Consider the following 72,089-nt stretch of genomic DNA (forward strand, 5'->3'; position numbering starts at 1 on the left):
TATATTAGTTAGAGCCAGTTGGTTATTTTTGATAGGTATACGACTGCCCTGTCAAATTTTGGCGCCGTTGCTGGGGAGGTGGCGCAATTTTGTTGCCTTATTTAAGTTTGTTTCTCGTCTCAAGGAATTTATTCCTTGAGACTGATCTCATTTTTTTGCAAAGTTTTTGATTAGCTTTGCAGGTTAGTTGTTGCTTTGTCAAATCTATTTGCCAGAATGCCCAAGTTAGCCAGCCATTCAGAGCCTACTGGGATTCACTTCAAAAAGGTTTCCTATTACCCATTACTGATCAGGGAAACTTTGGAATCCACCCATCTTATATACAGTTGGTAGAGAGAAATCTCTTTAGGGAGGTACCTGAAGAAGATCCATGCATGCATATAGAGCTTTTTACGGAGTATTGCTCTACCATTCCACTTTCTGCTGGGGTGACACAGGACAAAGTAAAGGGAGCCCTCTTTCCCTTTTCTTTAGCTGATGATGCCCGAGAGTGGTTGAGAGATCTTGATAGGGAGGCAGCCGGTGTAACCGACTGGAATTCCCTTGCCTTGGCCTTTTACAGGTGATATTTAGCGCACCAATACCTTGAGAGCTCAGATTAGTTCTTTTGAGCAGCTGTCTTCTGAATATTTGAATGGGGCCTGGACTAGATTCAAGAAACTTGTCCGCTATGTGCCTCATCACTGGTTCAAGAAATGGTTCCTTTGTACCCAATTCTACAATGGGTTATATCGGAGCGAGAGAGCTATTCTTGACAGCGTAGCTAAAGGGAGATTCACGAAGAATGTTGAAGATGACCAAGGGTGGTGTCTCATTGAGGAGATGGCTATTCATGTCTCTGAATATGGAAATCCCCGAGGTAGTGAGCAGGTTATTGAGTCAGCAGCTGCTGTAGTGGAAGGTCCTAGCAAAAGTCTAGGTAATGTGGAGATTACAGATGTTTCAAAGTAGAGTGCTCGGTTTGTTCGACATCGAGTATGTTGAGCTATGTGGTAGATGTGGTATGGAAGGGCATGACCCTATTGGATGCCTGGCAAGTACAGAGCGCGTCCTTGCTTATCAGAAATACAAGCAAGGAGTTTCTTTTTCTCAACTGTACGAAGAAATAAGGAATGCTCCTATTCTTATTACGCCAGCGCCGTAACCCGTTCCTCCTCCTGCAAATCAAGAAATTGCCGAACTGAAATCCTTTATGTTCAGCATAACACACCAATTTGAGGAGAAGTGCAATAGGAAAGAAAATGTCATAGCGGAGTTGAGAGAACAAGTCGCGCAGTTAACACTCGCGAAAGACCAAGCCAAGCCTCTACCGACATACGATTCATCCAATGCAATGAATCTCCAAGTTGGCCTCCCTCATGAAGGGCCAAAAGTACCAGTAGAGGGGGTTTGATAGCTGAAGATATCCCGGAGGATGATATAGATGAGTTTTTGGACGAAATAGTTGCTGCGTGTGGTCCAAACACTCGATCGAGTGAAACATCTACTCGATCGAGTGATTAAATTCATCCTGTCACTCGATCGAGTGATAATTATGGTCGATCGAGCAGTGCAGAAACCGAGGATGGTCGATCGAGTGATATACTTACTCGATCGAGTAAGTTTGCTGAAGAAATCACTCGATCGAGCGATAAAAATTCTCGATCAAGTAAAGCAGAAAAAGGGAATGGTCGATCAAGTGAGGAAAGAGCTCGATCGAGCATTTCTCAACATGAAATCACTCGATCGAGTGATAAAAGTACTCGATCGAGTACCAAAAGCGGCGGAGATCATATTTCACTATCTAATTCCGCTACCATGTTATCTCCCCCTGCTTTGGAGACGTCATGCGTTGATAAGGTTAAAGAGAAAGTTGCGGGTCCACTCATTGCTACCAGAGTGCCCTTCCCAGGTCGTCTGAAGGATGCGAAGATCGAGCGATAGTACGGTAAGTTTGTGGACGTTGTGAAGAACCTCCAGGTAACTGTCCCTTTTACCGAACTTGTTACTCAGGTACCTACTTACGCTAAGTTTATGAAAGATATTGTGACGCGTAAGAGGGATTTAAGTGAATTTGAGACAGTTTCATTTATGGAAGAGTCTAGTAATTTGCTTTTAAACAAGGTTCCACCCAAAATGAAAGACCCGGGCAGCTTTTCTATTACGTGTATAATATGCAATGTGGTTATTGATAAGGCTCTTTGTGACTTAGGAGTTAGTGTCAGTGTCATGCCCCTATCTGTCTGCAAGAAACTGAACATGAGTCACCTTAAAGTGACCAACATTACCCTACAGATGGCTGATAGATCTGTTAGGAAGCCCTTAGGTGTCTTAGAGGACGTGCCTGTGAAAATAGGAAAGCTCTTTATTCCAGTGGATTTCATTGTTTTAGATATAGCTGAGGACACCCGGACCCCAATTATCTTAGGAAGACCATTCCTTTGTACAGCTGGGGCTGTTATTGATGCCAAACAAGGGCGTTTGACTCTTGCAGTAGGGGATGACGCGATCACTTTCAGTCTGCCTAGTACTTTGGCTCGGCTAATGATAGAGGATACTTGCTATTCGGTTGATATTATTGACGAGTCTATTTATGACTTCTGGTCGGGTTCTTTTATGAAGGACCTACTAGAAGCTCTTATGCTTTTTGATGAGTGTGCAGATAGCCCAGATGACGATGACGCTGTGTTGGATTTGCTTGTTGATGATTTAGATGAGCCTGAACTCACCAAAGCTAAGGGAGAGGAAGTGGAACAGATGATTAGCACTCTTTGCTCCATTGAGGTAAAGGTACCGGAGCATAAGCCTCTTCCTTCTCATCTTAAATATGTTTTCTTAGACGATACAGAGCAATATCCAGTCATTGTTAGTGCTAAGCTTAATGATGATCAGCTGACTTCTTTGTTAGCTGTACTTAAGAAAAACAGGAAAGCACTGGGTTATTCGTTGGACGATATCAAGGGGATTAGTCCCGATATTTGTATGCACAGGATAGAGCTGGAGGAAGATCACAAACCTTGCAGACAGGGTCAGCGCAGACTGGACCAGAAGATGCAAGATGTTGTGATGGCTGAGGTAATGAAGCTGCTTGACGCAGGTATTATTTATTCTGTTGGTCACTCTAAATGGGTGAGTCTATTACAGGTGGTCCCGAAGAAAGGAGGGACAACCGTAGTTAAGAATGATAAGGATGAGTTAATACCTACTCGAGTAGTGACTGGTTGGCGGATGTGTATAGATTACAGACAGCTTAATGCCGCCACCAAGAAAGATCACTTTCCCCTTCCTTTTATTGATCAAATGGTAGAAAGGTTAGCTTCTCATAAATTTTTCTGCTATTTAGACGGGTATTCTGGGTTCTTTCAGATCCCTATTCACCCAGACGATCAAGCTAAGACTACATTTACTTGTCCTCAGGGCGTTTTTGCTTATCGCAGGATGCCTTTTGGTTTGTGTAATGCCCCTGCCACCTTTCAAAGGTGTATGATGAGGATATTTTCAGAGTATATTGAGTCTATTATGGAAGTTTTCATAGACAATTTTAGTGTTTATGGAAGTGATTTTTCTAATTGTCTGTCTAACCTTGAAAAAGTGTTGCAGCGCTGTATTGAGGTTAATCTTGTGCTGAACTGGGAGAAGTGCTACTTTATGGTCAACGAGGGAGTTGTCTTAGGGCACTTAGTTTCTGATAGGGGAATAGAGATTGATAAAGCAAAGGTGGAAGTGATTCAGCAATTACCACCTCCTGTCAATGTTAAGGGGGTGAGGAGCTTCCTTGGTCACGCCGGCTTTTATCACCGGTTTATCAAGGACTTCTCAAAAATTGCTAAACCACTTACACAGTTGCTACTTAAGGATGCCCCTTTTGTGTTTACTGATGAGTGTCTTTCTGCTTTTAACAGGTTAAAGCAGGCTTTAGTCTCTACGCCGATCATACAGCCTCCCGACTAGGACTTGCCGTTTGAGATTATGTGTGATGCCAGTGATTATGCACTAGGAGCAGTGCTAGGCCAAAGGAAAGACAAAGCTTTGAATGCAATCTACTATGCGAGCCGAACTTTGGATGAGGCTCAAGTGAAGTACACTACCACTGAGAAAGAGTTGCTAGCTGTAGTTTATGCCTTAGAGAAGTTTCGTTCTTATTTGGTTGGGTCAGAAGTTACTGTTTTTACTGACCATGCAGCTTTGAGGCACCTCCTTGCTAAGAAAGAGGCTAAACCACGGCTATTGAGATGGATACTCCTTCTTCAGGAGTTTGATTTGCAGATTAAGGATAAGAAAGGAGCTGAGAACGTTGTAGCTGATCACTTGTCGCGACTGATGCGACAAGAAGAGGAAGATTCTCTACCTATTGATGATTCTTTTCCTGACGATACTTTAATTGTTGTTATATCGTCTATTGTTAACCAAGAGCCTTGGTATGCAGATATAGCTAACTTCGTTGTCAGTGGCAAGCTGCCGCCTGACCTTTCTCATCAGCAGAGAAAGCGTTTTCTGTATAACGCTAAGCAGTACTTCTGGGATGATCCTTATTTGTTTAAGGAATGTGCAGACGGTCTCTACAGACGGTGTATTCCGCAGTGGGAGGCCAAAGTAGTCCTGGAAGGCTGTCACTCCTCTTCCTATGGTGGTCACCACGGTCCATCGCGCACCGTGGCTAAGGTACTTCAGTCCTGGTTTTTTGGCCTTCTTTGTTTTGCGATGCTAAGTCTTTTGTTTCACTTGTGATGCTTGCCAACGATCGGGGAACATTTCAAAGAGACATGAGATGCCACAAAACAAAGATCTTAGAAGTTGAGGTCTTCAATGTCCGGGGCATTGATTTCCAAGGACTGTTCCCATCCAAAGAAAGGTAACGGGTATATCTTAGTGGCATTGATTATGTGTCGAAATGGGTTGAGGCAATTGCCTCACCCCATTGTGATGCCAAGACCGTGATAAAAATGTTCAAAAAGATCATATTTCCCCGATTTGGTGTCCCTAGGGTCGTCATTAGTGATGGGGGAATGCACTTTAAAGAAAAGAAACTAACCTCTATTCTGTCTAAAGTTGGTGTCCAACACCGGCGTGGTTTGGAGTATCATCCCCATACTAGTGGTCAGGTTGAGGTCTCTAATCGCGAGTTGAAAGAGATCTTATCTAAGGTAGTTTCTAAATCACTGAAGGACTGGAGTCTTAAATTAGAAGACACATTATGGGCCTACAGAACTGCCTTTAAGACACCAATTGGTGCATCACCTTATAGGTTAGTTTATGGGAAATCGTGTCACTTACCTGTTTAATTGGAATGTAAGGCTTGGTGGGCAATTCGTGAACTTAACTTTGATCCTAAGTTGTGTGGTCAGAATCGTCTTTTGCAGCTAGATGAGCTGGAAGAGTTTAGGCTAAATGCCTATGATAGCTCGTGCATATACAAAAAAAAGACGAAGAGATGGCATGACAAGAGAATTCTACCTCGGGAGTTCCACGTTGGGCAAAAGGTGCTGCTGTTTAATGCCCGATTGAGATTGTTTCCGGCAAGTCAAGTCCGGTGGAGTGGTCCTTATACGGTGACAGCCGTTACCAAATTTGGATCCGTGGAGCTCGAAGATTCCGAAGGTAGTAGGTTCAAGGTGAATGGGCAATATGTGAAGCATTACCACGAGGCGAATGAAGCAGACAATCGTGTTGAAGTCCTGTACTTCGACGAGCTAGACGCGCCAGTTATTTGATGCCAGAAAGGTCGTGCGGGACCTCTTAAACCAGCGCTCTCCGGAGGCAAATGATCTGTTTTTATTGTACTTTTGTTGAACATTTTATTTTTCTTTAGTTTTATATTGAACTTTAGACGTTGTTTTGCGAACTTTTTTATGCTTTCCTTGCTGTTAACGCGGATTTTGCAGGTCAAGTTACTCGATCGAGTAGTTTTTCTACTCGATCGAGCACTTTTTGGGTTTTATTCACTCGATCGAGAGATATTCTTACTCGATCGACCAGAGCAAAAATCACGCTTACTCGATCGAGTGGTTTTCTACTCGATCGAGTCCTTCCATATACCTATTTGCTCGATCGAGCTGTTCCAAGTTGCTCGATCGAGTAGTTACGTCATCCAGCCGCTATTTTCCGTCTATGGAGCTACTGCTTGACTTTCTTTGACCTCCCATGTTCATGGTCGGTTTGGGGAGGTCCCTCTATACGACATTTTGTAAGCTTTCCGACTCCACTTCTCCTTTTCTCTTCAGTTTGCATTTCTTTCCCTAATTTTGGTACAATGAGGGCATTGTACGCTTTGGTTTGGGGAGGTATGCATCCATATCTGTGTCTGCATGTTTTTCTTGCATTTTTGCTTGCACGTTTAATTATTTTCGCATGCATTGTTGTTTTAATTAATTCAAAAAAATCACATAAAAATCATAAAAATTGATAAAAATTCAAATAAATTTCATGTTTAGTTTGAGTCGGAACGTTTGAACTTTGACGCTACATTGAACCCTTACTTAAGCCTTGCATATTCTTGACATTTAGTTGGCATGATTATGTGCATAATCTACGAGTTTTTGTTTCTCACTTATCTGAACGAATAGACTCGATTTATTATATAGGCAAGCTACATTACATTCTGAGGTTAGAGCTTTATAAACTGGTGACATCCATGACCGGTTTCATTTAGGATGTGAGTAGTACTCTCTTTAAGGCATGTAACATCAATTTGCATAAGCATGAGTCTAGTCTTTTTAATACATGTATGCATTTGGTCTGTGGATGGTGAAACGTGTTAGGAGAGGCAGTTCCCTTTATTTCATTCTACCCATGAGCCCCACATAGCCAAATTGCCTTTTTGTCCTATTAGCTACTTTCTATAATACTTCCTACCCTAGCCGAGCTAGTGACGAGTAGTTGTTGGAATATTTTATTGCAATATGGTTATTTTGTCTGATTTCAGAATAAGGTGGAAGAATTGAAGGGAATTAAAGAAAAAAGTGACGGAAAAAGAAAAAAAATGAAATAAAAAAGAAAAAAAAAAGAAACGAAAAGAATAAGAAAAGAAGAAAAAGAAAGAGAAATCATGTGTGGAAAAAAATAAGGATTTGTATAATGATTTTCACTCCCATGTTTTATTTATATCTTATGGGGAGTTGACGAGTTTGTTTTGGTGTTTTGTGAGTAGAGTGCATGGTTTTTGCACCGTTTCATCTTGCTATATTGAGTACGAAGTTGGGATGCAGTTTATATTTGGATCCGTTGTTGTTAGCCTGGCTATTAACTCCACATATCCAAATTCATCTTAACCCCTTCTTACCCATTACCTCACTTACCCAAATGTAAGTCCTCAGCATGTGTCTTGGTCATTAGTATGGTTGGAATGCATATGTACGGTTGTAGAGACTTTATTCATGTTAACTGCATGCATGTTCTTATAGGTCGAGTTAGGTGAGTGTCTTTACTTCTTTCTATGTTTCACAATTATACTCACCTTTTGCCTAATTATGAGTGATGAGCGACCCGTGAGAGTCCGATATCCCTTTGAGTCTTGCAAGGTCGACGGTTCAGTAAGTTTGAAACATTGATTTAACTCGTTTGCACTTCTCTTTTGTTACTCTGTCAGTTGTTGCATTAAACTGGTTCTAGTGGGTGATTTGTAACTGATGCGTTGGTCCCGTTCCATTGTCTATTCTTTAGTTGCATTCATATTTTGCTTGGGGACAAGCAAAGGTTTGGTTTGGGGAGATTTGATGCGTGTATTTTATATAAGGTTTTTACCTCATTTTTACACGCATTTCTGTACTATTTATGTAGCATCTAGCTACAAATACCCCCGAATATTCTACTTTGGTTCGTTTTGTGTAATTTGCAGGAACAAACCAAAGAGGAGCTAAATCGAGCCTAATTTGTCCCAATTGCATGCAATTATGGAGAATAAGGAGCCGGAGCTTGGAATCTAACATTTTGGAGACGCATGAGCTGGTTTCGGAAGGTGTTTTGAGGTCTTACGTGCCAAGATAGCTCGATCGAGTGATTTATTACTCGATTGAATGCTTTATATACTCCAAGTTGCTCGATCGAGCAGTTCAGGGAGCCAATCGAGAAGACTTTGCAAGGATGCTCGATCGAGTGGTTTAATTCCACTCGATCGAATGGTTTGGTGCTAGTTTGCTCGATCGAGTGGTTTATTTCCACTCGATCGAGTGGTTTATCCTTCTATAGATTTTTTTCGCCTAATTTTCGTATGGGCTTTTGTAATTAGTCCATAGGTTAGATTAGGAAGGGATTTTTGTATGAAAAGAGAAGCAGGGGGCTGCGTGATAGAGGATCCTCTCTTCTCCCTCATTCACTTTACTCCATACTTTGCTACTGTTGATTGGATTTTGCTTTCTTTCTACTCTTTTGCTACTCAGATTCGGATTTGTATTGGTACTATCATTCTTCTTTAATCTATTAATCTCGATTATTGCTTTATTTCCTTCTCTCCTTTGTTGTTATCATAATTGCTTTAATTCGATCTTTATTAGTTTTGTTATTATGTTTTGCTTCAATTATCTATTTGTTATTATTGTTAGTTCAATGATGATGCGTAGCTAATTCCCCTCTGCTAAGACTTTAGGGGATCCATAATTATGAAAGGAAAGTAATCGAATCGTAGGGTTAATCTTTGGTATACTCTTTTTGTTGTTAATCGCCGCAATTAATTGTATCTGTTTAATTGAGTCGACGCAATTAGGCATTTATATCTTAGTGACCCTTGACCTGGACCGAAAGGCTGGAATAGGTGAGACTAGTAGCGAAAAATAGGGCATTATAGTTAGGGCGAAAGCTAAGCTATTTGTGCTTTAGGGTGAATTGAGACCGAAAGGAGATATTCACTGCTCCTCAGACCGTATCTGCATTGACCCGAGACCTAGATTACTTGACTAAATGATTATGGTGAACCGTCTGTCTTAGCTGTTTTCTCTACTTGATTTATCTTCATTCTCTTATTTTCTCTTCCCTATCCTTATCATTAGTTTAGAATCAATCAATTAAAACCCCCCAAATCGGTTACCGAGACGAACTTAGACTAAGCCGACATTTTCCCCATCTCCCTGTGGATTCGACCCGACTTCCCTAGCTATATTAGTTAGAGCCAGTTGGTTATTTTTGATAGGTATACGACTGCCCTGTTAAATTGAAAGTCTTAGCAGAGGGGAATTAGCTACGCATCATCATTGAACTAACAATAATAACAAATAGATAATTGAAGCTAAACATAATAACAAAACTAATAAAGATCGAATTAAAGCAATTATGATAACAACAAAGGAGAGAATGAAATAAAGCAATAATCGAGATTAAGAGATTAAAGAAGAATGATAGTACCAATACAAATCCGAATCTGAGTAGCAAAAGAGTATAAAGAAAGCAAAATCCAATCAACAGTAGCAAAGTATGGAGTAAAGTGAATGAGGGAGAAGAGAGGATCCTCTATCACGCAGTCCCCTGCTTCTCTTTTCATACGAAAATCCCTTCCCAAACTAACCTATGGACTAATTACAAAAGCCCATACGAAAATTAGGCGAAAAAAATCTATAGAAGGACAAACCACTCGATCGAGTGGAAATAAACCACTCGATCGAGCAAACTAGCACCAAACCACTCGATCGAGTGGAATTAAACCACTCGATCGAGCATCCTTGCAAAGTCTTCTCGATTGGCTCCCTGAACTGCTCGATCGAGCAACTTGGAGTATATAAAGCATTTTTTTCTACTCGATCGAGTGGTTTAAGCTTTAGTTTACTCGATCGAGTGGTTTTAAATCACTCGATCGAGTGAATTCTCTTATGGGCTTGGTCTTTTTAGTTTTATTCCGTCATTAGGTCAAATAAATCCTATTTTCTTATAAATAGGAAGTTAGGACGTCATGTTTAGGGGGCTTCTCCTCTCTTATTATTCCAATACATGTTTCATTACTTTGTTTCTCTCTTATTCCCGGATTTATTATCGTAACTCTTCTTCTCCCTCTTTCCCTTTTAATTTATTCTTGTTCCTTTATTGCTTTTATTATTTCTCTATTTAGTTATCATGTCTTATGTTATTAGATTAGCCATTGCTAGTGTAGTATCCCAAGCCATGCGTAGCTAATTCCTTTAATATGTTAGGACTAGGGAAACCGTGGTAGCAATATGTTAGGATCGACATGATTAGATTAGTTTTACGACAAGAATTGTATTAAGTAATATAATTGTGATTAGGTTGAATGAATGCATGCAGGAGACCGATTAATTAGTTACCCCCGACCTGGATCGAAAGATTGGAAGGGAAGGCTTGTTTAATTACAATAGGTGATACCTAATTAGGGCGAAAGCTAAGTTAGGGAGACCCTAGGGCGATTAGAGACCGAAAGGGTATAATCGTAGGTTTAAGGACCGAAAGGTGACGACCTCGCTCTTTTTATCAATAATTTAATCGACTCAGTTGACCCGATAGTGTAGCTGCCACGGTAGACCGATTCATAGCATATTTTTATCCTTTATCTGATTTACCCCTGTTTTTCTTCATTATTCCCTCTTGCTTTAATTCTATTAGTTTAGTCAAAACATTTCAAACCCCCCAATTGTGACATTAGACAGATAGAATAGACAAGTAGATAGTAAACCGCCTCCCTGTGGAGATCGACCCTACTTATCGCTAGCTTCTGTTAGTTATATTTAGGTATTTTATTTTTGGTACATAACGACCGTATCAATAGGCTCTGATACCAACTGTGACGCCCTACGATAACGTGGAAAATATAACTAATAAATTAAAGCGGAATTTTGTGATATTTTAAAAACTTTTTGGTTATGTGTTAAAGATTAACACGCGGGTGCCAAAATGAAATGAAACAAATACAATAATAGACAAAATTAGGTTATTACAACCCAAGTCTAGAAGGCGGGGAAAAGATATCCCACGAATAAACATATAAAGGGTTTCTAAACTAGAAACTAAGGTCCAAGGGTTTAGTTCTTGCTAGCCCACACGTCTTCCTCATGTGAGCATCTTCACAACCTGTCATTCATGTAAACATGAACGCCACAGTCAGTGGGGAGTAACTCAAGGTTCTCCCAGCAACAATATGTCAAAACGAACATAACAAAGAACGTAAACAAACAATCATATTAGATAAGACATGAGTGAATCGAATCATAACTAAACATGGGATTATACGTGTTTAAACCAACAAGAGTAAAAGAAATGATGGAATAAATAAGTAAGGCATAAGCAACAATAAATAAATAGAAAAGAAGGACAAGAAAACCGACACGGCCACTTAGCCACGAGCACGTATTTCAAGGAGATATGACCAAAGTAACCATCCAAATAATGCAAGACATTTACTACTCCTAGACTATAATTTCCCCGGGTAGGACTACGATAATGATACGGTCCTATTCTAAATCTGCAGATTCTCGGGTGTACATCCCGATTCGACGTGCGACAGCACAGCACACACCCAAGACTCGACTACTAAGGAGACCGAGTACCCCAATCGCGAAACAAAGACGAAAGTGGCGGAAAGACTAAGATATGACTCACTTGCCAGAACAGCACAAGTGGCCAAAAGCCGTACTTGCCAGAACAGCACAAGTAGGCCAAAACCGTACTTGCCAGAACAGCACAAGTAGTTCGAACCCATGCTTGCCAGAACAGCACATACAGGGCAAAAATGTATGTCAAGCATATACGATGGTAATATGGCATTTCTACAAGAATACGACTCTTACAAGTAATTATTTATAATAACCTTTTCATGCTTGTAACATATAAATAAACAATTCATTTTATAATTATACATGCCGGTTAAATAGAATAAACAAATACAACAAACAAGTACATGGGACGGGATTATTAATGTCACGCTCATACTTATGGCTTGCATCTCACTATAACTACGGATGGGAACATCGGTCCCGACGATCATATCACAACTAGAGGGCCTATGGCTCACCCCTAGTGTCCGATAGGACCACGACTCACACCACCGAACAATACAAGACATTATCAAGGATATGACCCTTCACAAATAATTATTTAACAATAAATATCTCATACTTGTCTTATGCAAATAAATATTTCATTTTATAATTTATCATGCCGGTTAAAAGAAATATAATGAATGTTAATGGATAATTTTACGTTATATGAAATATACGGGATAAAATATGACCAAGTTCAAGTGACCCATTTATGAGCCAAATAAATAAATCATGTGAAATCCAATGAATGGACTAAAATAAGCCCAATTAAATAAATAAGACAAGCCCAATAACTGAATTATAAGGAATCCAACAAAATGAATATGTGAAGGAGCGATATTAATGAATTACGTTATATAAAATATGAGACGGTATTAAATAATTCGAGTAAACCAACTTGGCACTAATAGTATCCATAATACAGATGTGACCCAACTAACCCAAAATATGTGTACAAGCCCAATTAAATCACCATGACAAGCCCTATTAAAAGACCATATCACACCTATATGGCCCAATAACATATAATATAAAACAAGCCCAATATGACTCATTACTAAATAATGTGACGAGTACATGAGCATATTTGAGACGGTAATTTAAATAATTAAATAATGGGATTTTATAAGTATAAACCATAAAAGATAAATGTTTAAATAAACGAATTTAACGAATTGCGTTTTATAAAGACACGAGACGGAAATTCAAAAGTTTCAAATAAATTAACTAGCGCCAACCACTCAACCCACGATTTGAGAACTGGCTGCGCAGCCCATAATCGACCTCGAATCCCGGCTAGACACGGCCTCACGAGACCCCACAGAAGGCCCATAAAACCGCCTGCTCAACCCCATACTGCAGCCCAACCGCCCGTTACCATCCACACACACACACACGGTCCCCAAAACAGAGGACGAAATCAATAAAAGGGACGATAAACAGGGGCGGAAATTCTAGCATATAAGTGATTTCAGACAAACAACCCAAAGACAAATTTGAGACGGAGTGAGTACGACTTAAACAAGGATGACGCCATTAGATTTCTGCCATAAATGAGCCCATAAAACAAGCAAGGAAAGCATACGGTTACTCGAAATGACAACAAGCGATACTCGGGTTTCGGAGGTGACAAAACCGGGACAATTAAGCCATGGGAACGACTAATCACCAATTAAAATGACCACAAGCTTAACACAATTAATTCCATACATGAGAAAACACATAAAGATTAAAACTTTAAGACAAAAGAGTATAAAACCGAGTTGAAGGGGATGGAATATCGACTCATTGTCGAGTAACCTATCACCGTTACCTTAACTCTTCGAATTCCCGAGTAAAAACGTCCATAACACGAGCCCATCTTCAGTCTTCAACTAAAAAGGAGGAAAGACGAGTAACATGGGTCACAAAACCGAGTTTGTAATAAGATGCCCATTTCGAAAATTCAACAAATAGGAGCTTTCTTACCTTAAAAGAACGAAGAAGGAAAGGGGAAGCTAATGGTGCAAGAATTAGAGCATTTGGTTAAGAGATGGAGGAGAAATCTGGGTTGGAAATGGGGGCGAAAATGGCGTGTACGGAGCACTCTGTTTTTGTTGTTGTTGCTGCGTTTCCAAAATGAAGGAGGAAGAAAGAGGGGGGGTGGGGGTCACGGTATTAATAATAAGGGTAATAATAATAATAATATATATAATAGTAGTATTTATAATAATATGTAATAATACATAAAGGGAGAGTGTGGGGTGGATAGGGTGTGTGTGTGTCGATTTTTGGTTGGTCCGAGTTTAGATTAGATTCTCAATAGAAATGTGACGGTCTAAGCTAGACGGAATTTAAGACGGGAATTATTATTATTGTTGTCACTGTTATTATTGTCCAACTAAAAATATGTATACATTTATTCTTATATAAATTATGCCTCAAAAATATAATTTAATAATACGTATTTTTATAAAAATGAGCTTTCATATAATACGTTTATAAAAATCGTGTTTGACATAAAATTAATTAAATTGAATAATTCAAAAATATGAAATAAAGTAATCGAACAGTTTAATAAATTTAAAATGTCAAAATGGAAAATTCGCGGGTGTTACATACAAGACTAGTGACTTACCGACGCAAACGACGCAAGAGAGAAATGAACAAGGACTCATGAACAATCAATGATCTTGAGAGATATTAGAGGTGATTAGAGTACGTAGAAATGTTTTATGTTTTGGTAAAAGTGAAAAGTGAACTTGTTAATCATAATTTATAACTCTAATCATCTTTAATCAAACCGCGGAAATAATTCCCGTCAGACCGGAATCTCGGTCGAGTATTGAGAATACTCGGCCGAGTATCCCTTACTCGGTCGAGTATTACCATACTCGGCCGAGTAAGCTTTATTCGGTCGAGTAACAGAACTTAGAAAAACGTGGTATTACAATAAACCAACTCAAGACTTGTTAGACCATGCATATAATTGAATAGGGAGAGTTAAGTCATTCTAGGTGTTGTAAAGTCTTGACCGACTCGGCTCCGAGACCCAAAACTTCCTAGGATTTGTAAGATATAAACTAACTCGATTCCACTACAACAATAAAATTCTTGCATCTATGAAACTTGTTTATGTGATCTCATCATGACTCCCCTATGAACCCATGACACCCTAGTACTTTAATCAATTATTTACAAACCCCATTTTCTTACTTTGCTTTACTTTCATTTATTTACTTTGCATTTGTTAAGTAGTTTAGGTTGCAAATCTCAACCTCAACCCAAATTGTGACACTAAAGACAAAGCTTTCTACAACCGATAAGTCAATACAATACCCGTCCCTTGGGATCCAACCTTTACTTACCGCTCTACTAAGAGTAGTTTGTTGAGAATATAAATAGTGTTTGATTAGGGAGAATAGACGACATTGCAAGCCCCACCTCACATGTTTTCATGACCGATCAATTTGACCACTACACAATCATTGAATCAATTAAAATCAATCTTATTAAAATCCTTATTAACTAAGGCCATTTTAACCATACATCGAGTCGAATTACCGTTAAAAGATGATTTAGTTAAATCTCGCTTCGCTAACATATAAGTCTGAGGGTGTAAATCTCATCCTTTAATTTTGTTTTTATTGTCTTTGTAAATTTTGTATGAGTTTATATCATAAAGATGCAAATTAGTCGCAATTACTTCATCTTAAAAACAAGCTTTAAGACCTTTTCTCGCGAAACCGTAACAGAAAGCCGTCGAGAAGCAACACATCAGCTGATACACCTTTTGGAATAGTCGCAGCATCTACTCCGCCTATATTATTTTTCGTGTTCTTCTTCTTCCTCGAGTAGCTCTTTGCTTCATCTTTCGTGTTCTTCTCTTTTATTTCGTTCTTTCTTCTTTATTTCTCAATCCCTTTTGAGTTTATGATTATTACTTTTTTCATCAAATCCTTTTCGACCTAAATCCCTAATAACTCATATTTGCGGGTTTTCGTCATTAATTCAAATCCGAGTTTAAGAGCTTCGATTCTCCTATATCGAGTCGCTTGATTTCAACTTTTGTATATGGTTTTGTTTTCTGACTTAAATTCTTTTATTTTCATTCATTATAATCAATCTATTTCCATTTAATTTGTAATTCGACATGTTTCTAACTTATTATCGATTCCAACTTGGACTTTTCTCATGAATTCACTGTATAACCTATATTAAATTCAACTTCGACTATTTATGACGATCCTAGTACACTAAAACATGTCTAAATCACTTCCTTCAAGTGAAATAAGTAAAACAATTGACTAAAATCACCAATTTACACTAACGGCTGCGAGTCTGACTTTCAAAGTCAGAATCCACCTCTAGAACAGACGCAAAGCTTGTTGCACCCCTTCCAGAGGGCGCATCATCTGCTGCGCCTATTCAGAGTTGGCTTCTGCCCCTAAACTCAGCTCGTCTCGACATAATTCGTTTGTTTTCTTTATTAATCGACTAATGTGCATATTTATCGCCTAATTCTAATATTCTTCGACCCTTTTTTATTCCGTTTACTTTATTTTTCTTCTTTTAAAACTTCTCTTGAAGCATCTTTATGAAGTAAATTCCTTATTTCGCCTTGTAAGTTATATTTTGTTTTTGTATTCTTATTTGTTTGGCTTTCCTCACATGTAAAGAATGTAAATTCCTAATTCGACCATTAATTATAATTTTTTTGTTCATCGACTTAGTTTAATTTCACATGTTAGAATTAAAATAATGGATGTTGCATTACATGCATATAATCAACAAGAAATCGAGTATAAACAATTGCCCTAATCATTAGTAGAGATCGCTATCGAGGCGGGCGGGATTAGGTGTACGATTAAAGAGCTTTCTAATACGTACCCTCACCCCTTACTCAAGATCTCTATGGACATCTTTGTTCGTTGGTATCGCAAGAGACATTCTAAACATAGAATGCTAAGGGTAACGAATGTCTTTAGTGTCTATGTCACACTTCATGTTGCCATAACATGAATTATTTTAATAGTTTCCAATTTTTCCACAAAATTGGTGGCGACTCTTTAGATGCAGCTTGTTTAACCTTTCACTGGTTTCTAAGTCTTTCAAATCGGTAATGGCCCATTACATGCTTTGTTTACAAAGTTCCATGGGAGAAGTGTTGTCGCCTTAACTATCAATGCGCGGATTCGCGCGGCGCGGGTGGCGGTAGTCCACAATATAAGCCAAAGACCTTGTGATTAGTTAAAGTTTCAACCAAAACAAGATAACCGATATATACAATAATTCATGCTCAAATCGTATAGTCTAACAACTGTATTGAACAAAAACGAGCTAATTGACCTGACATTATTGGAGCACTTTATTACTTTACTCCGTATAAAAAGAGAGAAATTATTTCGTCCTCCCTACAAACAAAAGAGGAGCACCAAAATGAGAATTAAATATTATAAACGGATAATTCACGTGGTACCCCTAAACTTTGTCATTTTGCATGTGGTACCCAACTTTTTAAGTTTGTGCAGGTGATGCCCTTGAAGTTTGATTTTCAAGCACGATGTGTTTTTTTTTAACGTTCTTAAAATCTTCAATTGAGCATAAATCATAGACCGAAAATCAGAATTGGCCAATTTTTTTTCACATTTATTAACTTTTCCGGATCTCTAATTTGGTAACAAAAAAAGGGTCATTCGGAAATCTAAGATCGAAATTATGGCTGATTTGAGATTTTCGTAAATAAAAAACTCCTAAAAAACGTCGGTCGGTAATTTTTATTTTTCTCAAATTGCAGATTGTGACTAGGGAATCATTTTAGAACAAAACTTGGCCGATTCCGAATTCCGGTCTAGTAGTTATGCTCAATTCAAATTTTTCATAACGATGAAAAGGGTATGTTGTGCATGAAAATCAAATATGAAGGGTATTATGTACACAAAGTTAAAATATTGGGTACCATGTAGAAAGTTACAAAGTTTAAGGGTATGACGTGAATTTTCCGTATTATAAAATCCACTTTTAAGTGTAGAGATGAGGCGTTCCACTAGGACGCAAGAATCCTCTATTTACTAAATGAATAGGCGAAACTCTTATTTTTCCCGCCTAAATAATATTTCCTAAAATAAGGTGTAACATTTTTAGCATATATTATCTCAGAATCTTTTAATGGCACGATATTTTAATAAATTTAATATTTAAAACATTCTATATTATTTCACATTATACATAAATTTATCTCATTTATTATATGATAAAAAAACTGTACACTTTTTTAAAAATATTTGTACATAAAATTCATTAACTTTTAATGATAAGAAGTTGAACAAAAAATGTTAATAATGAAAATATTTTTAAAATATCCTTAATTTCTCGGTGAAAAGCAACCTTTCATTAAAATATTCATTTCATGACTTATTACAATTTTAATTTTTATTGCTCAACTTAAAATAAAGTGATGAGAAACATAAAAAATAAGTGAATTGTCAATTTAAAATCCATAAATAATATGGAGTATACTAAAAAGTAAAATTTTATAAATACCGTATATATATTACACGGGATCTAAACTAGTTTCTCATTAAAAAAAAAAAAAGTGGTTTTGGACCCGCGATTCCTATTAACTACTACTACAACTCAAATCCTGTTGGTTTTATAAATAAAACTTGAACACCATCTTAACTGTTACAAGGCATCTAAGCTAACGTTTGAGAGAAGCATTCCACCGCTAAAAACCCTCTCAAAAATCCCCAAAAAAAATCCCAAAAAAGCCTCCCCTCTCCCACTGGCGGCCTCACCGCATATCCGTAGGTCGCCGGCGAGAGGCCTTTATACTCTTGTTTCGCTTGTCTGAGTCTATCCCTCTTTTTCTTTTTTAGATCAACGGTCCGATTGATCGTCCGATTGATCATCCGATTGATCGTAAACTCCGTCTGTTCATAAGAACCGCTTGATCCTATGTAAAATTAGTGCTTTGGATATCCCTGTTTGGGATTTCCTTACCTTAGTTTGTTTCGACCATGTCTTCAGAAGCTGGTGCGGAATTTCTTCGCTGTTTTGTTTTTGTCCATGGTAGTGCTCCATTGGTGGATGATGAGGCTGATTTTCATAAAGCCCTTTCTCAAGTGGATTCTTCTCCTCTTTCTAAAATTAATGCCCTTAAAGACTTTGGTAATAACCTTTTTCGACAGCATCAATTTGATTTTGCGGGTGATTGCTACGATAAAGCATGTCGCTTATTGTGTTCTGCTCTCATTGACAAAATGGATCGTGATTTGCAATCATTTATAACACTGGCTGTTTCTTTGTCCCTTAATTTAGCTGCTTGTGCTAATAAGTTTCACGCGTTTGAAGGGACTCTTATAATCTGTTCTATGGTTTTAAATTTCTTCCCTCGCAATGCTAAGGTCTTTTCCGTACTGCTGTAGCTCTTAGAGGTTTGAATAGATTTTCAGAAGCAAAGTGTGCTTTGGAGATGGCAAGTTTAATAGAACCGCATAATAGGGATATTATTGGAGAGTTGGAGGAAGTTAGGAAATCTCTCGTTACTGATCAGCGCGTTGTCGTGGATTTGAACACAAGCGATGTTCACCACGGGATATATTTAGTTTCTTCTTCCTGTTTACAGGAAGTTGATGGGGTTTCAACTTCTACTGCCGACACTACAAGTTGTTCATCGGTGATGTCGGGTTCTAGTGATGATGTTGCATCGTCTTTAGATAATATGGAGTTGGGTAGTACTGGTTGTGATAGTAATGAAGTTGGCTGTATCACTGGCATTAATGTCGCCATGGATCCTTGTTCCAATGAGGATCAAGGGGATCAGTTTTTCTCTTTCAAGAAACGTGGCGGAGGCCATTCTAACCTTAGGATTGACTCCAACTCTTATAAAAACCTTCTTGAAGGTAAGACAATTCATGTTCACCAGCAAAAGTTTTTAAATACAATGACTATTCGTGTTCACGACCTTTCTCAAAAGAAAACTTTGACAAGAACTCCCCATGAAGAATTTTCAAGGGAAGCAGTAGTTCCCTTCTTAGGTCCTTCCTACGAGAAGCATAGTACGATTCCAAATCTTGCGATATCGGAGAATGTCGAGTTGGTGAAAGAGGAGGCTATATTTCATATCAATAAGAAGAAACGTCTAACGTCCTATTCTTCTTCTGTTAGCACAGTTTCCATGGTCCAGTTTGAATTTACGGCAACTAAAGAGCATTTAAGCAAGAAATGCAGCTGCAGGGTGAAGCATTGTCGCAGTCAAATGTCACGGGCTACTGGTAATTTGAAGAAACGATCTTTGGTATCTGTCGAGCTTTTATCTTCTTTTTGCAGGTACACTAAGACGGTTGCAGAAGGCAAGGGGAATAAAAGAAAGGACGCTCACATGATTCAGTTTGATAACCATTACCATCCACCTATCAAGAAACGTCGTCTATCATCTTCATCTTGTTCCGTTTCTAGTTTTACCGAGGTTTCATGGGTTTCACGTTGCTTAGGGCCCTCTAATAGCCCTGTTTTTATTCTCTAGTTGGCTTTGTAAGAGACTTGAATGTAGTTTCCGTTTTGTTTGATAATAATAGTACATCATTGTAAAAAAAAAACTTTTACAAGGCATCTCTTTCTTTGTTTCCATTTCTTCTTCTTCTTCTTCTTCTTCTTCTGATTCTCCTCCCAATCTCTCTGTCATCGTTAACCTCATCTTTCAAAGGTACGTTTTTTTTTTATACCTACTTCCTCTTTAATTTGATACCTACTTCATTTATATGTATATCGCTTTATAAATTATCCATTACTACTTTTTACTTTTAATTGTTCTAGTTTTTTGACAATAAAGTTGCCATCTTTCATGATCATCTCATCAAATTGGTGTTGGGTTTTTGCTATCTTCGTTGAATTTTGTTTGTATAAAGTCGGAGATGATTACTAATCTGGGTTGACCTTAAAAAAATATTGCAAAGAAGGCAGGGTTTGTGTTAGTTTGGTTTTTAGGTGGGTAATCCATTCCAAATTTGATTTTAGGTGAACTTATTGTTGGAATTTGGCTTAATAACGTTCTTAAAAGAGATAAAACTTATAGTTTTAAATTCTATTGCTCCATCTCTGCCGGTCATTTGTTTATCTTTGGTTTTGACACTAACCAAAAGGAAAAGGAGGAGGCCAATTATTAGATGTCAGTGGCCAAGTTGCGTGTGGAGGATCAAATTGCCCTTCAAAGGCGATCCTAAAATAAAAAGGTATCATCGTGTGAGACATCCCAAAATGGAATAGGGAAACAATTGACCAAAAGGGAGGGAGTATTAGAAGTTAGATGGTCATTAATAGGTTTACATATGGGATTTTAAGTTGTTCTTTTTGTGGTTTTGATTTAGTTTTGTTAGCTCTTCGGCTTCTGAAATATGTCTAATGTTCTTCTTGCGCAAAAACTTATATGTGGCGATATTAAATGGTAGACCAACTCATAAACTATATAGCTAAATGACGAATACACGAGTAACACGACTACACATATTTGGGATTTTGGGTTTGTGCTACATGTGAGACTGTCACGACTCATTGTTCGTCATCTTGTCATCTGTGAGGTCTAGTTAGAGCTGGTCTATGAATAAGATTCTGATGTTTGAGATTTTCTGTGTTGTCTTTACACTTCAGGTATCATGGATGTCAGAGTAGGGCTTCTAGTTCTTTTAGCTTTGGCCGGTAATTGGGTGTCTGATGCTAGGGATATTGCAGATTTAAAAGTTTCAGGTAACTAGTCCACTAGTAAATTTCATGAACTTTTGACACCTTTTCCCTCTTTAAACTTTTAGATGCTTTTTATGGTTTCATACTCCCGTTAGGCGTCTCATTTCTTTTCTTTTGTAATTTCTGTTGAAATCTACAATGTGTTGCTGTTTTTGATATTAGTAGTATATTACTGATATGTGTTTTTCCATGCTCCTTTCCCCAAGGGATATATCCTTAATCTTCATGTTGGAGTCAGCCGTGGGTGTTACTTCTCTGTGAATGTTTAAATGTATTCCTACGGTCTCATTTATATGATATTTGACTTTCGTGGTCAACCGATGACAAAGTTGACAAAGATTTGTTTTGCAATATGTAATAGTTGTAACGTCATTTGTTTTGGAATCTTGCACAATAATTTAACTTTAGAATAACGATGCTGTGAAAAAAAAATTGTTGTGGTAAAGCAACCATGTGAAATATAGAAATTTGTCTCTAGATATATTGGGATAAATTTATCATCAAACTTGATATTAGTTTACATGAAAGTCAAATCTGTACATTATGTTTGGGTGCAGAGATAAATTTATAGTCGAAGTTGTCATATATGGATTTTGTAGAATAGGCATTGTTCTAGTGAATTTACAGACCATGCAAGTGCCTAGGAACTACTCTTTCTATTTCGTCCTCCTTATTTGATGACCATTTTCTTGATAAAATTCTAAAGTTCCCATATAAAATTCTTTCTTTTCTTCTATCCCCTATTTTACCTGTCATATATTCTTTGCGCAGTTTTCTTTGGTGTATATGTTTTAACCTCTCATCTCTCATGTCTTTCCTTAATTATGTCCTCATTTCCTGTCTCGTGGAGTACACTCATAGTATTTATACTGTGTTACTTTAAACTTCAATTTGGTTGCGTCTTCCTGACACTTGGCCCTTCACTTAAGGCCATGAAGATAAATTTTTCCCACAAAGTAGCCGACATTGGGTCGTGTCTGACACTTGTGGCCGAGTCGGAGTAACATAGTGATATTAGCAGAAGGACCAAAACCGGGTGAATTAGTGTTTGCTTGAACAACTCTGTTGCAATAGGTGATTTTGTCTTTAGGAAAGCCCTAATGGCTAATTTAATTGACCCTTTTAATTTCCTGATTTTGCTCTATTTTTATGATAGTCTTTCCATCCTTTTAGGAGTGGAAGAAGTTGGTAGACGCATAGATCTGTGCGCACTTTGCGAAGAATATGTGACTGTGGCTCTAAACTACCTTAATGATAACAAAACCCATGAAGACATTATGATGGCCCTTCACGACTCTTGTTCTCAGATGCGCAATTTGGCAGAGCAGGTATTGACTTAATGCAGGAATACTTGCTTCAAACTGAATGTTTTTTTATTGTTTGTAGACATGCTTTCTAAGTTCTTAACTCTAGTTAAGTTTTTCATTCTTGTTTTGCTTCAAGTATTTTGGTGTCAACATATTAATCTCTTTGTGTGTGTGTGTGTGTTTGTGTGTTCATTGACGTTGTCGTTGGCTTGTTGTTTATATTCTTAGCTGCATTATTGGTTCCGTCAAAAATTAAAGCAGCTCTTGCACTGAGATTATTACTCAACTGTTGCACATAGTTTAAAATATCAATTATTATGACACCACATATGAATGGGGTTGTAAAGGTTTAATTCCATGGCTTTGAGATTGGATTACTTCTCCTGTTGTGTTGTGGGGTCAAGATTAGGGATGTCATTGGGGCGGGGCGGTGGTGGATATAGGCTCCCCCGTACCCGTACCCACCAAGAAAAACTCGTACCCATCCCCGTCCCACCACCCGTGGCGGGTAAAGGTTTCCAAAACCATCCCCGCCCCAATGGGTGGAAATATAAACCCGTACCTGCCCCGCTTACCCATTAACCCGCTGCACGATCATTTTATTCGATAAATTTTTTTCGTAAAAGTTGGTTTAATCATTATTAATTTCCATTTTTTGGAATTTATCTTTATAATTTTATTTTTTCACCAAATAAGTTAGTAAAAAACTTTATAAAATAGTTATTATTAACATTATATCTTAATTATAACTAGATAGGATTTATATAGTTATCACAATCCTACTAGTTTTTTTTTAATGATTTGCGGGTAGGTGGGTAAGATGCAAAATCCATCCCCGCCCATGACCCATGGCGGATACAATTTTTGTAACCGCACCCGCCCCACCACTTGCCAAAACTCTACCCATCCCCGCCCCAACTGGGGCGGGTGCGGGGAGGTATCCACTTGTACCTGCCCCGCTGACATCCCTAGTCAAGATTGAAACTGAGTTCTAATATTATTCATTTTACATATTTTCTCTATTTTTTGGACTTTCAACCAGACATCCCTTTCTTCAAAAAATGTTATCTTACTTTTAAGTTGTAACCAAACTTGCTTTTATATAACCGGATTAAACGCTGGAATGCGACCAGCTTATTGTTGTTGTGTGAAACTGTTAATTTCATTTTTTGTTAATTGTTAATGCATTCAAGCATTTCCATATTTCCAATGGAGCCAAAGATTCATTACTCTTTGGTTCTGGATTATGATGGAATAAAGCAAAATGGCTCACTAAAGTGGCTGCGCTTCTTTCTCTTGTGAAGTAGTGGTCCTTCGATGCAGTTCTCGACGCAATTTTCATCTTGGGTCATTCGGAAACAGCCTCTTTGTGTTGCTAACACAAGGGTAAGGTTGCGTACATCCGACCCCCCCTTATCCCGCAATTTGCGGGAGCCATTGAGGCACTGGGGTAATGTTGTTGTTAATGCATTCAAGCCTAAACAAACTTGCAATTTTTTTTAAAAAGATACTTATCTATTTCTTATCAATATCTTTCTTTTGAACAGTGTACAGTGATGGTTGATCGCTATGCTGCACTTTTCTTCTCAGACGTTTCATCCATGCAACCTGAAGGATTTTGCAAGGAAGTTGGATTGTGTAAGAATGCTATGGTCTCCTCTTTGCTTGCTAAAAGAAACAAGTGTGAGGTTTGTCGCCAAGCGGTTGATGAAGTGCTTGACAAATTGAAAGATCCGGACACCGAGGTCTGTTCCTAAATCTTCTATATAGAATTTGGTTAGGAGTATTTAGACAAAGTTGATTACGATTGTTACTTTTTTATGAGCAGGATATGCATGGGATACTATTATTCCCCATCGAAATAAGCTCTTTTGTTATTTATAACCTTTATTTTTGCTTTTTCACAGAACTTTTGTTATGTTAGAAAGCTTATTTTTGCTTTCATTTTTACAGCTAGAAATCATTGAGAAGTTACTGAAGGCATGTAATACTGTCGGGGATAAGTACAAGAGTAAGGTAAGAAGGGACTTGCTTCAGATATTAGAATCTAGAATCTAGCTGTTACATCCTAATTTTTGTTAAAAGTAAAATGGCTTAGTCCGTGTTACTTAGTGTGGAATAGAAGTCTGTCTATGCACCTTCGAGGCTCCGACATTTTTTCATTACGGGTTACAGGAAAATATCCTATTTGTGTTTTTGACATGTAAGGTTGTGTACATTCTACTTTCTACTCACCTTACCCTTTTTTTAAACCTCTGGTTTAATTTGCCATTGCATATAAGTTATGACATGTTATAAAAATTGGCATCAGTCACAATCGCGGTGACATCTACGAAATCTCGATATAGAGATATTGCGTACGTAGTGTAACAGCTGTGTCCATGTGACTGTAATTTCAAAAACTTCAAATCTTTACTTGTTTTAAAATTATGAAATTTGTGTTAATTTTCATATGAAATTTGTGTTAATTTTCCATGTAAAGTAATGTATCTTCTCTCTTATTACTCTCTTTCTTCACAAATGTATACATGATCTCCAATCTTTCGTAAAGCTAAGTTGCTGAATGTCGATATATGAGAGTTTTTCCATGGAGGGTTTTACAACGGGAAATAAAGTAAAGGCATCTTGGAACTCTGTTCCGTAACATATTTCATGAGTATTTGTTTCTCCTATTTTGTTCCAGAGTGTTGTTTATTGAATGCAGATTGCAGAAGTCATCCCCTGACTTTATTTTCTAAATAACTTTTATAGAAGCCACCTTATCTATGAAAGCTTCGAAAATCCATTTATACTGAATATGAATTAGAATAATACAGAGTACTATTTTAGCTTTCTGAGCTTCCAGACTTGATTCAGTCATTGACCTCTTTTTTATTAGCAGTGTAAAAAGATGGTGTTTGAGTACGGGCCATTGCTGCTCGTTGATGCGGGAAGCTTTGTTGAGAAGCTTGACCTTTGCACCACATTCCATGCCTGTGCCCACCAACAGGACAAGACTGAGGGAATGATTGAAAGGGTTGCTTCATCTTAATTGTCGTAAATAATCCACCTCCAATTCTCCAGTGTGTTTACCTACCATGGTCAATCTATATTTTCCTTGTGCTTGTACAGTATATTGTCTGAATAGTTGATCTTATTGTGTATGTCACTCGAAATTCATGTTCATAGCCTCAAATTCACGAGATGCAGACGTTAGTTTGTTTAAACCAAATCAAGTCATGGAGTAGGTGCGCTCATGTCATCGGTTAAAATAGTCCAATTTATATCATTGATTTTGGGTGTTGCTCTTTCGCTTTCCCGTATACATGATTTCTTCCATTATACACAACTTTTTCACTTTAATCATTGATTCGATTTTATCTAACTTTTTCACTTTAACTCGCTCATTCTTAAATAATCTTTCCATGCATAGGTACACTCCCGTAAATATTACTCCCTCTGTCCCGGCCATTTGCTGTCCTTTTGTTTTGGCACAAAGACCAGGAAATAATAAGATAGCCAATTGCTAAATGATATGTAGAGCAAATTGAGTGTGAATGAGCAAATTGTTCATCAAATGCATTCCTAAAATAAAAAGGACAACAAATGACTGAGACACCAAAAATAGAAAAGGACAACAAATGACCGGGACGAAGGGAGTAGTACAAATTTAAAAAAAAAAAAAAAAAATCAAAAAACACTATCATTTTCAGACACAAGTTGTTCCATGGGAGGCGAGGCAAAAAAAGTTCCAAGTTAAACATACTAGATTTAGTGCCCGTGCGTTGCACGGTTACTAAAAATTGTTTTTTTAAAGTGAATTTGTGAAAAATGTAATTATATTGTCGTAAGTAACTAATGACTTCAAAATTATGTATAATGTGCTTTGTAATATTAATATTATACTTTCTCCAATTTCTTATTATCTTCCTCCTTTTTTTTGGCACAAAAAATAAGAGAGGAAAAAAGAAAAAATAAAGTATTGTAATAGAAAATGAATGAAACTTATCAAAAAAGGAAAGAAGAAAGATAATCAAACTTGTTTGAAAAGAGAAAGGGGGAAGATCATAAAAAATTGGAGGGATGTTGTATCGAGTATTATTAGTTGTACTAAAATTTTATCCTCGTGTACTCATATATTCGTAGAAGTATTTAAACTTGCGGAAATTATAGTGCGCCGTACGCAAATGAGATTGTGCATTTCGTGTTTCCACACTATATTGACCCGATAAAAATAGAAAGTGAAAAATAATGAAAAGATATATATACTCCTTGGGATTGAGATTAGATATATTACTCTATATAATATTAAAAAGAGATAAATCACCTAACTAATACCCAAAGCTCGCATTGTTGTACACATTATACCCATTATACTTTTCCATAAATTTCTAAGAGAGACAGTTTTTCATTAATTTTTGTGAAAAACCCCTCTCATGATAGATAGTTATTATTTTAATTTTAATTTTTAATTTTTATCTTTTAATTTTTAATTTATTTTATTGGTTGTCTCTTATTATTATTTTTATTTAATTATTATCTTTTATCATTTTAGTTAGTTTTTAGTTTATTTATTGGTTGTCTCTTATTAATGTAGTCAGAGACGGTTTATCAGGAGATTTACTGTTTTGGGTAGCAGCAACTATCGTATTTGTATTGTCTCGTGTCATTGTCTTATCCTTCTCCCACGCACATTTAATTTGCTTATTATTATTTTTGTTTCTTTCTGTTGTTCATAATTTCCTATCCTTCTACTAGACATTAATTTATTTATTAAGTTATTCGAATGTTTGTTCTATAATCAAATCCCTACTGATTAAACCTCAACTTAATTTGTAATACCCCGTATTTTATATAATATAATTAATTAAACGGATATTATTATATATAAATATTATATATATTATTTTACTAATTATGTCGGGATAATAGTTGAGTCGAGTTAATTGTTTAGTCGTGTTGATATCGTAAAAGCGAGTTGTTGCATAAGTTATTTGAGACGGGTTTACATGGTATTCGAGACGTGAGCTAAACCATTTACCCTCGACCCATTTGGGTTTACCCAATATCATGTTTAACCCAATTAACCCAACACCCAACATCATGTTCTAACCTAAGTTTTAACCTAATGTTTTTACCCTAGCAATACACGACACACACCTCACCCGCCTCCCTTCTTCATCGCCTTCGACCTCAACCCGCACGCAAAACGAGAGGGAGAGAGAGAGTGGGTGTCGACGGCGCAACAAGGAAGACCTTAGGGTGGTTGTCATCGACCATAGACGACCCTGGTGGTCGTTGTGGCGGCAGGAAAAAGGTAAGAGACAACCTTCTCCACTGTTTCATATTTCGTCGGGTTTTGGATGCGGTTGTGTGTCTTAGACAGGCGCGGTGGTGGTGGTTGACGGGATATAGGAGTAGTGTGGTGAGTGGCGAGTAGCTTGGTGGTTGTTGGGGTGGTTGTAGGTGATTAGGGGGTGGCGAAACAGGCGGTATCGATGGAGGGGGCAAAACGGGTTTTGGTTACGGTTTTCAAAGCGAGTTTTAGACGGCTAGGTTTGGGGTGGCACCACCGTGGACTCGGGGGAGGTCGAAATGGTGGTGCCACGGTGTTTAGGTTCGTGGGCTGACGGCGAGTTGGATGGTGGGTATGTGGCAGGGGGTGGTTGCTGGTTGCGGTGGTGGTAGGAGATAAACAGGGGGTGTTTGGTGGGGCTTGGCGGTGAACCGGGCCGGATGCCGCCACTGGTTCGACTCGCCGTGGCGATCGACCAGGGTGGTGGTGGTTGTTGGTGGTGGGGTCGAAGTGGGGAGCAGGTCTGGTGGTTGTCGCGGTGGGATAGGTGGCGCGTGAGGAGTGTGGGTGCGTGTGAAGGGGGTAGGGTTGATGACGGGTTGTTTTGTTTTGAAACGGGTTTTTCCATGAGTTTGATCGTTATAATTCGTTATTTGGTCTTATTCATAATTTATTTAAATTAGTTCCCGAGTTATTTAAAATAATTAGAGGCGGGTTTTGAGTCGGGTTTGTTAAAAGAGAAAAGTTACTATTTCGGGAAAGTTTCTATTTTGGGAAATTCTATATTTAGTAGTTAATAATAATAAATATTATAATGGTTTTAGGTGACGGACTCGTAAAGGATCGATAATCAAATTCATTGCCTTATTTCGGACCGCTTAATCGCTTAGTTGGATTGGCACTTTGAGGTAGGGGAAACACACTTGACTCCTTCCGTATTATTGAATTGAGTTGACTTGTTTGTGTTTCATATGACCAAGCTGAGATCGTTGACTTGTTCGTGGTTGTGAGTGATGTTATGTTTCATGTAATGAGGTGGGGTTGATCGAATTGTTAGTGTTGAGTATGTTATTCCAATCTTTTGATAGCCGGCATGATTTCATTCATTAATATACACATTGTGTTGCATTATTACTGTTGAGCATTTCATATGCATTGGAGTTGGAGGATGGTGTAGGAGTGACGATGTTGAGATACGATGTGGATTGTGATAAGGCCCAGGCGGGTTCTGCAGGACTTGCCCTGGTGTCCTCAGTGAAATGTGCAGATCGGCTACGGTCGATATATATAGTCTCTGGGGATCGGTATGGTGGGTTGTCCGGGTTATGAGATATGAGAAATGAGATATGAGATATGAGTTGAGATGGAGATGGAGGTGACGGAGGATCATGCATATCATATTTTGTTGTTCAATTGTTTTCCCTACTCAAAGCCTTCGGTGACCGACCGTGTATTCGTGTACGCTGTGATGATCCAATTATTGGGGAGCAGATTGACAGTATTTCGAGATCGATGGAGCCGGGTCGGGAAGAGAGTTTGGATGACGGACTTAGTGCCTAGCCCACCTTAGTCTTATTAGTAGCTTTATCGATCGTATCTTTTGGTCATATTTTTGGAGACTTTGTTTTATTCCAGTTGTAATCTCACTATAAACATTTTTATTAAAGTCTTGTGTTTCTTTCCTTTGTATCTACTACCTCGGGTTTCGAGATGGTAACACCGTCATTTATCCGAGGAGTCCTAGTCCAGGCCCTTAAATAAATGGGGGTGTTACAAAGTGGTATCGAGAGAACGATCCTCGAGGCCTAAACCAATGAATCCAATGAACATAGGAAGAGTCTAAATAAAATGAACCCCGGGATAGAACTGTTAGGGGCACACTAAGGTAAGGTATGAGTTAGGGGCCCCCTCACACCGAACCAGCGGCCCTCTCAGTTTGACCCGGAAACCCTGAGTGTATATGAGAGAAAAGGTAGCAAAGTTGCATGAGGTTGAGCATGAAATTCATATATCGTTGCCTAAGTGTTAATGGTTGATACACCGATTATTGCATAATCGAGTTGTCTGTATACCTTGAGACCCATATATTCTAACCACCCTGCAGGACAACGCTACGGTAAGTATTTTGTATGAATGATGACGTGAGCATATGATGTTGTGGAAATGAGGGATAAAATTTTCGAGTCCAGGTTAATAACCAGTGAAATGTTGTGGTAGCCGTGAGTATGAAAATAATTGCAAGTCGATGATAGTTACCTAGTTGGATGTTGAATGATGTGTTGATAGTACTATTATGTCTAGTGATATGCGGTTATGTGACCCCGAAGCCCTGCTAGTATAGTATCGTGATGGTAATGAGAGACACCATTGAATTGCTTGTTTCTAGTCGTAGCAAACGTGATTAGATGTAAGGGGTAGGTCGGGATGCGAAAGGATTTCTATGGGATAGATGTTTACGTATATACAAAAGTGCGAGATTTAAGTTAGGATGAGTTAGTGTCGATAGTATGGTTGTAAGAGGGTGGAACATGGAAAATGAATGATTTAGTGTTGAAATCCGTTTTGTTTGATTTTACTCTGTAATTGATCTTGCTGTCATTTCCTTTCTGTTAATTTTCTATGGATGAAAATTTTATGAGAAATAGCCTCGTGAGTTAGTGTTCTTTTGGCGTTGGTTTCATGCTTATAGGGTATACGGATTAAGAGTAATAAATGTTTTAGTGGGCTGTGGTCGGGAAGTTCCTGTGCAGTGATGTTTTGACCAACGTTTTTGTAAAAATCCTCATTTAATTTGTGTAAATGATTTTTGCATAATTCCAACTCCATTGACTAGAGGTTTCGCACACGTTTTCAAATTGATAAGCCACGAAAATTCTTGATGTCTCTGTATTAAATGGTAAGCTTTGCAAACTGACCCAAGTTTCGGACCAATTGCTGTCACATACTTGTTGGGACCAACTGAGTTGTAAAATTCTTTAAAAATTGAATTCTTGAACTTTCGACCTCCTTCTTTTTATCACGAACTATTAACTCTCTGTATGTTATGAAAAGTAATGTAACTCAAGTTTTCGTTGAACGGCTGTTTATTCGTGATTCTGAAAGTTACAACGTGAATCATGACCTGTAAAATGTACGTTCTATGTTAAGTTTTCATACAGTTGTTTGATTAATTAATGAGCCTTAGTAATGTGAAATTATAATGTTTTACATGATGATAGTAGCACGCATGTTCAGTAGTTATATATCTTAACAAGTGATAAAATTAAAACTTAGTTGATAACATTGTTGGCATGATCGCATGAGTAAAATTTGATAGCTTAATTTGATTCTTAATCGAGGGTGAAATGTTTGTATGAGTCCAGTTGTTTGCATATTTTGTGGCATGTTGTAATACCTCTGTTGTTCATCATATTCGTATAGTGGTCGGGTATACATAAATATAAAACTATATTATCATATCTTGGTAAATTTGGTGGCGTTAAATGTCCTAATGTACTCGCATGAATATTTACAATAATGATGTTAAATATTTACACATGAACGGTAGTAATGGTTATGTCTAAATGTTCCCACACGTAGGATGTCATCTGAGTCCTAAGGTCCTTTATGTGAGTCTGTGTGCCTATAGTTATACTTATTGCTTTCATTGCATTAAATTATTTGATTGAACCTAAAACCTATAACATGATAATAAACAAAGTGTTGTTATTCTTGTTATTGAATATGTTCGTTATTACAATGTCGTAAAGTACCAAAGTGATTCTTGCAAATGCATGGGTATGATATAAAGGAAACTGTTTGAGATAACACGACAATTGGCATATTTATATTCTCGTGTCGTTACTATCAAATATATTAACATGAAGATTGTTATGATAACTATGTTGACAATTATAATAGGATAACCCTTTGATGATTCACATGATATGCATTGGTTTAAATGATAGTCGTTATAGTTACATTTAATTGAGTCTACGGGTTGCCTAAGTATTTAAGTCGTGCAAATCAGTGAAGTTTCCAAGTTGCTAATCTTTTACTATAGCTAGAATTCTACAAAGTATACGATGGTGAATGTATGTTTAAACTATTTATGCGATATCATTTGTTTTTTGAAAATGAGTGGTACTAAGTTACTGGACACAATTGAACGATATGGTTGCTATGATGTCAAACACATGTGTGATATGGAAGTAATGTTGTGTTGGCATGGATCATATGTTGTTACTTTTATTAGCGAATATGTTTCAGAATTAATATCAAACAAGTTGACCAATTCGTGTTGTATGTCTGATGAGTAAAAAGGTTTTGATTACGTGTTATGTTTTCTATGGTTTCGAGGTGTTTAAGTAATGCTCATGTACCGCATGTTTTAATACTCCTGGTGATTTATTAGTAGCAGATTGTTCAATTATTCGGAATTGGTAACAGTTTTGATTTGGGAGTGGAATTTGGTGGGGTCAATGTAGATTGTATGCTGGTTCACGTGTATTCTTGCAGATGATATTTCTAAAATGATTGTTCTCTGGTAGATAATGCGAATTGTGATGATCTTGACCCTGGTATTACAACAGTTACCCTGAGAACTTGTTATATATCTTTCGCACACTTAAACCTCGAGGATGAATCCCTTGTCTTAACACCCTTGTGTCTAAATTTGTTAACCTTCCATTTTGTAGGATGAATCCCTACAATGTACACCCGCAAGATTGTTACATGTCACTTGATGCTGACTTTGATGAGCATTGTGAGAGACTTTGCACTGCCATGGACATGTATGGCCATAATGGGCACCCTGAGTATTTAACTAATACTCAGTTAAGAGCGTATACCCTTATCGATTCTATTCCCGACTCGGCATACTAAAGGACAAAGCAAACGATTTTATATGAGAGAGTTGACCACCCATTGCATGAGGCTATTCCGTGACCCCAATTATCGCGGCGGGGCCAAATACCCGCCGAGCATACCTTCGACTTTGTAGCAAAGCGACCGAGACACGAATTTTACGCTAATGTACCCGATGCCGAAAGTACGACTGAACCACCCATGCCGGACTTGGGAAGAGGTGAACCGAAAGGGAATGACATAGAAGTCACCGAGAAACAGAGGAAGCGCGACCTAAGGACCGTTAGGTTAGGGCTAGTAACACCATGATCGGCCTCATGTTGTGAAACCGTGTAAACCTTTGGTTCCTTCTTGTTGTTCTTTTAGTTCGATGTTGTGTTTTAAGTCAAGCATGAACTAAGTAATAAGTGATACTTGTGACAATCAGTTAATTTCATAATAAAACCTTGTTTTCAACTTTAATGTTACTGCGCAATCTTTTGGTCATGTGTTCTTTTCGATTACATGTTGTTGATGAGTGTTTTGTTACATTGGAATATGAAAGTTGAGAAGAGGTTACGAGGACGTAACCATGTTTTTAGTTGGGTAGGATTGTAAAATCTTAAGGTTTATGTTCCACTTGTGCATAGATTGTGGTTTTGATCAAGTTGTAGATCGTAGTTTGTTCAAGCTGATGTTTCGCTGATGTTTCGTTGCGTGGTACCCATACAAATGAGTTCTCTATGTTGTGTAATTAAACTGCTGCTGTTATGGCGCTCCGATAGTTGCACGAGTTCATGAGTGGTGATAGATTTGCATGAAGTAAGTTCTGGGACGTAACTTTCTTTTTAGGAGGGTAGAATGTAACATACCGTTTCAACCGCTTAAGTTCATGAGTTCTGGTACTAGGAAATCTGTTTTGGTAACCACGGTGGTACTTGGAGGTTTGGTAGATGAGCGAACTTCGGGACGAAGTTCATTTTAAGGGGGAAGACTGTAATACCCCGTATTTTATATAATATAATTAATTAAACGGATATTATTATATATAAATATTATATATATTATTTTACTAATTATGTCGGGATAATAGTTGAGTCGAGTTAATTGTTTAGTCGTGTTGATATCGTAAAAGCGAGTTGTTGCATAAGTTATTTGAGACGGGTTTACATGGTATTCGAGACGTGAGCTAAACCATTTACCCTCGACCCATTTGGGTTTACCCAATATCATGTTTAACCCAATTAACCCAACACCCAACATCATGTTCTAACCTAAGTTTTAACCTAATGTTTTTACCCTAGCAATACACGACACACACCTCACCCGCCTCCCTTCTTCATCGCCTTCGACCTCAACCCGCACGCAAAACGAGAGAGGGGAGAGAGAGAGTGGGTGTCGACGGCGCAGCAAGGAAGACCTTAGGGTGGTTGTCATCGACCATAGACGACCCCGGTGGTGTTGTGGCGGCAGGAAAAGGTAATAGACAACCTTCTCCATTGTTTCATATTTACGTCGGGTTTTGGATGCGGTTGTGTGTCTTAGATGTGCGCCGGTGGTGGTGGTTGACGGGATATAGGAGTAGTGTGGTGAGTGGCGAGTAGCTTGGTGGTTGTTGGGGTGGTTGTAGGTGATTAGGGTGGCGAAACAGCGGTATCGATGGAGGGGGCAAAACGGGTTTTGGTTACGGTTTCAAAGTAGTTTTAGACGGCTAGGTTTGGGGTGGCACCACCGTGGACTCGGGGGAGGTCGAAATGGTGGTGCCACGGTGTTTAGGTTCGTGGGTGACGGCGGAGTTGGATGGTGGGTATGTGGCGGGGGTGGTTCTTTGGTTGCGGTGGTGGTAGGAGATAAACAGGGGGTGTTTGGTGGGGCTTGGCGGTGAACCAGGCGGATGCGAGCCCTGGTTCGACTCGCCGGCGGCGATCGACCGATCAGCTGGTGGTGGTTGTTGGTGGTGGGGTCGAAGTGGGGAGCAGTGTCCGGTGGTTGTCGCGGTGGGATAGGTGGCGCGTGAGGAGTGTGGGTGCGTGTGAAGGGGGTAGGGTTGATGACGGGTCGTTTTGTTTTGAAACGGGTTTTTCCATGAGTTTGATCGTTATAATTCGTTATTTGGTCTTATTCATAATTTATTTAAATTAGTTCCCGAGTTATTTAAAATAATTAGAGGCGGGTTTTGAGTCGGGTTTGTTAAAAGAGAAAAGTTACTATTTCGGGAAAGTTTCTATTTTGGGAAATTCTATATTTAGTAGTTAATAATAATAAATATTATAATGGTTTTAGGTGACGGACTCGTAAAGGATCGATAATCAAATTCATTGCCTTATTTCGGGACCGCTTAATCGCTTAGTTGGATTATTTGGCACTTTGAGGTAGGGAAACACACTTGACTCCTTCCGTATTATTGAATTGAGTTGACTTGTTTGTGTTTCATATGACCAAGCTGAGATCGTTGACTTGTTCGTGGTTGTGAGTGATGTTATGTTTCATGTAATGAGGTGGGGTTGACTGAATCGTTAGTGTTGAGTATGTTATTCCAATCTTTTGATAGCTGGCATGATTTCATTCATTAATATACACATTGTGTTGCATTATTACTGTTGAGCATTTCATATGCATTGGAGTTGGAGGATGGTGTAGGAGTGACGATGTTGAGATACGATGTGGATTGTGATAAGGCCCAGGCGGGTTCTGCGCAGACTTGCCCTGGTGTCCTGTGCTGAGTGCAGATCGGCTACGGTCGATATATATAGTCTAAGGGATCGGTATGGTCTGGGTTGTCCGGGTTATGAGATATGAGAAATGAGATATGAGATATGAGTTGAGATGGAGATGGAGGTGACGGAGGATCATGCATATCATATTTTGTTGTTTAATTGTTTTCCCTACTCGGCCTTCGGGCCGACCCCGTGTATTCGTGTACGCCTGTGATGATCCAATTATTGGGGAGCAGATTGATGGTATTTCGAGACCGATGGGAGCGGGCCGGGAAGAGAGTTTGGATGACGGACTTAGTGCCTAGCCCACCTTAGTCTTATTAGTAGCTTTATCGATCGTATCTTTTGGTCATATTTTTGGAGACTTTGTTTTATTCCAGTTGTAATCTCACTATAAACATTTTTATTAAAAATCTTGTGTTTCTTTCCTTTGTATCTACTACCTCGGGTTTCCGAGATGGTAACACCGTCATTTATCTGAGGAGTCCTAGTCCAGGCCCTTAAATAAATGGGGGTGTTACATAATTAGTATGACTAAATATCAAATAACATACGTCTTACGATGGACTTAAAATCTCTTCATCTCTCAAACAAGCCAACACCTTGCTCCAAGACCAGGGGCGAAGCCAGGCGGTGGCAAAGGGTGGCCGCCGCTACCCCGAGCAAAAAAATAATAATTGAGAAATCGATTTCCTGCTACCCTAACTATCATAATAACAGGATAATAACAAAGAATAGCGCTAAAATGATAGTATAGGGTGTGCGTTCCACTGGTAAGGTTAAGAAAATTTCAAGCAGCAAGTCAAGTGTTCGAAACCCAGACCCATCCTTTTTTTCATTGTTTTCGACTTTTTCTCATCAACCTCATTAAATATTTCTTAATTGGTGGGAAATCTCAAACAAATTCATTAAAATCCCTCTTTAAGATTATTATTTTTCTAAAATTTTCTAATTATTGATGTTTAGTACTAGAATCTTCTTTTTTTCTCTTTAATTGAATCACTTGAATTTTTTTGGCCTTAGTAGTTTTCTAAGAAAATAAAAATTTGCATGATTGATCTTAGCAATAAAAAAGAGGGCACGAATTATAGATAAGATACCGTGATAAGACGGTGTGTTTTATAAACAAAAAAAAATCATTTAATATTAATAATTGAGTTGTATTTTATATAATGGGATCCTCTCATTCAGTAACTATTGAAACGAGATAAAAAAATATGGAAAAATTGGATATCAGGTTTTTGTCGCGGTTTATTGTTTGTTTCTTTCGTGTTAGATTGTCATAATTAGAAATCATTACTTAATTTTTTTTTTTCGCGCGCCATGAATTTTACTTTATTTTTACGATTATGATGTATATTTTTTTGCTACCCCATATTTAGAATTCTGGCTTCGCCCCTGTGACCAAGACGCTCTAAGGTAATGGGTTGCGTACTTACGAATGATCCCACGTCGACTCTTCACAAAATTATCACCCAAAAGCTTGCCTAACTCTGAGTCCTTAACCTTTTGCACTACATAAAGCTTATTATTCATGAGAAACACTATTACAGCGCATTATCTTCATACAACTTGGCCTTTATTTATGTATTATTATTACTATTATTAATACTAATACTAATATTAATACTAATATCAATATTATTCCAGTTCAATTCAGCTCTAATCAGCTTAGTTTAGTTTTATAACATGATTTCATGATATATAAATAAAACTCAATCTCTAACTCAATGGGCTATCTGCCCTGCTGATAGCTTTGTTCCATCGCTAAGATACGTCTGTACGTGACCCAACATGCCTCAATTCTATCCCCAAACCTAGGACAAGTGCTCCATTCTATATCCGGTCTAACTGCCTAACTGGGATATTTCACATGCTAGTTGCAGGAATGTATCCACACACAAACCATAGGAATATGGCTAGCTATCCTCGCATATGCCCATACGTAAATTAAAGGAGTATTCCTAGCTATCTTCACGTATGTCCACGCGCAAACCGCTGATATTCCCTTCCTACTGAGAAAGCAGAGGCTATTTATAGCTCGTTTGAGGAATTGGCTGGCGCATTAGATCCTCTTAATTATATATACTCATTGGTTATTTATATGTATATCCCAATAATATTTTTTATTTTAAGAGATAAAGTTTCTATGAAAGAAAAGTTATCCTTTTACATTAATATTTACAAATTCTGTTATTTTTTTAGATCAATATTCCCAATATTTTTTTTATTTTAAGAGATAAGTTTCCATGAAACAAAAGTTATCTTTTTAGATTAATATTTACGAATTTTGTTATTTTTTTAAAATCAATATTATTATTATTATTATTATTATTATTATTATTATTATTATTATTATTATTATTATTATTATTATTATTATTATTATTATAATTAGAGTGTTTCAAAAAACTTGGAGTCTCTAGAATTGCCTGAAAAAAGCCTCTTTTATATATATACTAGATTTAATGCCCGTGCGATGCACGGGCCACTTATAATATTATATTTTATAAACAGTTGATGAATTTCACGTAATAGAAGACCATTAAAAACTTCAACTGCTCATGAAAAGACTCAATTCAAATTGTAACTCCACCTCGATTCAACTATGTTTATAATACATTTCTTCATGAGAGATGAATAAATAAAGTTAATTTTTTACGCATAATAAGTTTCGTCTAATCTTAGTAAGATTATTAACTCTTGCTTTGTAAATTTGTAATATGGTCGAAATCGAGATTACAATTTATCGGGCCATTTTGTAATGAATTGAACATTGCTTGCATGTGCAAAATGTATGCCCATCGCCGTAAATATAGTATAACTTCAGATCTCTGTGTCATAGATTTCGTAAGAAAATTAATTGAAATTCTATCCTCTTCCGGTATAAACTGATCAATTTCATACGCTTTTTTATCAACCTATATGCCATAAACTGCTTATCTTTTTTCAATCAATTTTTATATTTATGTTTGTTACTCTTATCATTATGTATTACTATTATATAATGTGTATAATATAATATTGTTTATGAGTGTTTTTTCAATGTTTTTGAGTTTAATTTTAATTTTTTTTAATACGTTAAAACTCAAATCTAGCTGAGTTAAATCTCTTAAATTATCGCACAATGATACTACCATTATTGGTGATATGGTGTACCAACTAATTTTCAAGACAAAGTTTATTTTTCTCTTAAAGTTTTTGATATATTTTTTTAAGTAATTTGCATAAGTTGAACTCCTTTTACCACTCCGGGTTTTATATAACTATTAGTCCACCACACAGTAATAATAAAAGACTTAGATGAATTTTTTGGCTTAGTACAACGTAATATTAACTTCTTCATGAGTATTAGTAGTAACTTTATTGTTGTTTAAGATGTGTACTATCACTAAACTTTCGACAAATATTGAATTACATAAGAAGTACATGTTAATCCGTAAGCAACTTCTTTTTTAGAAGTACAACATCAATAATCTGATAGAATTTTACTCTGAAATCAATCTTTTGCATTGCCTACTGTCTTTTGAAGTACAAACATATTAATTAAAACAAAGACTAATACCCGATTACTCGATAGTAATATTATTAAAATACTTATTTTGAAGTTGAATGAAAGTGTAGGTCAAATTGTTGGAGTATAAATCCACTTGTGAGTCCCACATCGGTGAAAAAGAGAGAGATTGTCTATCTTATAAGGCCTACGGATGTTTCTCCCATCGCCAATAGGCAGATGTCCGTTAGCTTATTATATACTACCATAAATCTATAGTTCCTCTACGATCATGATTTGCAAGTAAAAAAAAAATAGTGTGTTTAGTTAACAATGAATTTCATGCTGATGATAGAATCTTGATCAAAGTAAAAGCACCATAATGTGTTAAATCTCATTGCGAATTAGAGTACAATATAATTAATTTCCCTCGTAAGGAATCAATGAATGTCCTCGTTAAATAATCAATAAATAATAACACCGTTCTAGAAACAAATCCATAACTATGACGAATTAAATAAGTTAATTAAAACTTAATAAGTAAACAATCAGAAGCATTCATAATCAAACTTTACACTAATAAATTTAATGATTGAACCAAAAACTAATAAATCTAATGAAAAGTTCTTAATCAAAGATATAAAACATATCAACAAAAAATACGCACAAATGAGAGTAAATTGTTTGATCGCATACAGAAAACGAACAAATTTAAAGCATAAGCATTTATCTTACCCAGATTCCTTTGTATCTTTAACATTCGCCAATATATTTCTTGTAGCATAATTTATCATTAACTTGTATCATATATACAAATTACCAATATCAGCAAAAATAACTAAAATCAATCACATAGTTGAATAAATAAAAGAACAGAGAAAAAACATAGTGGAAGGAAAAGATTTTAAATAGGAGATAATGCATGCAAGATGAAGAGGTAAAAGCTTAAATAGTCAAATTTGTATATAATACGTATTAGTTATTACTATGTTTTAGATTTCTAGTTGTATGCGAATTTGTCTTATGTTCCGGTTATAGTTTCCTAACCAAATTCCCATATAATATAATATATAATAATTATATTAATCTTATCTCAGAGCTCGGAGTAGTTCGGAAAAGCTGGACTCTCAGAAATTGCTCTAAAAAAGCTTCCTTTATTAATATAGATAGATACTAGATGGGCCTGTCTATAATGTTCTATTGTAGATAACTTAGTAATTAAAAAATACTAATAAATGTATAATCTAAAATTATTGTACGTAAGAAAGATTTCGTATGTTTTTAGCTCTTTATTAAAAGAATTCATATTATGTCGTATTCGTTGTCGTGTTAGCTCAGACATAAGACTTTTCATCTCCAGCTTACAAATTAGAAAAAATATGATCATTATCAAATATGATCATTTGTTTTGCAGAATGGGCACCTGCTCTTTGATAACAAACCTGTGATTGTCAATGAGTGGACCCCTGAAGTTGAGTTGATTAAGCATGATGTTAAACGTATTCCTTTGTGGATGAAATTGTTTGGCCTGGATGTTAAATTCTGGGGAAATGATTGTCTTAAAAAATTGAGTAGTGCAGTGGGAACTTTCATACGCTGTGATGAGAGCACCTTGCATAGGAACTTATTTGGATTTGCACATATCATGGTTGAGGTGGAAATTGGACATGAATTTCCTACTCAGATTTGTTTTGTGGATGACCAAGGAAAGATCCAGAAGCTAAAAGTTGTTTATGACTGGTTACCCTTGATGTGCAACAACTGTAAAGGGATGGGCCACCTTGCTGAAAATTGCAGGAATGGTGGTCCTAAACCTGTGCCTAGGAAGGTCTGGAAGCCCAAAGCGGTGGCTCAGAAACCTGTCCCAAAGGCTAAGCCCCCTCCAAAGGTGGATGCACCCCCCATAAGGAAACCAGCTGTTCCACACACTCCTGTGGTAGTCCAAACTCCTGCTAGTGTGGTGGTTCAAACTCCTGTGATTGTACCACGTACTCCACTAGTAGAGAGTTCTTTGCCCAGAAGGTTTCTGACCAGAATGATGAGGCATGACAATGGAGAGAAGAGGACCTTCACACCTGGTGGGCTCTCTTTCATGGAATCTCTAACTCAATCATTGCAGAAAACTAGGCTGGAGATTCTGGACCAGAGAGTTGTGGAGAAAAGGGAGACTAGTAAGGCTCAATCTCAGTATGGGTAGTTGTTGTTTATGGAACATTAGAGGCATGAATAACCCTAGCAAGAAAAAAGAAATAAAGCGTTTGTTAGGGCAGAATAATGTAGGTCTGTGTGGTCTTGTAGAGACAAAAATAAAAGTGAATAATGGGAATAATGTAAGGCTCAATATTTGTGATGGATGGCCTGTCTGTACAAACTCTAGTTTGCACAAGGGAGGGAGAATATGGCTTATGTGGGACCCCTCTTCTTATGATGTTACTATTTTTGACATTCAAGTTCAGAGTATTCATACAAAGGTGGTTGATAAAGTGAGGAGAAAGGAGTTCTGGTTCACTATGGTGTATGGCATGGACAAACTGTCTGATAGAGAACCCCTCTGGGACAGTTTGAGGAAATATCACAGTGGACTCAATGGCCCATGGCTTGTTGGAGGTGACTTCAATGCTATTTTGGCTAGTAATGAGAGGATTGGTGGGGCACCAATTACAAATGCTGAGATGAGACCTTTAGCTCAGCTGGCTCATGACTGTCAGCTGACTGATTTAAGTGCTAAGGGCTCATTTTACACTTGGAACAACAAGCATGAGTGTGGAACAAAAGTGTATAGCAGATTGGATAGAACTCTTATAAATGCTGATTGGTTATGTTGTTTTCCTGATAACTTCACTCATTTCCTACCTGAGGGGATGTTTGACCACTGCCCTGGCATTGTAAACTTTGAAATACAAAGTCAGAGGAGGGGGCAACCTTTTAAATACTTCAACATGTGGTCACTAGCTCCTGGTGTAATACTATGTATTTATGAGTCTCTGGGTACTCTATCGAGTAGGCCTTACTCTGTCGAGTAAGGGCGAGTTGCAGATTAAAATAGTTTCTGACCTGTTGGGTACTCGATCGAGTAACGTGGATACTCGATCGAGTAAGGGGGCACTCGATCGAGTACCTTAGCTACTCGATCGAGTAGCCGGTTTACAGGGGATGATCTCTCGGGTTTTGTTAGTAATGCGATTAGAGTATATAATACTTCCGTCATTGTTCTTAAAACAGTTTTTAAAACCTAATCACTGTGAGAAGAGAAATTAAACTACGTCATTCGCTTTAATCGCATTGTTGGCAAATCCCGGAGCTTGGAAGGTCGGATTCTACCTTTCTTTATACCGTTGTGATCCTTGCGTCGAGGGTAAGACCTATATACCGTTTTTATAATGTTTCTTTAAAGTTGGTTAAACCCTAATTTGGGGATTTGGGGGTTTTGTTGTTTGTATGATTGGTAGTGATTATGTGCTTGTATACTAGGAGAAGGATTCGTAGAAGAAGCGTTTTGATATCAGCTGTGAGATCGTCTGATTGTTGTGCTTTTCAGGTAGGGTTTCCCTACTCAGTATTATTTACATAATGTGTGGTGATTGTGCTGTAGTTAGTGATTGTTGATTGGTTCAGACGGTTGTTGATGTTGTATTGTGATTGCTGATTGTTTGTCTCTGGTTCTCGGATGCGTTCTCGGCTAAGTGGAGTCACTTGCGGGAGTGGCTTCACGCCCTAGTTTTGCCCTTCATGGAACCCGCCACGGAAGGGGATGTGCACATTAATGGGAGAGGGTTGTCGCTCGGTATGATGAGCGGGGATTTGGTGGGTACGGCTGCGGTCCCCCACTGGCAGGGCTGGTCCAGTGGACAGTCGGTGACGAAGATTGATTGGAGTGGGTGATGGTGTGTGACTGCTTAAGCTGTCTTGATTACTGTACTGTTGGTTATATAAATTGTGTGAATAGTACTGACCCCGGTTTATTGTTTTAAAACCTGCGGTGATCCATTCGGGGATGGTGAGAACATATTGAGCAGGTATGAGTTGAGTACTGGGATAGCTGGGATGTGCCACGGTCTGATGATAGAAGTCTTCCGCTGTAGCTTAGTAGTTTTCATAAACATTTCAGTTAGCTAATTAGACAGTTGGTTTGAGACATGTATTCGTATTTTGGTTTGGTTTTTGGATTGTAACCTTTCACTAAAGTATTTCTATTTAAACGTTGTTTCATTATTGTTTATTTGATTATCATTGCCTCGGGTAACCAAGATGGTAACATCCTTATACCTGGGTGGTCCTGGTCAGGCACTTGGAGTATGGGGGTGTTACAAAATGGTATCAGAGCGACGATCCTGAAACTTGTAACCAATGAACCTAATGAATATAGGGAGTCAATTAAAATGAACCCGAGGTAAAGGTTGTAGGAGCTAATGCAAAGGCTTGGGAGACGTCCTAAAGTCGCGAACTCGCCCTACAATTTTGAACCGGTCACATAGGGGGTGTATGTCAAGTCGTATGTGTTGTTTGTTCGCTTGTGTGTGGATGTGATGACGTATGTTGTAATTGTTGGATGTTTGGAGTAGAAGGTTGAGAATATGAATGAAAGATTGATGAGACATATAGAACTGTTGTTGGAATAAGGAGCATGTTGGATGTTTACTATGTGGCGTTTGATAACATGATATAGTTGTTTCGTTAATCATATGAAGAGTTGAGTAGCATAGTATGCTTAACTATGATATAATGTTGTGTTTATAAAGTTGCTTTATATGTTGGAATATGATATAGCATGCGGGTAGCATATTCGAGTTAGCATGACTCGATCGAGTGGGTCTGACTCGATCGAGTGGGTATTTGACGATTTTGCAACCAGAATCGAGTTTTTGGGAACTCGATCGAGTACCTCGGGCACTCGATCGAGTAGGGGGTTACTCGGTCGAGTATGTTAGAGATCAGAAGGTCTGTTTGGGGTCTGATGTCGAGGCACTCGATCAAGTATGGTGGGCACTCGATCGAGTAGCCTCTTACTCGATCGAGTAGGTTTAGGCACTCGATCGAGTGTGTTCTGGGCAGTCCGCTTTCGTGTTTTGAGGTTTTAGTGTGTATGTTTATATCTACCCTTTCTTATATAGTTTCAAGATGCCGCCCAAGAGAAACGCTTATTATGCGAGAGCTGAGACCATGAACATAGATGATGTTGTTAAGATGTTGGAGCACCAAGATGCTCTCACTGAGGCTTTAAAGAAAGTGAATAAGGATAAGGATAAGGAGGTTGACCACTCTAAGACCAGTCTCTATATAGCGAGGTTTAACCCAAAAGAGTACACGGGAACCGGGGAACCAAACCTTCTTGACAACTGGCATCGTGAGATGGAGAATATACTAGACCTGGTTCATTGTCCTGATGAGATGAGAGTAGAACAAGCTGCGTTCTACCTGAGGGAAGCAGCTGGCAAGTGGTGGGATACGGTGAAGGTGAGTGCTAGGGAGATGTATGCGAACCAGGGCTTACCTGCTATACCTTGGGAAGAGTTTCGGAGGGCTATGAGGAAAGAGTTTGTACCAGAGCATGTGAGGAGTAAGCTGAGGGAGGAGTTTGATGGGTTTAAGATGACATCTTATATGTCAGTTGCTGATTACTACAAACAGTTTAATGAGAAGTCTAGGTATGCTGAGTATATGGGTTTGAGTGAGGAGAACCTGGCGCTGTGGTTTGAGAGGGGGTTGACCCCTAAGATTATGGATAAGCTACCTGTAGGAGTCCTTACAGATGTTAAGGAAGCTTATGAGAGGGCTGGGAGAGCTGAGAGGTTGGTGGAGATGGCTCAGGAGAGAGTGAGTGAGAAAAGAAAGGCTGAGAGTGAGGGTGGTGGCCAATCTAGTCATAAGAAAGGCAACCACACCCAAGCTAGAGCTTCTGGGTCAGGATTCAGTGCTGGGGCTTCCTTTGGGCGTGGCCGTGTGAGTGGTAGTGGTAGTTGGGGTTGACCTGCTATGGCTGTGGTGGTGTGGGCCATAAGAGACATGAGTGCACGAGTGCATCAGGAGCTTTTCAGGGATCGGCTCGGGGGTGCTATTCTTAGGGACCTGCATAGAGTTATGCGAGTAACAGACCAGGTGGGTCATGGTCTAACCGGGGAAGTCAGAGCTATCAGGGTGGGGGTAACCGCAATGGCGGTAATTCTTATCAAAAACCAGCTACGAACAACAACAACAACCAGGGGTCGGGTGCTAAGCCGACCACATCAGCCAGTACTGTCCAGGGAGGTGGACAGAAGACCAGTGGAAAGCTGTTCATGATGGACAAGAAAGCAGCTGAGGAGGATGCACATGTTATCACTGGTACTTTTCTTGTTAACGGTATTCATACCTTTGTTTTGTTTGATTCGGGGGCGTCTCAGTCGTTTGTATCTTCGAGTCATGTTAAACGGTTGGGTTTGAGGGCATATGAGTCTGTAAGCGAGAAAGTTTTTATACCTTCGGGTGAGTCTGTATCATGTGGAAGGTTGTTTAGAGATGTATCTATGATAGTTGGGCAAGTTGATCTACCTGTAGACTTGCTAGAGTTTCCTTTTGACGGTTTTGAGATGATAGTCGGGATGGATTGGTTGGGAAAGTATAAAGCTAAGATAGACTGTCATCAAAAGAAAGTGTCTTTGATAGGGCCTAAGGGTGTTAGTGTGTCTTATCGTGGGTTTCTTGTCAAACCCAAAGTTAAGTTAATTGCAGCTGTCACCTTGAAGTCTTATCTGAGGAAGGGATGTCCTTTGATCTTGTGCCATGTGAGAGATGACCGGATAGAGAGTCCGAAAGTTGATCAGATACCAGTGGTAGGAGAGTTTGCAGATGTTTTTCCAGAGGAGATTCCGGGGTTGCCACCGAAGAGGGAGATAGATTTCACCGTTGAGTTGAAACCGGGGACGGGGCCAATCTCTAAAGTACCGTACCGGATGGGTCCTAAAGAGATGGAGGAGCTCAGAAAACAGTTAGATGATCTGATAGAAAAGGGATACATTAGACCTAGTGTATCGCCGTGGGGAGCACCAATTCTTTTTGTGAAGAAGAAAGATGGGAGTTTGAGGTTGTGCATAGATTACAGGGAGCTGAACCGAGTAACGGTGAAGAACAAGTATCCTTTGCCCAGGATAGATGACCTGTTTGATCAGTTGAGTGGCGCATCAGTCTTTTCTAAGATTGATTTGAGGTCGGGGTACCATCAGGTGAAGATTAGAGAGACGGACATACCAAAGATAGCTTTCACGTCGAGGTATGGTCATTATGAGTACGTGGTGATGCCGTTTGGGTTATCTAATGCACCGGCTGTGTTTATGCATTTGATGAACAGAATCTTCAGACAGTTTTTAGACAAGTTTGTGGTGGTGTTTATCGATGACATCTTAGTCTACTCTAAGACTAAGGAGGAGCATGAGGAGCATCTGAGGATTGTGTTGCAGACTCTGAGGGAGCATGAGTTGTATGCTAAGTTGTCCAAGTGTGAGTTCTGGTTAGAGAAAGTTGCTTTTCTGGGGCATGTGATCTCTAAGGAGGGAGTAGCTGTGGATCCGGCGAAGATTGAGGCAGTGACAAAGTGGGAAGCACCAAAGAATGTTGCTGAGATCAGGAGTTTCTTGGGTTTAGCTGGATACTACAGACGGTTCGTGAAAGATTTCTCCAAGATAGCTAGACCTATGACAGCTTTGATGAGGAAAGAGAACAGGTTTCGTTGGGATGAGAGTTGTGAGAAGGCGTTCCAAACATTAAAGGAGCGTTTGACCACAGCTCCTATCTTAGCATTGCCTGAAGGGATCGAGAACTTTGAGGTTTATACAGATGCCTCAAAGAATGAGTTGGGATGTGTGTTGATGCAGAACGGTAAGGTGATTGCCTATGCTTCTAGAAAATTGAAGTTGTATGAGGAGAACTACCCTACACATGATTTAGAGTTGGGTGCAGTGGTGTTTACTCTTAAGATTTGGAGATATTACCTTTATGGGGCGACCTTTAAGGTATTTTCGGATCACAATAGTCTCAAGTACATCTTCACTCAAAAGGAGTTGAACATGAGATAGAGGAGGTGGATGGAGCTGATTGGCGATTATGACATGGATATTATCTACCATGAAGGGAAAACCAATGTTGTTGCAGATGCTTTGAGTAGGAAGAGTGTACATTCCTTGTGTACAGCTCTATCTTTGATGAGGTTGAGAGATGAGGTGGGGAAGTTTGGGATACATATGATGCAGAGAGGGGATGCTGTGGGAGATTTGACAGTGCAGCCTGATCTTTATGACGATATTCGAGGTAAACAGGCTTTGGATCCTAAGATGGTTGAGTGGAGAACTGGAGTAGAGAAAGGGACAGTGTCTCGATTCTCTATTCATACAGATGGTAGTTTGAGGTTCGATGGTAGGTGGTGTGTCCCTAATGATGAGGAGCTGAAAAGGACAATCATGACAGAGGCACATTGTACACCGTATTCAGTACATCCAGGTGGTGACAAGCTATACAAGGATTTGAAGAACACGTTTTGGTGGCCTGGGATGAAGAAATAAACAGCTGAGTTTGTGGTCCGTTATTTGACATGCCAGAGAGTTATCGCTTGGTATGATGAGCGGGGATTTGCTGGGTACGGCTGCGGTCCCCCACTGGCAGGGCTGGTCCAGTGGAATGTCGGTGACGGAGATTGATTGGAGTGGGTGATGGTGTGTGACTGCTTGAGCTGTCGTGATTACTGTACTGTTGGTTATATAAATTGTGTGAATAGTACTGACCCCGGTTTATTGTTTTAAAACCTGCGGTGATCCATTCAGGGATGGTGAGCAGATATTGAGCAGGTATGAGTTGAGTACTGGGATAGCCGGGATGTGCCACGGTCGATGATAGAAGTCTTCCATTTGTAGCTTAGTAGTTTTCATAAACATTTCAGTTAGCTGATTAGACAGTTGGTTTGAGACATGTATTCGTATTTTGGTTTGGTTTTTGGATTGTAACTTTTCACTAAAGTATTTCTATTTAAACGTTGTTTCATTATTGTTTATTTGATTATCATTGCCTCGGGTAACCGAGATGGTAACATCCTTATACCTGGGTGGTCCTGGTAAGGCACTTGGAGTATGGGGGTGTTACACCTGGGTATAAGGAAATTGTGCAAACTGGTTGGGATCAGGTGTATCATGGCTCCCCTATGTTTTGTGTGGGGAAGAAGTTGAAGGCTCTGAAATATGGCCTGAAATAACTTAATCGTGAACAGTTTGGAGATATTGAAAATCTCACCCATGTTGCTGAGATATCTCTGGGTAAATTCCAGGAAATGCTGATCCTGGATCCTATGAACCCTGAGATTTGTCAGGCTGAAAAGGATTGTGCAAAAGAATTGGGGGAACTTAGACAGGCTAGGGACCAATTCCTGAGACAAAAAGAAAAGATGGAGTGGTTGAAGTTGGGAGATGATAATACAGCTTTCTTTCATGCTAGTATTAAGAGTAGAAGGGCTAAAAATAGGGTGTTCCAGGTGAAGGATATGACTGGACAGTTATGTACTACCTCTGAGACAGTCCAACAAGCTTTTGAAAACTACTACATCTCTCTGCTGGGAACCTCAAAAACTGTGAGTCCTATTAATAGGAGAATTGTTCAGTATGGGAAATGTCTTAGTGTTGATCATTGTGAGGCTTTGCTTGCTCCTGTAACTGGTGAGGAGATTAGAGCTGCTATGTTCTCAATTCCTGGGAACAAAGCCCCTGGCCCTGATGGGTATAGTAGCCAATTTTTCAAAGATAATTGGGAGTTGGTTGGAGGGGATATCATTGAAGCTATTAAGAATTTCTTTTGTTATGGGAAACTTCTTAAGCAATGTAATGCCACTACAATCACTCTGGTGCCTAAAGTGACTGCTCCTGAAACTGTACAGCAATTTAGACCTATTTCCTGCTGTAATACAGTGTATAAATGCATCTCAAAGGTCCTTTGCAATAGAATTAGTCATGTTATGCCTGACATTATTAGCCCTTCCCAGGGAGCCTTCATCAAAGGGAGGGATATTGTTGGGAATATTTTAATTTGTCAAGATTTGATCAAATTGTACAAGAGAAAGAGTTGTTCTCGTAGAGCCATGATGAAAATTGACCTACAAAAAGCCTATGACTCTGTTGAATGGGAATTTGTGGGTCAGATGTTGGAAGCCTTGGGGTTTCCTGAGAAGATTTGCAGTTTGGTGATGCAATGCATCACTACCCCCTCTTACTCGATTTCTCTGAATGGGGAGTCTTTTGGGTTTTTTAGAGGTAGAAGGGGTCTCAGGCATGGGGATCCTCTCTCCCCCCTCCTGTTCACAGTGTGCCATGAGTATTTGAGTAGGGTGCTTATGGTGGTGCAAAAGCATACGAGATTTAATTACCATCCTTTGTGCCAGAGGATCAAGCTATCTCACTTATGCTTTGCAGATGATCTTATTTTTTTCTGTAAAGCTGATAGGGATTCTGTGAATTTGATGATGAAAGCTTTTGCTCTTTTCTCTAGGGCTACTGGGCTAGTGATGAATACTGGTAAGTCTAGTCTGTATTGTAATGGTATTGACAAACAGGTGCTCAGGGATTTGGAGCATATAAGTGGGATGAAGAGAGGACATGTTCCCTTTACTTACCTTGGGGTCACTGTCTCTCCTAAACGTTTGTCTGTTATGGACTATAATAGCCTTGTGGACAATGTTGTGGATAGAATTCGCGGGCTTGGCTCTAGAAAACTATCTTATGCTGGGAGGACTGTCTTGCTTCAGTCTGTGTTGAGCACTCTCCACAGTTATTGGGCCAGGATCTTTATACTTCCTAAGACTGTGATTTCAAAGATTGAAGCTATTTGCAGATCCTACCTGTGGCATGGCAATGATTCAAAAGAAAACCCCTGCCCTTGTTTCCTGCACTACTACAGATACAGGCTATAACAACGGTCAAAAACCGTTGTTATATAAAAAAGCGGACGTTGTTAAAGCGTCCGTTGTAAAAGGTTGTAACAACGGTTGGTTTCTTAAGCAACCCGTTAATAGTTTTAACAACGGTTTTAAGTATAAAAACCCGTTGTGGAAAGTGTGACTCAATTTTGGGGGGAAAGTTATAACAACGGGTTGTAATATACAAAACCGTTGTTATAACTAAAGACAACGGGTTGTTTGTAAATGACCGTTGTTGTTTGTTCTTAAAAAATAAAAAAAAAATTAAATTAAATATTACTAGATGCATGTATAATTACGGCCGTTAGAATTCCGATGCATGCAGAATATCCCTTAAATTAATTACCAATGGTTTTGAAAAAACTTATAAATGTGACTAGCTATAAATATTAAAGCATCCTTTAGTATCTAACATTCATTAATTGAAACAACATGGCAATGAACCCTAATTTTATCAACAACGAAGAATGGCTTACACAAACGATTGAAGATGATGGGAAGGTTCTCGCCGGGCTTCCCGCCGATCAACACCCATTAATCAAAGCATCCCTTGAACATCAACGGAATTATTGGATTAAGAGGCGTGAAGCAGTCCGGCTTGTCAACAAAGCCTCATCATCATCATCATCTTCATACCCTCGTCGGTCTGTTACTCGCAACTTGGTGCGACCGCCAGAGATATGTTGAGTTGTACTCTTCCAACCTTATCTCCACATGCAAGTCGTGTCCTTGCATATATTCAATCTGTTATTGCAAAATATGAAGCCAATGACCCGGAAGTTAGCGGTATACCAGAGTGGCGTGATTGGTGGCAGGTTGAGAAGCGCTTTTTACGCTTAACCAGGGTTGTTCCGGCTTATTATACATCTTTTGATTTCTGATAATTGCTGTAATGTATTTGGTTTAAAATTAAATGAAATGATCATTTTGAAAGTGTTGAGTTATGCTTGTTTGATTTGCTTCCATTTTTTCAACTCCATAGATCAGTCATCATCAAGATCCGATTATTACGCCATTCTTGTGTCAATAAGATTTGAAGCAAAGTATTGAGAGATATGATGATCTTGATTATGGCACAACTTCCTAACATATATATTAATTAAAAAACAACTCAACCCACACATTGCTTAGTATAAATACATTGCATTATCTCAACTAACATGCATTTCCATTATCTCAATATATTCTCCAAACCCTAACTGCTAAAACAAACTCCAAATAAATTAACCCTCTCCTTAATCTTTCAAAACAAACTCCAAACTCCAACAAAATGAATGATATCATCCTTAAGACTCTTACTATGCTCGATCCGATCAAGGACGCCAAAGAAGATGGAAATGAAATAATTAGCAGATCTTTGAACGGAACCTAATGGTCGATAAAAACACATACATGGAAACGAAATAATTAGAAAAATAAAATAATGACGATGAAACAAACCTGATAATTACAGAACGTACGTAAAGAGACGATGAAATCAACAGTGACGGCGAGAAGATAAAGCGACGATGAGAAAGAGAGAAAGAGACGATGAGAAAGTGTGTGTTTTGTGTTTGTGTTTGGCTGCTGCTGGGTTTGTGTTTGTGTATGTATTAAGGTTTGTGTTTTGTGGCTGCAGCAGACTTGTGTTTGTGTGGTTTAGAGTATGGAAGGTATTGACAACGGTTATTAAACAACAACCGTTGTGAAATATGTTTTAACAACGGTTGTAAAAAAAACCCGTTGTTAAATAAGTTTTAACAACGGGTTTCAAAAATAACCGTTGTGATTACTTTTCACTAACTTTGCGCCAATTTTGCGCCAAATTATTAACAACGGTTGGTCATGTGTGACCCGTTGTTAAAACGAATAACAACGGTTTTTATAACCATACCCGTTGTAATTGATTTTAGTAAAATTCGCGCCATACATTCTACAACGTCTATTGTGATTTTCGTGAATAATCGTTGTTAAAGGGGCGTTGTAGTTGCCTGGATTTGTAGTAGTGCTGGGAAAATGCTTGCAAACCCATCAGACAGGGAGGCTTAGGGTTTAAAAATATTCACCTCTGGAATGTTGCAGCTGTAGGGAAGTATGTATGGTGGGTTGCCAAAAAAGCTGACCACTTGTGGGTGAGGTGGGTTCATGCTATTTACATCAAAAACTGTAATTGGATGGACTATGAACCAGGTAGTGGCAGCAGCTGGGCTTGGCGGAAAATCTGCCAAGTTAAGCAAATTATGAATCCCTATTTATTATCTTTATCTGGTTTGGAGCATTATACTATTAAAGCTGGGTACCAATGGCTTAAACCTGATGAGAATTTGGTGTCATGGTACCCCTGGATGCTGAATAAGTGGCTTATCCCTAAACAATCTTTTATAGTCTGGTTGATTGCTCATCAGAAGCTACTGACACAAGACAGGTTGGTCAAGATGCAGATCATTTCTGAAAACAAATGTTTCTTATGTGGGTTGCAGGAGGAGAATCTAAACCACCTTTTCCTTGACTACCTATTCAGTAGGAAATGTAGTGGCATGGTTTCTGAATGGTGTTGCCTGATGTTCCCTTTGCAGCACCTCATCAGTTGGTGGATTGATTTAAGGCAAGCATCTGCTTGTAAAAAGAAAGTTACTGCTATGATTCTTGCTAGTCTGATGTACCATATATGGCATAGCAGGAATTGCAGCAGAATTGATGGGTATGTCTTCAGACCTCGGGTGAAGAATGATGTTCAAAATCGTTTAACACAATGTAATATTCGTAGTAAAAATGCTTCAGTCCTAGAATGGGTGGAATATATTCGTTGTAATTGAGTCTGTTTCATGTATGACTCGAAAAATGGCTTGTATGGGACTTTTGATTTGATTTAATGAGAACTTACATTTTCCCACAAAAAAAAAAAATGTTATCTTTTACAAATAAAAATCAATATACCAAATTATGCGGGTGGCGAGACGGTTAATAAATGACCACGCATCATAAAATTCAAGACAAGTTTATGAATAAATATCCATTTTACTTAACATTTTCCGCTGCAATTTAAACTCATAAAACACCAAAAATATCACTCACAATACTTTACCAAATCAGGCCTTTTCGTGTCTAACATTCACACCGATTTGGTACTCGGTTTTACATCACCAAAACTAATGCAAGTATATGATATAAGTTTATTGATGGAGGATTTTCGATCAAAATCTTAATTTGATGTGAAAATTATTAAAAAAAAAAACTTATAAACGGAGAACGAAATTATTACATGCTAAATTGATCAATTTTTAGCGCATAGCTAAAGTTTGAAATCTAATTAAGGTAAACGAATTATTGGAGACATAGATTGTATTATGTTTAATAAACAACTAATTTTAATATTATGAGATGATAATTTCTCAAAAAAAGGACATAAGTCTAGTTTAAGATATGTAAGATTATGACCACCTCATACTCTCATATGCTTTAATTTGACACGAAAACTTATTTGGGAAGATCTAGTATTTTACTAACCCATAGACATTGAGATATGATCGAAAAACCGTATACAAAAATGGTAGATTCTATAATAACTAAATAACAACAATAAAGAGAGAGGATGAGAAGGGAACTGTTTTTTTGTCGCCCGAGTTTTACTAATGTCGTCCAAATTTGGACTTAAACTTTCCAATTCTACCCTTTGTTATTTCTATCTCCTCTCTTATTACATACGGAGTATCTCATAACTTTAAATTCAGTTACATAACTTAAACCTCTTCAACCATGAGCGACGACAATTTACACACGAGAAACGAAGTAAAATAATAATTTAAATGACATGGAGTAATTATTGAAATAAAAATAAAACCATAAACATATTTTTTTTTCTTTTACACGCATAATACCAAATTTGAGACTACTTTAGCACAATACAACTTGTATTCCTATTATGAAATGACTTAGATTAACCAAAAATGATGAACTTCGGATCTAGCCATGGCAAGTATTGTCGTGCAAGCAAGATGATACTGATGCCCGTCGTTGTGTGCACCAAAAATAATATTTATAATACCTATTAAAACTAACAGAAGCTAGTGGTAACAGGGTCGAACCACAGGGAGGCGATGCAATTATTAGTTGTCTAATTTTAAGTCCAAGGTAACAAATGTGGGGGTTTGATTTGATTTTTTCTATACTAATGGCAATAAAGGACAATAAACTAAATAAACGAATAAAACAAATATTAAAAGGGTGCTAAGATGGTCGGTTCACTATAGTTTCGGCGGCAGTAAACTAGGTACGTCTAAAACAAACACGTGAGACGGGAAAATAAGAGGTCCTCTCGGTCCACTCTCACAGGTAGCATCTTTCGATCTCGCTACAGGTCCCTAATATCACTAATGCTAACTTCCGTCCTGAAAAGTGACTAAAAAGGCTAAACTAACTTATCTTTCGACCTCGTTAATCTAGTCGTCTTAATTAGGTAGGCTATCTCCTTTCCCTATCTTTCGATCTTTATTGGGTCGGTCAAATCCTAAACATTCAACTAGTCGCGTGCACTCGATTTGTCAAACATAGAGATTAAATTAATTAAAACGAAGGTAATCTCACGAGGCCAGTCGATCGACCAGGGGACCAGTCGATCGACCATGGCGCGATTTAGGTCGTCCTATTCTAATGCCGCATAACCTACAGATTCCCTACATCCTAGCACAAGGGGTTTAGCTACTCATACTGGAAAGAATAACAACAATAAGATTGACTAATAAAACTACAGAATTCATGATTAAAACAGCTAAATAAATGATTAACATAAGACGATAATTTCGGCTTTGGGAAACTAATCTAGCAATTCTTAGACTACGAATGAAATAAGAAATAAAACTAAACAGAAGAATATCGAAAAGGAATCGCAGAGAAACATCCAAAACCGAAAGCGAAGAGAACTTTATTGATGAAAGAGCAATCTAAAACTATTGACTATTGTATCGTATATTGAGAACTTTATAAAACTGATAAAAACAAGATTAAGAACTGAATAAAAACTCGATGATTATTCTGAATGCTAAAGCTAAGTTATATAGGAATACAACGTAGTTCTTATTTCAAAACCTAATGTACAATGGGCTTCTTAATTCTCGATCTTCTTATTCACGTCAGAATTAGCGGCTTGGTCGATCGACCACACAAGGCAGTCGATCGACTGCTCTTCGCTGAACAGTAGCTACCGGAACTCGTAGGTTGGTCGATCAACTAAGGGCAGCGGTCGATCGACTGAAGTAGCTGATACTTGACTTCTAACTTCTCGTGGATTTGTCTTTCGGGCCTCGAAATGCGCACCAAGCTCGTTCCTTGAGTAAATACTTCACGTCAAATGCAATGCAAGATACTCGGGGACGGATTTAGCTCAATTTCTACTCATTTCCGCATAAATCTGCAATATTACATAAAAATACGAAAGTAGACGAAATGGGGCAAATAGTAGCATAAACTACACAAATGAGCTCTGAAATGCGTGTAAAATGGGGTGTAAAACATCATATTTAGGACACGCATCAAACTTTCCTAAACCAAACCCTTGCTTGTCCCCAAGCAAGAACTAGACTCGATCCTAAAACCTTATGGAACGAGTTCAATCTCAGAGCAAAATGCAAACTGACTAGCCTAAACCATTTTAATGCAATAACCAACAATCAACTAGCAATATGAATCATGCAAACGAGTTATGAAGTCGCCAAAAACTGCTGAACCGTTAACTATAGAGACTTATCATTATGGACTCTCACGGGTCGCTCAAATCACTCAAATAAGCATAGGTGAAAATATGTAAAAGATAGAAAGAATTCATCTTGATAGTGACACTCACCTAACTACGACCTATAAGAACATGCCTGCAATATAATATGAAAGTAATCTCTACAACCGTACATATGCATTCCAACCAAACAGATGACCATGACACATGCCGAGGTAAATATGGATATGTGAGGCTATGGGCAAGAAGGGCTAAGACGAATTTGGATAAAAACAGAGTTAAAAGCCAAGCTTGTAACTAAGGGAACCAAATTAATAAACCATCCCAAATCCTTGCTCAAAATTCAATCGAAACAGTGCTGATAGCAAGCACAAATCCCACAATCTCCATAATTAAACAACTCCCCATAAGATACAAATGAAACATGGGAGTGTAACTCACCAACTCATAAAGATTCAAACCATGTGATTTTTGATTTTTTCTCTTTTCTTCTCGGGCTGAAGTCGATCGACCAGAATGGGTAGTCGATCTACTGTATTTGAACAGTACTGTACTTTTTTCTTTTTCGAATCATTTTTTTTTCTTTTCTTCTTTCCTTCTTTTTTTTTATCTCTTCCCAACTTTATCTCAAAATGAGCATTAGCTACCAAAAATGAAGTAACAATCCCAAAACGTAAACTACTAGCTTGACAAAGGCAGGCTAAATGTAGGATGTAGTTAACGGGACAAAAAGGCTATTTTTGGCAGTGTGGAGCTTATGGGTAAAATGAGAAAAGGGGACCTCTACCACATGTGTCAACTAACCACAAACCGAATGCATACCGGTATTAAGCAGATTAAGTTCATATTTATGCACATTTATGTAACATGTCTTATAAGGAGTAACTACTCACAATCCTAGATGAACTGGTCATGAATGACACCAGTTATAAGCTCTAAAACTCAGAAAATGATGTAGTTTGCCAAAATTTTAAGTCAAGTCTCAAGTTCAGCAAGATATTAACGAAAACTCGTAGATTATGCATATATGATTCTACTAATAACATGTCAATTAGCAAGGCTTAGGCAAAAACAGATGCAAATGCAGTGTCATCATTGAAATACTACCGTTCCGACTCGACCTACATGCTAAAATAAACGTGCAATTTTTGAATTTTTTTGAAATTTTTCAAATTTTTTCTGAAATTATTTTTGTATATATAAGGGAAAATAAATAACAAATGCAAGACAAAAATGTAAACGTGAATGCAAGCAAATGAGATGCAACGCAAAACTCTTCCCCAAACCAAATCACACAATGTTCCCATTGTGCAAAATCATGTAAGGAAGAAAAAGAGAAACGGGAATTTGCGAGAATATTAAATAAAAAGGACATGAAGTAAGAGCTCGGAAACTCACAAGACTTTAAGCGCAACAAAAGGAAACCTCCCCAAACCAGCGTGAGCTAGGAGGTTTCAGTAGCCAACAGTGCTACCAATAAGTACCTGAAAAGACAAACAATACCACGCATAAATCTGAGAGAGCAATCTGGAAGCGGTAATTATGTGCAAAAGTTAAAAACGGAAGAAAACAGAAAAATGGCGGAAAATAAAGAGGAGGGAAAACTCCCTCAATTCCGCAAAACGACCAAACACAGTAGGGGAAAGGTCGTGAACAGGTACAACAGCGACAATGGTCGATCGACCATAGCAGGCAGTCGATCGACCGGAATGAACAGGAACAGAAGTTCCTGGAAGTCGCAGTTCAGTCGATCGACCATAGGGGGCAGTCGATTGACTGAGAAACCAGCTGTAACTTTCTGATTTCTTCGAATTAGCTCAATAACTTGAGCTAATACGGTCTATAGACCTAGAAACACACATAATAACGCGCCCAAAATTGCGCAAAACCTAAAGCAACACTATAAAGTATGTAAAATCCTAGGCAAACTTATAAAATGCGAAGTCTTGCGCACACAAAGCAATAAAAAGAGTCTAAAAGCAATAAAATGTTTGTAAAATCTCAATCAACTAATAGTTGATCAGGAACGGCCACGGAATGGCCCACTTGGTCGGCTTCTGGCTACTAGAGGTAGCCTCAACAGTGCTCATCTTCTCAGCTGCACTCTTCTTAGCTCCAACATCCGCTAAACTCAACGGGTCAACGGCTTCAGCATCTCCCCAATCAATGACCTCCTCAAGCTCGTCAGAATCCAAGTCGGACTCCGTCACTTTGACTGGCTCATCCTCAGGCTCCTCATCCGTGCCATAGCTAAGGCATCCTAGACCGCCTCTTTGAACTATTGGCTCCTTCACAGCTGGAGCAACATGTAGCTCTTCCTTCCCCAAACCAGCTCCTGCAATATCCAAAACAGAAGAATCTTCCTCCAATTTGCTCCCAGTCTGGGGCGGAGGTGTCACAACAGGAATAGGAATAGAGATAGACATATCAGGAATTACAAAATAAGATTTCTTTTCAGAAACCGTATTGCAAGTTATTGGCCACATGGGGTCTTTCTTCTTAGCGGTCTGAGCAAAGACGATGGAATGTTTCCCTACCTAAAAGGTCAAAGTCCCAGAACCAACATCAATAACTGCACCAGCAGTGTGTAGAAATGGTCTACCTAGTATGATAGGTATGTGGGCATCCTCGGGCATATCTAGTACAACGAAGTCAACAGGGAAAAAGAACTTTCCTATTTGCACAAGAATGTCCTCTAAGACTCCTATATGCTGGACTGCAGATCGGTCAGCCATCTGTACGATCATGTTGGTAACTGCAAACCTTGTCAATTTCAGCATCCTAGCAAGACTCAAAGATATCACACTAATACTGGCTCCTAGGTCACACAAGGCCTTCTCAATAGAAAAGGTGCCAATGTTACATGGGACTGAAAAGCTACCTGGGTCTTCTAACTTATGGGGTGCAATATGGGTCAAATAAGAACATGACTCCTCAGTTAGTGCGACAGTATGCACAGTTTCAAGTGACTTCATTTTAGACAAAAGTTGCTTCACAAATTTCATGTAAGCAGGCACTTCATTAACTAATTCAAGAAAAGGAACTTATACGTTTAAGCTACGAACAACATTTTCAAATTTATTAAACGATACTTGTTCCTTCGTCGGCACCAATCTCTCTAGATAGGGGGCTGAAAGTAGCAACTTAGCCCTCTCCTCTAAATCTCTCATGCCGGCGTCAGTGGATTTAGGCTGAAAATCCACGACCTTCTCTTTGTTGAAGCTCGAACCCTCTTTAGACCGTCTCAAAAATGAGCCATTAACCGTCATCGGGCCGTGCTTCGGAACTGGAACTGACCCATCATCATTTGGGTCTTGACTCAATATTTTCGGAGTAGTCGTACCCCGAAACAAGTGGTCCCTCAAGTTGTCTGGCATTGGAGGACGAAAAGACTCACCATCAGCAGCGCTGTCAGGTGATCGACCAGGTTGGTCAGTCGATCGACTGACTTCTATAGGACCAGAAGCTAATGTTTGTCGCGGACTGGTCGATCGACTAGGTATGTCAGTCGATCGACTGACATACCTGGTAATCGTCTTTTTCTTTCCACTGTTCGTTCCAGCTTTCTTCTGACTCGGTTCCGCCTCATCTTTTTCAGCAATGTCCTCGACCATAGCGGGCCCATAAGGGTAGACCCACTCCTCAAAGTAATGGCATTAAGGGTCTCCTTTTGATCCGTCTGAGTCGGTAAATGTTCCGGAGCTCGAGTTGTATTCTTGCTTGCCAATTGAGCAATTTCGCTCTCTAACATCTTCATCCCAGCCTCTCTAGCTTGAGACTCCTTCAGCGACAAATTTTTCAATTCGGCAAATTCGGAACCTTGGGACTGCTGCTGCTGCTGCTGAGGAACATATGGAGGCTTTTAGAACTGTTGTTGCTTATGAGGGGGCACATAATTCTGCTGCTACTGCTGCTGTGGAGGTTGAGTCGGATTTAGGACATTTTGGCTACTCCACCTCAAGTTGGGATGGGTATTCGGCTCAAAATAAGTGTTTGTCTGCCTATATTGTTGAAAGGCAGCACAAGACTCAAAGGGATTAGGACAATTGTCTGAAACATGTCCCTCAGCTCCACATCTTTTGCAGATGAAAGAACCGTCTGAAATAGCATTCACATGGTAGATCCCTCCTTTTGAAGCTCTTCTCAACTCGTACTTATCAATTCTCGCCGTGAGAGCCTCTAGTGCAGCTACAGAAGGAGATTCAGCACTTCTCCTTTGATTTCCCCTGGAATTCCCATATTCAGCTTTATGGGTGGCCAAGTCATCGATTATTTTTCACCCCTTAGTCTCTCCAACATTCTCCTGGAACCTACCACTAGCTGCAGCATCCAGGGTAGCTCTCTGATCGTCATAGAGCCCATTATAGAACTGATTGCATAGGCTCTACTTTTCAAACCCATGGTGCGGAATGGTTCGCACCAGCTTCTTGAAACGAACACACGCCTCATGAAAATTCTCATCCGGACCCTGTTTAAAGCTCGTGATCTGAGCTCTAATGGCATTCGTCTTCGAGGCAGAGAAATACTTCTTGTAGAATGCTAGGGCCAAGGAATTCCAGTCATGGATCCTATTAGTAGCTCGATCCAGGTCTCTGTACCACTCCCTTGCAGCATCACGAAGGGAGAATATAAACATGGTCTCCTTCACCTGGTCCTGGGTCACACCGGTTGGTGGGGGTATGGAACAGGAATAATCGATGAATGTCTCCATGTGCTTAGCTGCATCTTCATTTGCAGCTCCCCCGAATTGGTTTCTCTCAATTCAACCAAGTTAATGTAAGTAGGCTTCGGCTCAAATTTTCTGTCTTCCCCTGGTAATGCGAATCCTTTGTAAAGATTCGCACTGTATCAAACTCCGAGTGATCAAGCTATACTTGCTTCTTCACCATGATCGGAAAACGGAGATGTGACGGTCTCAGCTGAAGAAGTGGAAACAAGAGATAAATGTGGATCCTCCTCAAATAGCTCGTTCTCGTAGTAACTAGACAGAGTACTCAGCTCTTCCTTTGTCGGCAATACTCTAGATGATCGTCTCAACTCACGCAAAGTCTTCTCAATCTCTGGATTGAACGGTAGTAATTCACCACCCTGTGACCTGCGCATAAGAAGAAACTACAAATAGAATATGAGAATAGTTTATGGAACAGATGTCCCTTAAACTAAGAAAAGGACTAAAAATAAAACAACTGAAAATTTTAAACAATTGCCTCCCCGGCAACGGCGCCAAAATTTGATGCCCGTCTTTGTGTGCACCAAAAATAATATTTATAATACCTATTAAAACTAACAGAAGCTAGTGGTAATAGGGTCGAACCACAGGGAGGCGATGCAATTATTAGTTGTCTAATTTTAAGTCCAAGGTAACAAATGTGGGGGTTTGATTTGATTTGTTCTATACTAATGGCAATAAAGGATAATAAACTAAATAAACGAATAAAACAAATATTAAAAGGGTGCTAAGATGGTCGGTTCACTATAGTTTCGGCGGCAGTAAACTAGGTAGGTCTAAAACAAACACGTGAGACGGGAAAATAAGAGGTCCTCTCGGTCCACTCTCACAGGTAGCATCTTTCGATCTCGCTACAGGTCCCTAATATCACTAATGCTGACTTCCGTCCTGAAAAGTGACTAAAAAGGCTAAACTAACTTATCTTTCGATCTCGTTAATCTAGTCGTCTTAATTAGGTAGGCTATCTCCCTTCCCTATCTTTCGATCTTTATTGGGTCGGTCAAATCCTAAACATTCTACTAGTCGCGTGCACTCGATTCGTCAAACATAGAGATTAAATTAATTAAAACGAAGGTAATCTCACGAGGCCAGTCGATCGACCAGGGGACCCAGTCGATCGACCATGGCGCGATTTAGGTCGTCCTATTCTAATGCCGCCTAACCTACAGATTCCCTACATCCTAGCACAAGGGGTTTAGCTACTCATACTGGAAATAATAACAACAATAAGATTGACTAATAAAACTACAGAATTCATGATTAAAACAGCTAAATAAACGATTAACATAAGACGATAATTTCGGCTTTGGGAAACTAATCTAGCAATTCTTAGACTACGAATGAAATAAGCAATAAAACTAAATAGAAGAATACCGAAAAGGAATCGCAGAGAAACATCCAAAACCGAAAGCGAAGAGAACTTTATTGATGAAAGAGCAATCTAAAACTATTGACTATTGTATCGTATATTGAGAACTTTATAAAACTGATAAAAACTAGATTATGAACTGAATAAAAACTCGATGATTATTCTGAATGCTAAAGCTACGTTATATAGGAATACAACGTAGTTCTTATTTCAAAACCTAATGTACAATGGGCTTCTTAATTCTCGATCTTCTTATTCACGTCAGAATTAGCGGCTTGGTCGATCGACCACACAAGGCAGTCCATCGACTGCTCTTCGCTGAACAGTAGCTACTGGAACTCGTGGGTTGGTCGATCGACTAAGGGCAGCGGTCGATCGACTGAAGTAGCTGATACTTGACTTCTAAATTCTCGTGGATTTGTCTTTCGGGCTTCGAAATGCGCACCAAGCTCGTTCCTTGAGTAAATACTTCACGTCAAATGCAATGCAAGATACTCGGGGACGGATTTAGCTCAATTTCTACTCATTTACGCATAAATCTGCAATATTACATAAAAATACGAAAGTAGACGAAATGGGGCAAATAGTAGCATAAACTACACAAATGAGCTCTGAAATGCGTGTAAAATGGGGGTGTAAAACATCATATTTAGGACACGCATCAGATACGACCTTGAACTCTTCTATGCAAGCAAGATGATACGACCTTGAACTCTTCTATGCAGATATGGCAAAGTGGGATGTTCGTCCACTCGTCATATCGTGTGGCCAACACAGAAACACCACTGGCAGTTCGTGTAGTCAACTTGGAAATATCATTGCCAGGTCGTGTGAAAGTAGACCGAACAACCACGACTATGTCGTGTCACCAGCACGACAAACACACGGCATAGATTAATATGGCGGCCGACACGAAATGAATGTTCTGTTCTCGTCATACAACCATGTACGGCTGGCTATCGTCTTTAACGTGACCCAAAGCCCCGCTGCGGAACACTGAGTCGATCGAATATTACGAATTCACGTACTCTTAATTATTGTTTTTAAAATAGAAATTTCAGAATTACTACTGATCCAACCAATATTCCAGAAATTGCATATTGAATTACCCTATTACATTGATTCTATACATAATTAGAAAGTACAACGATTAAATTAAATGAATTGAAAAGTTGTTGTCGATTGCCAATGTCAATTTCAGAAGTGCTGTGGAGAAGAGGGAGATGAATTGATGAACAATGTGTATGATAATGATGATACCCTATGTTTCAAGTTAATATACAGGGGTAATAATGTCATTTACTCGGGCGATAAAAAGAAAAAGAGTAGGAGAAACCCACCGTAAATTAACATACACAAACACATCAAAACTTTAACATGAGAAAGCTTATACGAATACAATAAAATTATTTACTCACATACACTCACAATAAGGGCAAAATATAGGTGCGTGGGAATATAGACGTCAATGTAGGAAATATACTCAAGTGAGTAGTTGAACACTCGAAACATATCATTAATGATTCATGAAATTAAAATATTAGGAGTATTTCCTGTCTTAAAGAGCTAAAAAAAATAAGCAAATTGAAATTAAAATATGCTTAAAAAAAAGTTGAATCACAACATAAAATTCATTGTTTTTATTTTTTCCGGAAGATTGTTATATATACTCCAATTGTTCCAATTACTTGTTTACTTTTGATTAAATATCCCCCACCAAGAATAAAAAGAATTAGCAGTTAGCAGATGAATAAGACGAAAGAAATATTAACTCAAAATTAGCTTCATAACTCTTATAGTAGTAAAAACAATGTCGGCTATTGAGCATATACCTTTTCCGGTGAAACTATTTGAAGAATTATTTCGTAATGAATTTAATGACGGCCGTATTATGCCACCAACCTTATATAGACCTCAATCTCACATTGGAGATCATATTATACCTGAAATTACAAACCAAATTACAGAATAATTAGTACTTTATATAAGAAAATATGAAGTATACCCATATTAAGAATATGAGACAAATATAATCATAAGGTAGCAAGCAATCACATTATTAATAAAACAATAATACACACAATCACTATTACAGCGAAATTCATAAACAACAAACCAAAAAAAAAGGAATATGACCATTGTAATTTGTAAGGATGGATTTCTGTGTAAATTTGACGTACTCGCTTTATATTTATACTTCAATAAATGAAGTCGTTGAAGTCGTATAAAACTCGTTTTATTATATGGAGTATTGATTAATAACTAATAAGTAATTAATATTATTATTTGAAAGATATGATTAACCATAAAATTCTATCAAGGAAAAATTGCAAACTTATCTTTTCTTCAAATACAATTGCAAACTTTATCAGTTAATTTTCTTAATCGTTATTTTAATTATTTAGCATTATTTATTTTATTGAGGTGTTTTGCGAAAGTTGGAGACTCTGTAATCGCTCGAAAAAAGTTTCCTTTAATAATATAAATAGATAGATACGAAAAAAGTTTCCTTTAATAATATAGATAGATATATATATTGATTGATTATCTTCAAAGAAACCATCATCATAATAAGAGTTGTCAAAAGCGTGAACAACCTCTTCTTCAATCTTACATTTTTTTATGTTCAATCTTTTTCAACAACTTCCATCAGCATTGTTTTGGACAATATCCTCTCGAAACACTTCTTCCATGAGCCGATGCTTTATTCTTTGAAACTAGTTGAATTTTTGGAATTGGCATTAATTATCCTGGCCAATTTTGTTAGAGAGACTCCAACTAAGCTGTTTTATGGACTTGGAACCAAGAATAGTTATCAAGAGGGGCCTTGAACCTTATTCTGTTTGCTATGCCTAGGCCGGACTGTGCAGCCCCCCTGTGAGTTTAATGGTGTTGTTTCTGCCTTGGCTTTGGACTTCTGTTACAGGTTTCAAAGTTCGGATTAAGAATCGCTATCATATATATGCACATGTGTGATATACTCTCTCCAATTTTCTTTTATCTATCTCTTTCTTTTGGAAACAAAAATTAAGAAAGGGGAAGAAAGAAGAAATAAAGTAGAATAAAGTATTGTAAGTTGTGAAATTTATAGGGAAGAGAAAATAATAAAAAATGAATAATGAATAAAGAATAGATAAAGTAATGGGAGTTGTTGATTTTTTAGGAGAGAGAAATTAATAAAAAATAAATGAAACTTACCAAAAAAAAAGGAAATAGGAAAGTTAATCAAACTTGTGTGAAAAAGGAAAGAGGGAAGATAATAGAAAATTGGAGGGAGTAATAACTATCTAAGACCAATACAAAATAAATTACTAAGGCTACTAAAGAAACTCTAACCCAGACAGAAATTACAAAAACCCTAGTCGGATACTCTTTGGGTTTCAAGGGCGTTGCCCCAGAACCTCATCCCCCAGGGCATTTAACCCTAATCAGCGAGACTCCCATAGTAGTCGCAAAGTAACAACTAACCGCTTTAAGTCACAAATACAACCGTTTTTTTTAGACAAACGTGTACTATTTTATATAAACTATTAAAAAAGGATATTACATACTATACGATTACAACCAAGCAGAACAAAACTAATTACCATACAAACATAGGGAAATAAGATACCCCTAAACTACTAAAAACGGAAGTAACAGAGCTAAAATTACAAGCGGAATTAACTGTAGTAGAAAGACGGCAGTTTTCCATTTACAGAGTATCATAATAAAGAAACAAATGACATTTTTGTAATATTAGCCCGAAAAAATCCTTCTTTATGTCAGCAATCTTGTTTGTCTTTTCCTACTGGTGAACTGATTAGAGCTTAATTGTAAAGAATATCCGCACCCTGTTCCCCACCCCAATCAATCTATTTGCCAAATAAAGTTTAGTTGATGCAAATAATTTAGTGTAGAAAATCCTAAAAGTTAATGACTTGTGGGGCAGTTGTGTTTTTTTGTGCATGTGCTTAAACGTTTAATCAATACTATGGTTATATGCATATAATCAAAAGATTCCTTTAAACGGACCATTTTAATCTGAAATAATAAAACCGAGTTTTGTGATTATTCTACACTTAAATATGATTATTATTGAAAATTAAGTTACCATAAGTTGTGACACCGAGGCTCTGTTATATCATTGTGATTTCATCTAACCATAAAATGATCACAAATACCATCTTATTATTTTAAATCAAAATGACCGTATGAAACCATAATTTCCCAATTAAGAATTCTATAGTTAAATATTCAAAAATATTTCAACAACCGATTACATATATAGCCGACAAAGCATCTCATTATAAACGGGTCAAAATATCCACCCACTTTAAGCAAAATGGGCCAAATGTCACCACTTTAACGCCAAATGTCACTGTTGGGTTCTCTTAATTGATGATGACATACCCATTTTAACTTGGGTTTTCTTAGTTTATTATTTCAGGCTTAATCGATCAATTTGCTTATTCTAATCATTCAAGGATCGTCAAGTAATTGCTACCCAAGACATAGAGTCATTTGGTCTTGTACCGGTCATATTATGTACAAGTTGGCAGAGTCGAATACTTATAATGTTGTGTGATATCGACATACTGTTACCTGTAACGGGTAATGGTGTTCTTGACTATCTAGTTTGACCCGTCACACTTGAAGCAAACTTTTTATTTCAAATATTTTACGAATAGGCTCTCTCAAACCAGTTTTGGCATTCTAAAATATTTGAAAAGGTGGTATGTTAAAAAGAGTTTGTAAAGACTAGTTCAAAAGATTTCCCTTTTCATGAAACAACTTTTTCTTAACTTTCCATGAAACTTGTTTGGCTCTTTCCTTGTTTATCAATGAATTGTCTTCTTGCTAATGGCATCTCCTCTTTGTTTCTAAAAAGCCACGGATATTTTGAGGCTAAATACAAACTCTCTTTTCTCTCTTTTGCTCCTTAGAAGTAAGCCCTTTTGGTGCTAATTTGGGAAGGTCAACTTCTCTTGTCTCGTGACCAAAGAACTTGACCACAAACCCTAACTTACATGCTCTCGTCCCTTCTCTATAAAAGGAGCACCACTCCTCACTTTGAAAGCAAGACTTTCCTGAGAATTTTCTTAAGTTTGCAAAATTGGTTTCAAGTTTAAAATTATTTTTAACATTTTGCAAAAGCTTTCAAAGTCTTCAAGTGTTACAGTCACAACAACTGTTACTTTAAGTATTGAACTCTTTCACTTATGAGCCGTTTGATCTTGTAAGTGTTCTATATCAATTCTTGTTAAGAATCAGTCCGTGGAAACTTGATCCTTGTAAAACGTTCTAAGTAAGAGTGTATAGTTCTAGGACGGAGTAGTCCTTGAACTTGTGTCGCAACCGGAGTAGGTTGTTGGTGTCGCAACCGGAGTAGGTTGTTGGTCTTTTATTGTACGGGTTTTTAGTAGCCGGAGTAGATCACTAAAATATTCAATAAAAAGTAGATTGGACGTATGCTTTTGAGTATTAACCGAACCAATTCAAAAATCTTGTGTTCTATCTTTGCTTACTTTTATTCCGCTGCATTTATTCTTATCAAGCTTCTTTGTTTGCTTTACTTTGAAGTAACAGTTCTACATACTATCACATTCGTTCTGTAGCTGGTACTTCATATGCTAAGAGACGAATAGCAACAATGAACCATTGTTACCTTCAGATTCATTCATGAGTAGTTACTTTTCAATACTCGTTTAATTCGTCAATATTAATCGATGTATTCACAACTTCTCCACATTATCAAACAACTTACTTTAATCCAATAAAGTTTAAGTTGAAATTTTAAAATAGTACCTAATTCACCCCCTCCCCTTCTTAGGTACTTGAATCCATAAACTCTTCAATTGGTATCAGAGCCTCGTGCTCTTGATCGAGGCTAATCGCCTTAGAGTTTGATTCGTGGGTAATGGATTCCGAGAAACACTCAAAGAGACCGGTCTTTACCGGTGCGAATTTTGGATGGTGGAAACTCAAAATGGAACATTACATCAAAAGTATCAATTATCAATGTTGGAACATCATCCAAAATGGACCTCTCGTTATTGAGGAAACCGACATACTAAACGGTTTCACCAAAATCAAAGAGGAAAAAGATTACAATGAAAATGACTTCAAACTTGCCGAAAAGAACTCCAAAGCAATGTCGATTCTTCAACGTTGTGTTGGTGAGGGGGAAGTTAGTCGAATCTCAGGATATCCTACGGAAAAATCTATTTGGGATTCTCTCGTACTTGCTTATGAGGGGACCTCCCAAGTTAGAAAACGCCGTATTGACCTTCTCATGCAACAATATGAGATGTTTAGAATGTCAAAGGACGAGTCCATAAATAGCTTTTCTTCTCGCTTTTCTTATATTATTAATGAGCTAAATAGTCTAGGAAGGAATTTCGAGTCCGAGGACATCATTCGAAGAATCCTTCGTAGCCTAACCTCTAAATGGCAACCCAAAGTTACCGCCATAGAGGAAGCCAAAGATTTGTCAACCTTATCTCTTCATGAACTAATGGGATCACTAGTGGCTCACGAGTTCAATCTCGACAAGCATTCTAGTGAGTCTTCAAAGGGAAAGAGTCTCGCCCTCACGTCCTCTCCAAGTGATGGAGAAGACGAGGAGGAAGACGAGTTTGATATGTTCTCAAGGAATTTAGCCGGGTTAGTCAATGGTCAAGGTAGTAAAAGGTTCAATAATAATCAATCGAAAAAACGCTTTCCTAAGAAACGACCTAGTTCCACCTTGGGATGCTTTAAGTGTGGTGATAAAACTCACCAAATTAAAGAATGTCCCAAGTGGGATGAAATCAAATCTAGGGAAAAACGAGACAAAGTTAAAAAGGACTACAAACATAGAGTCATGAGTGCTATTTGGGGAATGTCTGATACCGAGGAAGATGAGGTACTCATCGAGGAGGAACTAGAGGCTAAAATGTGTCTTACAAGTCATCTCAAGGACAAAGTCTCAAAAACTTCAAAAATCGAACACCTTAGATGCCTCATGGCTAATCCCGATGACTCCGAATCCGATTCCGACAATGAGGTAAATCATCTAAAGGCCAAGGCTAGAACTTACTCCAAAGAGAAACTATGTAAGCTTCTTGACCAACTTTTTGATAAGTGTCGGTTTCAAAATGATAAACTTTATGACATACAAAGTGAGATTGAGGAAATTGCTCAAGAGAACTTTAACCTTAAGAACAAACTAAATGCAACAGACAGTGTCACTGTCACCTCTAAGGCTTACGAGGAAGTAAAAAGAGTCAACAAACTAAACAAACAATTGACTAAGGAACTAGAGCTTCTTAAGATGACCCCCACGGACGTCTCTGACCGTGAAAATGTCAACACCACCTTGGTGATGCAAGTCTCCTCGCTAACCAAGGAGCGTGATGATCTTTTAAAGGACAAAGATGCTCTCGAAAATGAAGTATATGACCTTATGGTTGAAATAGTAGACTTGAGAGAAACGATGTCTGAAACTGTTGCATCTAACAAAGACCTAGACAAGTCAAATGAAAACGTCAAATGTTTGGTCAGTGAAAACGAGCGTGTAAAGGGTGAAGTAGCTAATCTTAAAAAAGAAATAGGAGTCCTTTACGAAAGGCTTACCTTCCTTCAAAAGGGTATGCCCGAATGTAGTACTTCTAGATCCATACTTCACCAAAGATCCGAAGAATTCGTTGATCTAAACAAACGTCTTAATGAAATGACATCTAAGTATGAGGAGTCTAAGGAAAGAATTGGATATCTTGTGTCTAAACTCAATTTTCACACTCACGACTTCATAGTTGAAAAACGGTCGTCAATAGAAGTTGAGAAGAATGATGAACTTAAAAGAGAAAAGGAAAAGAACATGCATCTTCTCACCAAAGTCAATGAATTGACTTAAGAACTTGTGAATGCCAAAAATGTTACTGAAAAATGAGAAGGAAGTCAAACCGTGTTAAACTTCCTCACTAGTCAATCCAAGAGACATGACAAGGTTGCCGGCTTGGGCTTTAAATGGAACAGTCAGACAGACTGTCACATCCAGAAGCCTAAGACCGACTTTAGGAGAAGAAAATACGTTGGTCTTCCCGAATATATTATTTGCAACTATTGTGGTAAGAATGGTCATGTCCTTAATGCTTGCAAGAAAAGATTCAATGACATAAACAAGAACATTAAAGTTGTAAAACAAATGTGGATTAGGAAGGACACCGTAAGATATGTTGATCACAAAAGGGGACCCAAGTTTGTTTGGGTTCCTAAACTCAAAGTCTAATCTTGTGTAGGGGTTGGTGAGAGGCGGCCGCAATTGGTACTTGGATAGTGGATGCTCTCGTTATATGACGGGTGATAGAAGCCAATTCCTCTCACTAAAGGCGTATAATGGTGGCACGAAAAGGTTTGGTGACAACAAAAAGGGTGAAGTAATTGGCATTGGAAATATCGGTAAGTCACCATATCTTTGTGTCGACAACGTGCGGCTTGTCAAAGGTTTGAAGCATAATCTCCTTAACATTTCTCAACTATGTGATAAGGGTAATATTGTCGAATTTAGTGCTAATTTGTGTCGAATATTTGATGTCACTACTCATGAATTAATTCTCGAAGGTAGACGTGTAAAAGATGTGTACTTGACCAACTTGAACACTTTATCCGGTCATACCATGTCTTGCATGAGTTTAATGAATAGTGATCCTTGGTTGTGGCATAAAAGGTTTGGACATGTTAGTGCTAAAACTCTTAACACCCTTAGAAATCTTGACTTGGTTGAAGGTTTTCCTAACATAAAATTTGACTTTGACAAAGTATATGATGAATGTGCTAGAGGTAAACATGTTAGAAGTTCCTTTAAACCTAAAAGAATTGTGAGCACACTTCGACCATTGCAACTTTTACATATCGACTTATGTGAACCAATGAGGACTAGGGGTAGAGGTGGTAGTCGTTATGTGTGTGTCATTGTTGATGATTATTCTAGGTTCGTTTGGGCACTCTTCTTAGGCTATAAGAATAAGGCATTTGATGAGTTTCTAATTTGGTTAAGAAATATTCAAAACAAACTCAATTTAAAACTTATTTCAATAAGAACCGATCATGGAACCGAATTTGAAAACTCATCATTTGGTGCTTATTGTGATGACAATGGTGTAGACCATAATTTCTCGGCTCCTAGAACCCCACAACAAAATGGAGTGGTTGAAAGGATGAATATGACCCTTGAAAGTATGGCTAGAACCATGTTATTGTGTAGTAAGTTGCCTAAGAACTTTTGGGCCGAAGCGGTAAACACCGCTTGTTATATTCATAATCGTGTCATGATAAGGAGTATAATCAATAAAACTCCCTACGAATTACTACGTGGAAGAAAGCCCAACATTTCATATTTTAGATGCTTTGGGAGAAAATGCTTTGTTCACAACAATGGTAAAAATAACTTGGGTAAGTTTGATCCACGTAGTGATGAAGAGGTGTTTATTGGCTACTCCGACCATAGAAAGGCTTATAAAGTCTACAATAAACAAACCATGTTAATTGAAGAAAGTGTCCATGTCATTTTTGATGAATCTAGTATGCTTGGACAGGTACAAAATGTGGAAGAAGACGATGACGATGATGAGTTCGAAATAGGTCTTGTTCAAAAGGACTTTGTGTTTGAGGAGGATGAAGCAATGAAAAATGACGTTGATCAACAACAGTCTCAGGCACTGTCACCTCCAAAGGAAAGCAACATTTCAGGGGGAACACGTGGTATCTCTGCCACTACTTCCTCTCAGAACGCAACAGACCCAACGACTGTTGCCTCCACTTCCATAAATGAAGCAACTCATGGCAATGTTGATGATGACCATTCCACATAGAAGGAATCAGTCATTGAGACTGACACTACTGAGGGGTAACAAGAAACCATCGTTCCAAAGAAGTGGAAATATCAAACCTCTCATCCTCTCTCAAACCTCACAAGTGATATTAACTCTGGAATTCGAACAAGATCATCTCTCAACAATCTTGCTCATCTTGATGAGTATTGTGCCCACAATGCCTTTCTTTCTCAAATTGAACCCGCCAATGTGACAGTCGCTTTGACTGATGTAGACTGGTTAATTGCCATGCAAGAAGAACTCAATCAATTCAAAAGGAACAAGGTTATTCAGATGCGGACTATGCCGGGTGTAGCGTTGTGATGCGTGTCATTTATATGATGTTTTACACCCCATTTTACACGCATTTCAGAGCTCATTTACGTAGTTTATGCTACTATTCTCCCTATTTCCGTCTACTTTCGTGTTTTTGTACATTATTGCAGAAATGTGAAGAATCCAGCGGAAATCAAGCTAAATCCGTCCCCGAGTATCCAACATTGCATTTGACATGGAGTAGAGACTCGAGAAATGAACTTGGTGCGCATATCGAGGCCTGAAAGATAACTTTATGAAGAATTTAGAAGCCTAGTACCAGCTACTCCAGTCGATCGACTGACCTCCATAGTCGATCGACCAGAGCACGACTTACAGAAGCTACTGTTCAGTGCAGGCCAGTCGATCGACTGCCTTGCATGGTCGATCGACCATCATACGAGCTGACGCGCAAATTAAAGAAAT

At 38.2% G+C, this 72,089-nt stretch overlaps 2 protein-coding genes across 3 annotated transcripts; both read left to right on the forward strand.

Moving 5' to 3' along the window:
* The first annotated feature begins 19,824 nt into the window (after positions 1 to 19,824).
* On the forward strand, positions 19,825 to 25,783 carry LOC141633563 (uncharacterized). 2 transcript variants are annotated; one of them, XM_074446011.1, is made up of 6 exons: positions 19,825 to 20,136; positions 21,078 to 21,173; positions 22,344 to 22,498; positions 24,025 to 24,222; positions 24,431 to 24,493; positions 25,356 to 25,783. In XM_074446011.1, exons 2-6 carry the CDS (start codon positions 21,083 to 21,085, stop codon positions 25,506 to 25,508), a joined length of 660 nt encoding a protein of 219 aa, XP_074302112.1. In that variant the 5' UTR covers positions 19,825 to 20,136; positions 21,078 to 21,082; the 3' UTR covers positions 25,509 to 25,783. The 2 variants fall into 2 exon arrangements, with proteins under 2 accessions (XP_074302112.1, XP_074302113.1); XM_074446012.1 differs by having other exon boundaries at positions 25,359 to 25,783.
* A 15,225-nt stretch (positions 25,784 to 41,008) lies between these two features.
* On the forward strand, positions 41,009 to 52,505 carry LOC141633025 (uncharacterized). The gene is made up of 3 exons (XM_074445522.1): positions 41,009 to 41,671; positions 48,016 to 49,642; positions 51,772 to 52,505. The coding sequence occupies exons 1-3, from the start codon at positions 41,009 to 41,011 to the stop codon at positions 52,503 to 52,505; spliced, it is 3,024 nt and encodes a 1,007-aa protein (XP_074301623.1).
* The last annotated feature ends 19,584 nt before the right edge of the window (positions 52,506 to 72,089 follow it).

This window comes from Silene latifolia, chromosome Y (assembly GCF_048544455.1).
Source record: "Silene latifolia isolate original U9 population chromosome Y, ASM4854445v1, whole genome shotgun sequence".
NCBI classification, from domain to species: domain Eukaryota; kingdom Viridiplantae; phylum Streptophyta; class Magnoliopsida; order Caryophyllales; family Caryophyllaceae; genus Silene; species Silene latifolia.

Bases quoted from the DNA above. Each gene is read 5' to 3' on its own strand.
- LOC141633563 (XM_074446011.1), top strand. From the start codon at position 21,083: ATGGATGTCAGAGTAGGGCTTCTAGTTCTTTTAGCTTTGGCCGGTAAT. The intron at 22,499-24,024 runs GTATTGACTTAA...TCTTTTGAACAG, and splicing joins TGCGCAATTTGGCAGAGCAG to TGTACAGTGATGGTTGATCG. The intron at 24,223-24,430 runs GTCTGTTCCTAA...TCATTTTTACAG, and splicing joins TGAAAGATCCGGACACCGAG to CTAGAAATCATTGAGAAGTT.
- LOC141633025 (XM_074445522.1), top strand. From the start codon at position 41,009: ATGAATAACCCTAGCAAGAAAAAAGAAATAAAGCGTTTGTTAGGGCAG. The intron at 41,672-48,015 runs GTAAACTTTGAA...AATCGTGAACAG, and splicing joins TTGACCACTGCCCTGGCATT to TTTGGAGATATTGAAAATCT. The intron at 49,643-51,771 runs GCAATGATTCAA...GGAATGTTGCAG, and splicing joins CAGATCCTACCTGTGGCATG to CTGTAGGGAAGTATGTATGG.